Below are 72,089 nucleotides of genomic sequence, written 5' to 3' on the forward strand. Positions count from 1 at the left end.
ATAAATTGTAATTTATTCGCACAAATTTTCTTACACACAATGATACACAAAATACAGACGAATAACACACAGTCTGGGGATTGAAAACTAGACTTTCCTAGGTGCAGGGAGCTCAAAAGTGTTTTACCCTGACCGGGACTTAGCCCGGAATCTCCTGGTTCCCAAATCGGCGTGAAGTTCCACACGCCAGCGCTACCTTCTCTTCTGAGAACTTGGACTTTTCTTGACCGGGAGCTACCACCGATTTTGTGGAACCGAAATTGGCATCAAATCCCAGCTGCGACTGCTACGATCATTTTTGAGAACTTGGGCGCTAAAAACGGGATTTAGAATCTGGCCGGCTTTTCAGCTTGAAATCGAAGCCGGTTGCTCTGCTATTCGCACAAGAGCATCTTTGAAAAGCCCTTCCGTGCCTTTATTACTGGGAATCTCAAATCTCATTGGCTCAGACATTTCTTATAGTATTCTGAGTTTCATTCATGAAACTCAGCAACCAATCGTCACTTGGGAACTTTCTCAGTAGCCAAGCCGGTGGGAAAAGCCAGGTCAGTGGGAAATAGGAAATTGCCAAGGGACATGCACAATTTTGCCAACTCCGTCCCTGTCTATCTCAATGCCACCTGCTGTGTCAGGCTCCACTAAGTCTGGCAGAACAAATGTCAGCCCGGACGACTGCCATTGTGCCCTGGACTTGGGTACTTGAGCCCTTCCCTGCTACCCACATGGCTTTCACACCTCCTGCATCCTCTGACTACTTTGAACTCCGATGTCCAGGAGACTTACTGGCACCTACGGGTAGCCCTGACAGTCTGTGTGGGCATCGGTTCCAAAAGTCCAAGCACATTGCATACAGTACATTACAATGTATATATAAAATATACGTTAATACGTCCCTACGCCCTGGGTATGGGGAATAGAATAGAAAGGTGCACTTTTATTTCTATCAGCCTGTACTCCCCACACACTGTCTATTGGACTTAGACTGGACTTTGAGAGTCCCCTCACAACCTTATCTATGGTTGGAGCATCCACGAACCCAATGCAGGTTCTGGGCTACCTGGGCATTAACTGGGGTACCCCCCCCTTAACCTAGGAATCCCTTCATTACAGGGACACATTTCATCCCTGTGCCCCATTTACCTTTCTGGGCTATGCTGAAGCAGGGAATCCTAGCGGTGTCACGCAAGCGTTTTCAAGGGGCGATATTTCCGGGACAATGTGCCTACACGTATCAGAATCGGGCATGAGTCCCGGTTACATTTTTAGGGGAACAGACAACTTCAGACCCGACTACCTAGGCACATTCTGACAACAATTCCTCTGCAAACTCCCCTTCCCCCCCCCCCCCCCCCTTGAAACTCATCCCCTAGCAATCTCTGCTCACTGACGTGCCCGGAAAGGTAAAAACACACAAAATATTTTTATTACATCTTATGCATTTGAATCACACTGTTACTGGGCCCAAGAGCTAACTCTCTTGAGCCCTTATACATGGATCAGGGGTAACCAAAAATAGGCTTAACCTTTATTTGAGAGCCTGGTTACCCCCTACCGTTGTGTGTTCGTTCTGACAGGGGGAGGAATGGGCCTGGCTTACTGACGAATCGCCTCTCCTGCTATATTTTAATACAGAACAATATAATAGAAGGGCCAGTTTGAGATCCAAAAGCATGTTCGTTATAGAGAAATGGGTATAATTTCCACGGCCAAACTACTTTTAGATTCAGACTTTAAGATATTTTGCTGTTTCCCAGGGAAGCCAAATCTCGCTCCATTTACCCAAAGATCCATTCAGAAAATGTATTAGACGTTCAATGGGATTAACCTTTGTAATTTTTGTAAAATCTTGGTCCTAGGGGAGGTTCCTCCTGCCAGGGCCGGCTTGATGGCGGTTCCATTGGTGGTCGCACCGAGCCCCGCCAAGTTACAACCCGGCCCTGCCTCCTGCTGACACTAGTTTGTGATGGCTCATCTGGTAGCTGATAAATGCGTCTGTGGTCAATATTTGGGCCCATTTAGGCATGTCCTAGGGTCGTTTGTGAAATAATACCGGGAACGGATGTCTTGATGCTGCACAACTAGTTAGATCTTCAATTACATCAGAGACCAAGTTTGGGGAAATTGTTCATATTGAATGGGTTTGCAGGTATTGCGCATTAATAACTGCGCTCAGGAAAAGCTGTTCAAGCTTCAAGTTTGATATATGGATTTTACTGTGCAATTTTTTTTTAAATTTACAGTTCAGCAAAAATCAACCCAAACACATTATACTTCTGTAACACCTCTATCCCGCCGGGCAACCAGAGATGGGGTGTACAGTACATAAACTCTCACAGTCTCTGACCTTTCCTGACAGGGTTTAGACCTGCTCTACTATAGTGTTGGCTGTAGTGGAGTCGAGTTGCAATAATAAAGAAGGGCACCAGGAATTTTTAAACTGGAGTCTTTATTCATCTGTGCAGAAGATTAGCATCAGCCATAGAACAGGTTTTTCAGCATGCATACCAGCAACAGGACAGGTTCAGTGAATCATCACATCTTGCATTCCCCTCTTCCTCCAGACAGGAGTTCCATGTAGGCAATATAGAACTAGAACCTCACACCTTTCATTGCGTGTGGGGTCTGGATTCATCCCCTCCCACACAAGTCTCTTGGTAACCTAGTTCAAAGACCCTACACTAATGATACTCGTCCCGGCCTGGGAACACCAGAAGAGGCAAGCTGTCCTTTTGGGCCACAGTCTGCTTTGGGTGCATTCCCTGGTTTCCCTCTGGATGGATGGGATCTTCTGATACAGGGAACTCCTTAGGGGTCCCTCTCCCCCTGGAAGTATAGCTTAGATCCTGGACAGAACATAATTCAACTATAAAAGGGCGGATCCCCACCCCCCAAAATGTTTCCCCCCTTTTTCCACCACATCTCCCTATTTTGCCCTGTTTTGGCTATTGCGTTCCCTTTTTTATTTCCGCCCGTGTTTTTGTTTCCCCTTTGTCCCATTCACCTTCCTCCCCATGTGCCAGTTAGGCTTACATTTATTTATATAATATTTTTCCTCACGGCCCCTCCCTTTGTTCCCCTGCACCTTACATACTTTATTTTCCATTTTCTCTTTACATCTGAAGAGCTGTCTATAACGCCATACTTTTTACATGTATAGCCTGGTGCAAGCTATCATGAGGGACAGTGGTATAATTTAGCAAGGGTGCTACACTTAATTAAGGGCAGTTTTCATTAAATTATAAAGAAAAGTGTGGTGTGTGTTTTTTTTTTTTTTGTCTTAAAATAAGTCTATAATAAAATCCGGCCATACTGATAGAGGAGCCAGGATACATCAGATCTACAATGAGACGTTCTGCAGAATGGGAGAATTATTCTTTAGTGTATTGAAAACGGCCCATAATGCTGTGTGCGCGGCTGATTTTTGCCTTGCTGTAAATGGGAATTTGTGCAGTAAGATCCCACCCTCCTGATCTGATCTAACCATGGGCCTCTAACTTACATCTAATCTGCAGTGAGAAACGCTCAGGGGAATTTGTTTCTTAATGCAATCTGATGGCTTGACAGCTTCTCGCGACAGCCTAGTGGCTCGACTGCAGTAATAAATGAGGGAAGACCTGGTATTCTTCCATTTGAATATAACTTTTCTCCTTTGTGTGTTTTTCAGGGGAGAACGTAGCCCGGGACGCTCACGTCTGTCAGAGCTCGGTGTACGCAGGCGGGAATCCCAAACGTGCCGTGGATGGTAACAGAGCTGCCGCTTACGGGGATGGCTCCTGCACTCACACCGGGTATGACAGTCCTGCCTGGTGGATGGTGGACCTGAAGGAAAGCTACAAAATAAGCACAGTGAACGTGGTGAACAGACAGGACTGCTGCAACGAGCGTCTGGAAGGAGCGCTGATCCGCATCGGGAACTCTAAAAACTATAAGAAGAACTCTGTGTGAGTATAGTGATGTTTGACTATGTGTACATTTTCTTATTGGAGGGCAGAATTCTGGAGACGTGTAGTTTTGTGTGCATCGAAGACCTCCCAAATCCTCACATCTACTTCTAACATCCGTAGATTAAAAGGAAAATATATATTTTGGTTCCCTTATACCAGGGGTGCTCTTCCTCTCCCCCTTGGTGTGAAATGACGCAGCAATGTCACGTGACCCCGCAGCATCATGTTACATCTATTGCACTCCAACATATACGGTTTAGTAACTAGCTTACAACTACCACATCTACTGTTATTTTTTTAGAAGTCAACTCTTCCAGTACTGTAACTGGAGAGGGTCTCCCTAGCTGAACAGTGTTATATTCCACTCTGGTTATTATCCAGGGAGTTTGGAATTTCCCAGTGTTGGCTCCTGGTTTCTCCACAGGATTTAAATGTCCCTCTGTTAGAAACCTGCACTGGGAGGTTAAAATGTCCACTGCCGTTCACACATTGGCCATGGTAACAGCTGGTGCCAGGGAAATAATAAACAGGTAAACTCTGCAAAAGGAAAGTAGACCAGCTCAAAATGAACCATGAGGTTATGACTCTGTTTTTGTTAGCTTGGATCTGGATAATTGTGCACAACGGCCTCTCAATCTCCCCAGTCCAGTTTGGAATTGCAGTGGGGGAGTGGAATCTTTATTTGGAGTCCAGGAAAATAGACTTGATCAGTATGTAGAGCAGAGTCTAATTGAGTAGCCCTGGGCTGCATCAAATAAGGAGTTTATTCATGAAACTGCAGTATTGCCCCGGCCGGCGCTATCACCGTTTAATGATTTAAACCTCCCCCCCCCCCCCACTAGTGTGTGTGTGTGTGTGTGTGTGGTGTGCAGCTGCTTCACAAGACCTTGCTTCTCAGATCTGCTCTCCTGTCTCTGTAATCCACAGATGTGACGCGATCCACGACGTCTCCTCTCCCTCCGTAACCGTCGGCTGCAACCGGATGGAGGGACGTTATGTCAGCATTGACATCCCAGGGCGCAGCGAGCACCTGACGCTGTGTGAGGTGGAGGTGTACGGAATTCCCGTCCAGGACAAATCTGACTGCAAGTAGCGCCTCCCCGAGACCTTGTGTGTAAAGTGATGTCTGGTCTGACATTGGCCTGGAATATTCCAGAACTGCCGTGCTCCGGATGTTAGCATGGATGCCAGGAATTCCTTTTTTTTTGTTCCTGATGCAAACTATTTCTCGAGACGCTCCCATGACTGCATCCTCTGTATTCATTATCTTTCCGCTTTCACCTGAGAATCGCCACAAAATTTCCTCCTGACCTATCCATATGTGGTTGCATGACCATATTGATATCTCCCGCGAGATGCTCCCCTTAGCTGTGTAATTTAGGATCTTAAAGAAATGATCGAAGAAGGAAGCATCCTGCTCGCAAGGGGCATAGACCGAGGCCAAGGTGATATATTTGCCTCGAATTGTGCCAGTAATAATTATGTATCTGCCATCTGTGTCACGTTTGGTGGAGTGCAATACGAACGGGGTCTTATTTCTAACCAATATGGCCACCCCCGCTTTTTTACGGAGGCCGAGGATAGATAAACCTGGGAGAACTCTTTATCTACGAATTTGGGGGTCTTTTGTCTGCTATAATGCGTCTCCTGTAGTAGTAAGATATCTACATGCCTTAGTTTATAATCTGAGAATGCTATCTTCCTTTTTGGTGGGATTGTTGAAGCCCTTAACATTATGGGATATCAATGTTAAAGCCATAATTTAGTGTTTGTGTGTAGCAGCAGCTTAACATTTGACCACTCACCCGAGAGGTCTGCGTTAAGACCGATACTGACCGTGCCTGGGCTGTGCACTTGAGCGATAACCTCACTTTTGCATTCAGATGGGTACCTCCAGCTGTGTGGGGAGGGAGGGGGGATGGTGGTGGAGGCGGTGGGGGTAGGGGTAGGGAGGTAAGACAGAACATAGGGAAGTACAAGAGGGAGAAAACTTACATTACACCAAAGAAACAAATCAAACATAAAAACACAAAAAATGAAATGAAATAAGATCCCGACTCGGGGGCCCCCCGAGTGCGGCTTTTCTGCCCGAGGGAATATGCCGCTGACCCAGCAATCTTTTTCCGCTGGAATCTGCCCTCCCTGGGACTTGTATGCGATCCCCTGTTTTCGGGGACCGATATGAGAAACACATGCTCGCCGACATGGGTAAACCCACCGGCGCCTGTTTGTATGTATCCGCAACAGCAAACCTTCTGCACGCTGAACGTTTGTAACGATAACGAGGACCAACACAAAATCAACGTTAGAGAACTTTCCTCCGTTGCTTGAGCGCAACTCCTGGAGGTAACACGATAAAAATTATAACCCGTTTAAACTAGCTAATCTATGTGAACAATTAACACAAGTAATATGAACTAACTTTGACCTGGCTAAGAATCTAAGGATACCCGACTCTATGCTTAACGCTATTTTCCCTCGCATCTATTGCTCTGAGTGCAATGATGGTGAAGATCTATACGAGGTTATTCAATCCCAGTGCCTAGTAAGTAATTCACGAGAGGGAAGGCGTGCTTAGCTTTCCTTATCACTAAACTGTCTATCTATGTTGTGTCCGAAGCTGCTGTTGGGGTAGTGAGGTGAGTGTGTGATATTGGAGAAGTGTTTTTATTACTACCTCGCATACCTTGGAGATATCAGGGCTAATTTAATATTTCTACCCTTATCTTACCCCCCTCGCTCCTAAATCCCCCCCCTCCCCGTCTGAATTTCCCTTCCATTCCATTCCTGTTCCCTCATCCTCTTTTCTTAATTTTGACCCCCTATCTTTCTCCCCCCCCTCTCCAAAGCCCTCTCCTCCTCCCCTCTCATATGCCCTCTCCCACTCCCGTCTCTTATGCCCTCTCCCCCTCCCCTCTCTTATGCCCTCTCCCCCTCCCCTCTCTTATGCCCTCTCCCCCTCCCCTCTCTTATGCCCTCTCCACATCCGCTCTCTTATGCCCTCTCCCCCTCCCCTCTCTTATGCTCTCTCCCCCTCCCCTCTCTTATGCCCTCTCTCCCTCCCCTCTCTTATGCTTTCTCCCCCTGCCCTGTCTTCTATATCAAGGTGCTCTCTTTACACGGCCCTCCTCATGGTCCAGGGGTTATCAGGGGGCTCTCAGGGGGCGGCCGGGGCCCCCATTGGGCCGCGACGACCCTCCCATGATACATGAGGGGTGTCACAGCCAGTGATGGGTCCCCCTTCGCCCGCTGCCGCGTCTGCTCTGGGGCTGCGCACTGCGTTGTGCTTCTCCCCTCGCGCTCCCGGCGATACTTCCGGCGCCGTGACATCATCGGCAGGCGCCGCCGCCTCCCCCAGAGCCCGAGTCCAGGTCTCGCGAGACGACAGAGCACCTCGCCGACGTCATCAGGATAGCCCGCGAAGGGCAGAGGGACTCCCGCACTCCGCAAGGAGGGAGCAAGGCAAGATGGCCACCACTCTGAATTTGCATGCGGCTCGTGGGAGAAGGCATTGAGGTATATATCGTCCACCAGGGCACAGCTGGGGAGGTTTATATCGGTCAGGTAGTTCTCATCTTCTCATATTAGAAATCATAGTCCAGGTCGTTGGGGTATTGGTGAATGTCAGAATCCTCTCAGGGGGAGCTGGCAGCTGATTCTGCAGCCTGAACCTCCATACGAGTGGTACCAGCTCTCTTCCACGTGGGGGCTGGGGCGCCATCTTTAGCTGCTGTTAGCCTAGGGGGGTTTAGGGAGGGCTCCGAAGCCCCTACCCGTTGGAGGAAATCATCTCCGCCGTCTGCATTTTTGAGGATGCGAGCTACACCATTTTTTAGTACAAGCAGTGCACAGGGGAACAACCACCGGCAACGGATATTCTGGTCTCTCAGGGACTTAGTTACATGGGCTAGGGTGCGTTTTTTAGCCAGGATAGCTGGGGACAGGTTCTGGAAAACTTGAAATTTGATCCGCTGGGACTCCATGACTTTGTTTTCCCTGGAGATTCTGCAGGTCTCCTCCTTGACCCTGTAATGATGGAAGCGCATCACTATGTCCCTGGGGGGGTCTCCTTTTTGGGGTCTCCCTCGAAGCGCTCAGTGACATCTGTCTAAAATAAGCTCCCCTGCAGACTTATCTGGAAAGAGATGTTCCAGCCAGCCTTCTGAGAAAGCTTCCGGGTCAGTGACAGATTCAGGTACTCCCCGTAGTCTGATATTACACCTCCGATCTCTGTTCTCCCCATCCTCTATTTTGTCTTCTAGGGTTCTGACTTGATCCATTAGTGTGTTCACTTGTTTTTGGGTGTTTGTCAGAGCCCCTGCAGTCTCGCCTGACCTGGATTCCAGGGCTGGAGTCCTCTCACCCAGCTCATCCGCGTCCTTTCTCAAAGCCCACAGCTCAGATTTAAAGAGTTTTTTCATAATGGAACAAAATTCCTTCATGTCTTTGCGCCGCATGATGTCGTGATCCTCTGGTTCAGGCTCCTCGTCCGCTGTCTCCATCTCTGGGTCTGAGCAAGGTGGCGGGGCCTGGATCCCTGCTTTGCCTGACTTTGCTGGTTCTTTAGTTTTAAAGTAAGTGGTGACAGGCTGGGTGTTTTTCCGGAGAGCTTTGCTCGTTGCCGCCTCTGTATATTCAGGAACACACTCGTGGGGAAATAATCAGTGATCGTCCGCTGTTGCTGCTTTATTTTGAACTAAAGGCGCCGGTGGGAAGGGAGCTCTGCCACCAAGCTTCCATTCACCCTCCCGTCACCATGTGATCTCCTTGCATCAGAGACTGTGCATGTTAAATATAATACCTATTTTGGGGTGGGAACCAGCTTAACTGGCCAGGGCCGCCAACAGGGGGGTGTCTGCTGGTGTCCCGGGCCCGGTGAGTGAGGGGGCCCAGTCGCCACTGGGGCCCGTTAAAAAATAATTCTGAAAATAAAAAAAATGGCCGCCAGCCAAGCATTCCTCGCACACGACAACCTGTACAATATACAAAAATGACATACAGTATCCAAAAAAAGAAGTGGATTGGTAGAAAACAGGCACATTCACCGACGTTTCGGTCCTAGAAACAGGACCTTTCTCAAGGGAGTGCTCTAAACATAGTGAAGACAAACATACATATATACATTTGTCTTCACTATGTTTAGAGCACTCCCTTGAGAAAGGTCCTGTTTCTAGGACCGAAAAGTCGGTGAATGTGCCTGTTTTCTACCAATACACTTCTTTTTTTGGATACTACTGAGTGTGCTGTCTCTTCCTTGCTTTGTGGGCCTGGAACCCTGGATCTGCCTGGTAAGGAGCTTATTTATACCTACTGTCTATATGGGATAAGCACCTACTTTACTGCAATATGTGTGTGCCATCTGTTTTTTCTTTTGATATCATATGAGATGTGCACCCAATCTTTTACTACTGGTGGTATTTTTTACTGTTTAAAATACCCCTCTATTTTTGGATACCGTTTGGAATTATATTCTTCTGTTTTTGCAACATAGTGATTTTTATTAGGATGGAAAACTTTACAGACATTCCTGGGATTTTTTCTTCTATCTCAGACAGTGTGAGCTATAGTGAAGCTGATATTGCTAAAATCAGATTCACGGAAACCTTTGAGGCTGCACTGGGATCTGACAAAGCATCAGATGTTTATAATGAACTCATTAAATTGAAAAAAAGAGATGTTGATTACTACATGCATGGGGTGACTCTGTCGTACTATCACAGAGAAAAACTTATCCCTAGGGGCTTTCGCATTAAGAACCAACCTACCATTGGTCGCACTGACACCGAATTTTTAAAAAAATGGGTGGCAATTCTTAACAAGTGCTCCTTTGACCTCATGATTTTAGTGATCGAACAATCCAGTAAAGAAATACTACGTTTAAAGAATGAAATAGCAATCATTACAGACAAGCATGGAGACACACTAGCTTCAGATACGTCCACAAATTGGACGGATAAGATACAGACAACACTTGACTCCTATCGTGACACTCTCACTACATACAAGCGGGAGAAATTAAAGCAGGTGAAAAATGACTACCAGGATAAACGTGTCTATAGATGGCTTCTTGGGCTTAGTGAATCTGGTACTGGGCGTGGTGGCTATAGGAGAACTTACTCACGCTCAAACAAATCTCAAAAGACACCTACAGGTTATATTACCAGTGACACAGACGCATATGACGCCCCTGAAAATACATCAAGGGAGCCTTTTTTAGGAGCCAGCACTGGAATGGCACACAAACCACCGATACCAGACTCAGGCGTGGGAGAACGATCAGGCGATGTGGCAGGAAGCTCAAGGTTCCTGGATCGGGAGTCAGAGGGGGAGAGGACGCCCAAGGAGGTAATTTTTAATCTTTCTTCCTATCGACTCACTACTGCTGAGATAAGTGTCCTTCATAAAGGCCTCTTATATGTCCCAACCAACTGCCAAAACCCCATTCAATTGGGAAATTGACTTGTTTATACTTGATAGGCAATTACGCTTGAAAGACTTTTTTTCTAGGACTGAGACAGCACATTACAACATCCTTCCATCCAACAAGGTTGACTATAAATTTAAGAGCAAAAGTACATTTGACCCAGTGGTTTCTAATCACAGCATTACGACCTTCTTGGGTCTACTTGGCAGTGACACTAGACAACATATCAAGAATCACAAAAGGAGTTTTTTCAATCTCTCAACTGATGAAAGACAAGCCATCAAAACATTACAAGCTAATAATGATATAATAATTAAACCGGCCGATAAAGGCGGGGGTATTGTCATTTTGAATTATGTCGACTATAGGTCTGAGGTCATGAGACAACTTGGGGACCCTCATTATTACAAGAAACTTAAGGGCGATCCCACGATGATCTACAAACGTGAGATTGACTCCATTATCCAATTGGGAGTCAATAATTCCTGGATTTCTAAAGAAATTGGATCATTTTTGGTACAGTCATCCAGTAGTACCTGTTATTTATGTGCTCCCAAAAGTACATAAATCCATTCAAAAACCACCAGGTAGACCTATTATTGCGCCGATGGGATCCTTATGTCACCCTATGTCAGTATGTGGACTTCCTGTTACACCCTATGGTGGCCAAAATGAGATCGTATGTTAAGGATACCACTGACTTCATCAATCAACTGTGTAATATTACATTTGATACCACTCAAATGCTGCTTGTAACAACGGATGTTACCAGCCTCTACACAAATATTCCACACGCTGAAGGGTTGGATGCCATCCGGGATCACTATACTCTACTCGCTGGACATGACGGTCCCCCAACGGAATACTTATTACAATTAGTTGAGGTCATTCTACACAAACTTTTTTCGATTTGAACGTGACTTTTACTTGCAACTAACTGGTACGGCGATGGGATCAAACATGGCACCTTCATATGCTAACTTGTTCATGTACAGCTATGAATTATATATTAGGTGATGCTCCCCTTGCCACTAACATCAACCATTATGTACGCTACATCGATGACATATTCCTCATTTGGGGAGGTTCAGAGGAGGAACTTTCTCTATTTGTTGTATATTTGAACTCGATTCCATCTACCATAAGTTTCACTGTCACTCAGAGTATGGATAGTGTTGCTTTCCTTGACACTGTGGTCTATAAAAAGGATGGTAAACTTGAGACGTCAATCTTTCAGAAACCGACAGATAAATACTTGCTGCTATACGCCACCCGTCACCACAATGAGTCACTTAAGCGTGGTCTTCCCTACTCCCAAATGTTGAGGGTTAAACGAATCACCAGTGATCCCTCACTAGTAGAGGTCTCACTCTTAAAAATGGCCCAAAGATTCATTGATCGGGGATATCCGAGGACTGAAATTCATGCGGCTTTGAAGAGTACAAGCATTGGAGAGGGAATCTCTCCTTATACCGCAAATAACCAAGAAGGATGACCAATGTATTAATATCAGCAGCACTTACAAAGTATCCGTCCGTTCCTCCTTCTCTTACCGTGCACCCCAAAACTGGAACAACCTACCAGAGACTCTCACATCCACCACCAGTTTAAGTTCTTTCAAATCTAAGGCTGTCTCACATTTTAATATGGTCTGTAACTGTTTCATTCGCCCATAATATATATTTTCTTTAACTGTGCATGCAATGTCTTGTATATAATGTATACCCTGTTCATTTATGTAACTGTATTTGTAACCATGTATTATTTGTCCTAACTCTGTGCCCAGGACATACTTGAAAACGAGAGGTAACTCTCAATGTATTACTTCCTGGTAAAATATTTTATAAATAAATAAATAAATAATAAATTATTCTACTGCCTCAAACCATATTCGGTGTAGTATACGCAAAAATTGGCACATTCTAGCTAATGATGCCCAGATTGGCCAATTGTGTAAAATGCCGCCACGTATGTGTTATCGTCGCGGTAGAAATCTCCGGGATGCACTGGTGCAGGCTGATCCATCGAGTAAATACACACTTACCTTGTCTTGGCTCCGTAGGAAACCTGGCACTTATAAATGCCATGGTTGCATCAATTGCGATTTCATGCAGAGTGGCCAATCCTTTTCCCATCCACATAATGGGCAACCCATCCCTATCAGATCTTATATTAATTGCGAGACACGGTTTGTAGTCTACTTTATTAAATGCCCTTGTGGGCTTTACTATATAGGAAAAACAAGCCGGATGTTTAAGGAAAGGATGGCGATTCACAGGTCAACCATTCGAAAAGTTTTATTGGACATTGATACTGGTGAGGATCTAAAACATCTTCCAGTAGCCAGACACTTCAGGCAACACAAGCATAGCTTATCCACACTTAAATGTATGCCTATCCTGCAAGCCAATACGTCTTCTCGTGGTGGGGACAGAAACAAGTTGCTACTTCAGCTGGAGGCCAAAATGATATACGAACTAAGAACAATGTCACCACATGGTCTCAACGAAGATTTTCGCCTTGGATGCTTCATCTAATGTTTCAATGGACTTGGTCATTTTTGGTCACCTTTTTTTGCTATATCTTTTTGATCTCTTTTGGTCTCATTTGTTGTTTTTATGGCATTTTGTCATTTTTGTGGTTCTTCCACATTATCTCTTTGCTTGTTGCTAATGTTGTTTTCGCTCTAGTTCTCTGGTGTCTAAGTATTTGTCTGGTCCTATGTGCTCATCTATGTGTTATCACACTTTTTATCATCATTTTTTTGTCGTGTCTTCCCTCTTCCCCTTGTCTTATTTGTTCCTTCTGTGTCCTGTGTTTCACTTGGTCCCTTATTCCTTTCCCTTGTCTCACATCCACATTGGTGTTTCAAGTAGTTTGTCCCTTTCCTCCAGGCGCTGTGGTTGTTAGGTGTCTTTGGTGCGTTTATATTTTTTGTTTATATATATATATTTTTGTTTATTTTCTTGCTCACTGGTTGTGCTATTCGCGTTGCGCACGCGCGACATCGTTGCCTTCTGCTCCATTGTGCTCGGAACTACTGCGCATGACGCTGTAGCAGTCTCTGCATATATTTATTTATTTTCAGTCCCTTCCTATGCTATTCGCGCCGCACATGTGCGACCACGCTCCCCTTTTTTACTTATTACGAGCCGCACTGACTACACGGCTCCATAGCGACTCCTGGATATATTTATTTATTTTCAGTTTCTCACTGAGGCACTCGCGCTGCGCATGTGCGATGCTGTTACATTTAGCCTCATTGACTCCATGGTTACCTATGACGCTTTTTCCCTCCAGCAGTGGTCGCATATATGACATCATTCTCAGATCTGACTAGTGTGTGTCTGCAGCTGTTTAGTGTTGTGACTTGACCTATCAGGACTCTTGCTTGTTACTTGGTGGTGGGTATATATGTATGTTTGTCTTCACTATGTTTAGAGCACTCCCTTGAGAAAGGTCGTTTCTAGGACCAAAACGTCAGTGAATGTGCCTGTTTTTTTTTACCAATACACTTCTTTTTTTGGATACTACCGAGTGTGCTGTCTCTTCCTTGCTTTGTGGGCCTGGAACTCTGGATCAGCCTGGTAAGGAACTTATTTATACCTACTGTCTATATGGGATAAGCACCTACTTTACTGCAATATGTGTGTGCCATCTGAAAAATATAAATATATATATATAATGTTAAACTATACAAGGTGTTATAATTATAACACATAAGGAGGGGAGAGGGGCAGCCAATGTCCCGTTTCCCTCTCTGCTTCTGCTTAGTCTATATATACACTACCTTTCATTTTCCCACCCAAACTCCCTAGCCACGCCCTCCCTCTGGTCTGTCCAATCACAGCACTCTGCCCACCTCCCCAGCAGCTGCTCCTCAGCCAATCGCCTGAAACCTGTCTCACATCTGCCTGGTATCACAAAGATCACTTTCCCGCCAAAACGGAAACCAAATCAAAACCCTGAGGTGAACGAGGGGCCCCCAGAGTTCCGTGCGTCCCTAGAGTCCCATGTCCCTCCCCAGTCCCGTGTTTCCCCAAAGTCCTGTGCCAGCACCAGTCAAGTGCCCCGCCACAGTCCCGTGCCCCCCACAGGGTCCGATCTGAACGCCGATGGCTATTTGATCGTGGTGAAAAGGCCATGACAAAATGTCCCATTCCGCAGCTACAGTAAGTGAGACCAGACAGCTCTAGAATAATGGGGAACACACATTTTATTAGAACATACAACAGGGACATATACAACATTTAACTTTAAATAATACTACAAAGGGGATTATATAAATAATATGCTTTTAAAAAGTTATAACTTATCCTTTAACAATGCTTATTTTATACATAATAAAGTAAAGTCACTTTTCAATATAATTTCGCGTAACACATATTCTAAGCCCTCGCTCAGGCAAACCCCAGATATTAAGCACATGTTTGCACTTATATGTGAGCGTTATCCCTAAACAAGAGAGAGAGAGGTCTCTCCCCCGTGTGTCCTCTTGTGTCTGATCAGGTTGGATAACTGACTAAATCCCTTCCCACATTCCCCACATACATGCGGTCTCTCCCCTGTGTGTGTCCTCTTGTGTAGGTTCAGGCTGGATAACACACTAAATCCCTTCCCACATTCCCCACATACATGCGGTCTCTCCCCTGTGTGTGTCCTCGTGTGTGTCCTCAGGCTGGATAATTCACTAAATCCCTTCCCACATTCCCTACATACATACGGTCTCTCCCCTGTGTGTGTCCTCTTGTGTCTGATCAGGTGGGATAAGTCACTAAATCCCTTCCCACATTCCCCACATACATGCGGTCTCTCCCCTGTGTGTGTCCTCTTGTGTAGGTTCAGGCTGGATAACACACTAAATCCCTTCCCACATTCCCCACATACATACGGTCTCTCCCCTGTGTGTGTCCTCTTGTGTAGGTTCAGGCTGGATAACACACTAAATCCCTTCCCACATTCCCCACATACATACGGTCTCTCCCCTGTGTGTGTCCTCTTGTGTGTGATCAGGTGGGATAACCGACTAAATCCCTTCCCACATTCCCCACATACGTGCGGTCTCTCCCCTGTGTGTGACCTCTTGTGGTCTAATAACAAAGTTTGACTCTTCCCATTGTCTCCAAGCTCTTTTCCTTTGGCACCTTCTAATATATTTCCTTTTGAATGAGAAGCAGTTACATTGTTTATAAATGGCGTTGACTGGCTGAAAGTTGCATTTTCTGACACAGTTATTGGAATGCTGCTTTCCGATCGATTCTCTAATCTGCAAGATTCTTCTGTCCTCATCTTTTCCATATACACATTTGGGTGTTTGAACTTCAGATGTCTGAGGAGGTAATCCTGACTGCTAAAAGCAACCTTGCAGTGTTGGCATGGGTGGGGTATTTGTGCTGGTCTTTGTACTAGACGAGAGACAAAAAAAATCCCTGTTACACAAACTCTCTTACAAAAGGTCATGAAGGAGACGTAAAGAGGTATATCACAAACAGTTTAGGATGAAAGTAAACTGTAAAAGTACATTGCAAAGCCCAACATGTGCAGCATTAGGGCCGGGAGAGTAGATGTACATTGCAAAGCACATGTGCAGCATTAGGGCCGGGAGAGTAGATGTACATTGCAAAGCACATGTGTAGCATTAGGGCCGGGAGAGTAGATGTACATTGCAAAGCCCAACATGTGCAGCATTAGGGCCGGGAGAGTAGATGTACATTGCAAAGCACATGTGCAGCATTAGGGCCGGGAGAGAATATGTAGTGGATCATACATTTAAAGTGGATCATAATATTAAGAGATTTAAAAGGAAGTGTCACCAGATGCAAAACACCATTTAAAGTGACACAAATCCTTAGACAGATAGTAAGTCGATAGTTTCAGATGTGAAGGCATCATTAAAAATTCCTTGTACAATGAATAGAATACGTGTCTCAGTAGGTGCTCAGATATCAGTCACCGGGTGTTCCCGTTACCGTTCCATGTACCCGGTCTCTAATAGTTATAGGATGACCCAACTTTCTGCTAAATCTCCATTGTTAAAGCAGAAAACAAATACAGTAAATAATTATTGTATTTGATATCACAGATGTTAGTCAGACTTAATTAAGCTATACTAATATCATCCAGTGAGTTCCAGAACTGTGTTAGTTATTTAATACAATTGTTGATGTGTTTTGTTTAAGGAAACAGGGAGTCTGTACTTCTGCTACTGTTTGCTCATTTGCATATTATTTCACAGAATCCCTTGCTGCAGTGGAAGTGCTGTGTGCTGGGTGCTAATGGTGAAAGACGGGATTGCAGACCTGTCAAAGACATGTGAATGAGCATACAGTAATATTTCCATTTGTTATATGCTTTACTGTGGAGGGTTTTTGTCACTTTTTTACCCACCATAACTTTACTAAGTGTGGTGAAACATACGTACACTGGCGACACACTTTATTCGAGCTCGGCTAGTCCCACGAATTCGGGTATACCCGGGTGTATTGAGGTTTGTGACTGTTTTCTGCCCGAGTGCATTGGGTTATTTTCCAAGCAGGGATTGAAGCATTTTATTCCCACTGGCTGCAATACTGCACAGTATATATATATATATACTGCATTACAATTCATGAATTTATGCCATCTGGTAGACACGCGAAGCATTGCAGCCTATTAAATCCTAATCATTATCATTTAACAGATCAGCCGCCCGTCAGCCAGGCATGAACCCAGGCTGGGAAGGCAAACGCAACGGGGCTTGTCAGAGGTGAGGAGCGGCGCATTCCAGGTATCTGCCAGGTACATACTGGGTATTTGCTCGAATAAAGTGTGTCGGTGCAGTATGTAAAGTTATGGTGGGTACGTGTTTATTATAATGCAATGTTTTTATGGAGGAGAATCAGTAGTGTGTGTGTGTGTGTGTGTGTGTGTAAATATACACACATGTATACGATGGTGGTGGGGGCAACGCAAAATTGTGGAATGTGATTTGCTCCCTTTATGGTGACGTCCCAGCACCCAGAAAAAGGTCTTCATCACATGGTACATCCACCAACTCCCTTCATGTCCTTAGCGGTTAGCCACTGGGATAATGAAGGGCGGTTATAAATGTATTTTAATATTGTTGATGTATTTTTGTGTTACTAGGTTACCATTTATTGTACACAGGAGAAAAAGAAACCTAATATACCAGCACTCTATCAAACTGAATGTATAGTGACATAATTAAAATACATTTTATTAATAAACAATGAATAAAAAAATGGGCTTTCAAATCTGAGAATGTGTTAAACAGCACGTGACTGTAATCATTGGTAACTTAACCAAAGGTAGTTAAGTGATGTATACATATGGAGATCCTTTATGGATATTCAGGATCTGTGGCTATATATATAGCCTCCTTGATTTTGGAAATAGGTCCGTAGAGTAACCACCATAAACTAAATGTCCATCCACATATAAAAGTATATCTCAGAGCTGGTATGTGCTCTGAATCTGTGGTGACATATAAGTAGTGAGAGGTAATAACTATGCCAGACACAGCAATTGCTGTGTGTATCCACCTATAACTGCTGTATGCTTACATACCCACATTCAGAGCTGCATGTCCTAGAACTGGAGAAGGCACTTAGTGATTGCACTCCCTAGAGCCCTCAATGTTAGTATATAAGCATATAAGTAGTGAGAGGTAATGCGCCAGCAGTATCGCAGCTAGGAACATATCAGTCAATGCTGCATTCAAATGAAAGGGCTTCCCGCGTGTCAGGAGTAGGTAAGTGGCCGACGTGCGCGTTTCACGAATGAACGCTTCTTCAGGGCAGTGCAGCATTGACTGATATGTTCCTAGCTGCGATACTGCTGGCGCCCCGTGTGCTGTCTATATACTCTGTTCCTCTGTGTTATTAGCACACAGTAGGATCTTGTTTAATATAGGTCCGTTCTGAATCCACCTTACAAGTTAGGCTTGCCCTCGAGCACATCAGCGCTGATATATTCATGATCAGCGCTGATGTAGGGGGCAAAGCATGGCCAGATATCACTGTGCTACCTGCCCGTATGTGTAAATTTTACCTACTTGCTCGTGTGGGCTCTGAGTAAACCCGACCACCTGACATCTGCCTCCTTCGGGGCTCTGCTTCAAACAGCTGTTACATCCCGGCTGGGTAAGGAGCATGAACAGAGCTTTCGACAGGTTTATTGATCCTGCCGTGATACTTCACGGATGAGCCAATCAGCAGTGCTTCATATAGTACACTGCCTGCCTAAACCAACTGACTAGGTGGATATTTGGGTTATTTTGCACCTATGTTATATACCCACCGAGTGTCAATATATACTGCAGCTTGTATCCTGCGCAGAGGCTATACACTATCATATGCCTAGGACTCTATGGAGACTCTCTCTCATTATTAACACAGCTCCTAGTACCCTCTATGGGTGTGTGCATTAACCCCTTCAGACACCCTAGACTTTGAACATTGAGGGCTCTAGGGAGTGCAATCACTAAGTGCCTTCTCCAGTTCTAGGACATGCAGCTCTGAATGTGGGTATGTAAGCATACAGCAGTTATAGGTGGATACACACAGCAATTGCTGTGTCTGGCATAGTTATTACCTCTCACTACTTATATGTCACCACAGATTCAGAGCACATACCAGCTCTGAGATATACTTTTATATGTGGATGGACATTTAGTTTATGGTGGTTACTCTACGGACCTATTTCCAAAATCAAGGAGGCTATATATATATATATAGCCACAGATCCTGAATATCCATAAAGGATCTCCATATGTATACATCACTTAACTACCTTTGGTTAAGTTACCAATGATTAGTCACGTGCTGTTTAACACATTCTCAGATTTTAAAGCCCATTTTTTTATTCATTGTTTATTAATAAAATGTATTTTAATTATGTCACTATACATTCAGTTTGATAGAGTGCTGGTATATTAGGTTTCTTTTTCTCCTGTGTACCTTATCCCTTACCTAGTAAGCACCTCAAACACGGTTCACATTGTAGCAGTGCGGGAGTTCTCTCTGTGTGTAGTTACCATTTATTGCCAATGTGGATATCTGGGGCCCCCCATTGAGAGGGCCTAGTTATCCACAGTGATAATCAATGGTTTCATGTGTAAAATGTATTTTGAATGTTCTTTTTTGTTTTGTTTTAAATGTGTAATTTTTTTATGTTAATGTCTAAAACCACATGTGTGGTCAGCTAGTCATGGAAACCAATAACTAGTTAAACAGTGGACTACTAAGGGGTTAATATTTTATGTAATGTATTATAATATAATAACTATGTTATCATCTCTTTCAGGTTGGTTTAGCTTATCTGGCCTATGTATACAGTAAAAAGACCAGTATATTTATAGGAAAGACAGGACTAACATCAGCCTGGAGCAGGCGATAAAATATTTGCGTTATTTCTGCCATTCTTCCCATTCTGATAAATATCGAAACTTGATGTATGGCAGTGTGTTCCTAAACATGAGGTATAATTTCTGGCTTTTATTGGATCCGATGCTTTTAACGGGTCAGATAAAAGGTGCTTTAGTTTTGGCGGTGCAACACACTGATGTATTGCACAATTAAAAGAAGGCACTTTTTGGGGGGGCGTTAATACAGCATTTTTGGTTACCGCAGCTTGATGTATCCGGCCCTTTGACTCAAGTCAGGTTTAGTGATTTTAAGTTCTAGTTGACCCATAATGTTAAATGCAGATCTGTCAATATTTGCAATTTAATATCAGTAATGTAAGAGATGTAAAAAAACACATAACACACATATTCCTGATTACCTTGTGCTGGCGCGTTACTTTTCCACAGCGTACCCCACTTGATACCAAGCTCTTTCCCATATTCATCTCCATACCAGACAAGGAGCTCTGTGTGTGGGGGGAGGTCTGTGCAGGTTCTGTAATAGATTTTCCTGTGGTACTGGAACGCCACAAGGTTCTGTTCTTCCTCGTTTCTCGCACAATTTACAAACCTAAAATTGGGACAGTTAGTGAGGTCTGAAAGTAATGTCGATTTTATAAAGGAAGAGCAGAAAAAAGTTACAAGTTGTTAATAATGTGACGACATTTCTTTCTTCTCTAGTTTTTGAAACAGAAGTTAATGGAGACCAATGTATATACGACGGCTCACTTGTATGTACCCACACGGGAATCACAGGCCACTGACTACTTTCTCATTCCTTAAAAAAAGCAAAAAAACACTGCTGTAATAAAAAGTCCCAGACAAGATGACACGAGGGCCACAAAGGTGAGTTCTCTTCCAGTGGAACTAAATAGAAAGTGGGGTTGATGTAACAAGGTGTTGTACAGTCGCAGGAAAGCCGGGAGCGGGGGGGGCGCAGCCTTCTCCCCCCTGGCCCGCCCCCCCCTGGCCGGGGGAGGAGCCAACCGGGGTTTTTTAAGGCCAAGCTGGCGGGGGCAAGTCCTCTTCTTTGCCTCCCGCCAGCGAATTCCCACCCACCCATCCCCTTAATTAGGTTGGGGCAATCTAGTGGTAACCGTTAACGAAGCGTGGGCGGGGGATTTGTAACATGGGACATGTACTGTATGTGATGGTAATGCTTCTGTTCTGTTGCAGTACGGAAGTCTGTTACTCTGCTGATCTTGAAAGGAACAAGGTTCCAAGCAGGAGGGGTCGTTGTTCAGCTTTGCCTTTGTCGCGGCGGCTCGTGGGGGGGTAGGTGCTTGTTCTTGCCAGACTGGAGCTGGGCCGTTTGAGCCCGGGGGGAGCACGAGTGGGCGAGGTCAGATATTCATGACGTCGATAACCGGCTGACCCTCGCCCTCCTGGGGAAAGTACACTCTGGCGAGGAGTGGCATTTACCCCTCGTAGTTTATGTATTAATAAAATAGCCGCGGCCAATCTTTACCTCCAGTTTACCGTCTCCTGTCGTTATTGGGTTATGTAAGGGGACAAAGCGGGCGGGGGGGAGGGAGAAACCGCCTGACCGCCTCCCTGGTCATGTGTTCCATTAGCAACCTGAGCTTATAACATGCCCTGGACTGATATGGAAACTGGACTATAGAAAAAACCTTGAGCCAAAGTCTAATGAGGTAACAGTGTTGGTTTGGGCTTGAATAAGAAAAAATAAAACTAAAGAAGTTTAACCAGTTCCTGTAAGAGAAGTCTAACATTATGCTCAAATGCAGGGTCATGAACATATATGATCAAATACAAATTCAGAAATGCAGCTTAAAGCTTAAAAGGAATAAGTATGAAAAGGTCTCATGCAAGTGTACCCCTGAGGAAGGCAGGCATGACCTTGATATCTCTGATTAAGGGAAGGAGGGCATCATAGTATTAAAGCAGGAGAATAAAACGGTAAGAGCGCACATTAAGTCTTACTTCCATCCTTTTTCATAGTGTCTCCTCACCTCTGTCTGAACATTGTTTGAACAAGCCGTGTAAGGCTACATACAGGTAGCAATGGTGCTGAACAAGGCAGGGAGGAGAAGACAGGAGTGAGGGCAGAGGTGTAAAGAACAGCTGTGATCACATGCTCATTGCCATTTACTTTGGTGGCTGTTAAAGTGCAATTGGGGCTATTGCACTCTAGTGAATCTAGTGTTTGGTATGTAGCCATGTTTTAAAATGGCACAGTTCTTTCCCATGCTGGCAGTCTGCCTGGTAAATATACAGGATTGCCAGCATCAATTATGGAGGTTTGCCCTCACACCCTGGTGAGGTGTCATATGTACACCAGGGGAGTGGTAACATACTCTATGTCCACTGTTAGTGACACAGGGGGTGTGGCTATTCCCTAAGATATAAGACACAGCACTGCCCAAAGTTAGTGGTTCTTAGGATTTCTACAAGTTGTTCCAGAGATCATAGTTGCAGTAAAAGGTTGATCAAGGTCTGCAGCAGTAAGGCTGGCAAACACACAGCAAGTGTCTATCCTGTGTCCAGGGACCTGGCACAGGGGGTGATCTCCCTGATGGGAGAGGTGATCCAACTCCATTGGGAGGGCAGATCTTCTGAAAGAGTGTGCTGTGAGAAGATGAGCGGCTGAGCTGACCGCTGCGAGGGGCAGTCTGCTGAACCATCAATAAAGATGCCCTGTTTCAAAAGAACCCTCATGTGTGTGTGAAGTTACTCCGCAGAGGAAGGCACCACAGAGGAGGTCCTCATCAGAACCATCTCTATGCGGACGCAGGGATCCTGATGAGGTGGAGGCGCTGCACTGTATGTAGGTAGGACTCACGCACACTACCTCAGCTGCCTGTCTGGGCTGACATTCCCCAACACCATCATGCGGGAGACTCAGGAGTCCTGTAGCCAACAGGTGCACCACCAGACACTACCATGTAATGGGGACCGGTTAGACCACAGGGGCCAATGTGAGATTGGGTGGGTCAGGAGGGCCAGAAATACCGTTACAGGTAAATAGAAGAAGCAAAGTGGATATGGAAAAATAATCACCTGCAAATCAGTACCTGGGAGGCAAATAAAGTGTGCGGGAGGAAGGTGGATACAGAACACAAACAGCAATGTGAACACAGTAAGACAAACAATGTGAGACAGGTAACTCTTCCCTTTTTGGGGTATTGGGGAAATAAGTTGACAAGCTGTTTAATTAATAAATGAAATGAATATTTCTGTTCTTCAGTAGGTTCGGGACGTTTGGCTAGGATTTAGTAGGACAATAAGTGATGATAATGGGCACTTAGCATAATAGTCTGGGGAATATAGATTTGGCATTAGCTGCCCAGTAAAGTAGTGTACTGTAGGTGACAGCAACTAAAGTTATCCATAATGTCAAACAGCTGCCTCTGGTTAAATAGAACTTAGAAATATGTGGCCCTGCTTTCCAAAGACGGGGAAAGACGTGTGTGGGGTGAGAGGAAAAGGATTGCTTAGGATAGCTAGCAAGGAGAAAACCCCGTTTAGCAAACATAAAAACGTAACATTTCAATAAAAAACAAAAATGATTATAATACCCTCATTAGTCAAAGCAACTAATGCGTGTATCCGATGTTCCTGGAGAAATACAGAACATGATTTTTTTCACAAGACACAAATAAGTAAAGCAGTTATTTTAACCCTTTGAGTGATGGCGGGGTCACGTGACCACTCCCTCACTGATGACAGAACGGACAGCGAGACACGCTCCCTACTATCCCACGTAGCGATAGATCCCCGTCCTGCTCTGCACAGGAGCACAGAATGACATCTCCCCTGGGAAAACCAGCAGGATTATTAGGACGTAGCTATTACATCATGTGAAACAAAAAATGATCGAGTGGACTACCGCTTGCTATGAAAAGAAGTGGGGAACTCACCAGATATGAGGTTAAAAAAACTTTTTCATGAAAACTACATACAATTACAAAACTCCTCCTCCTGTCTATGATAACAGCCCTTAAACACGACTACCCAACGTACGTTTCCCGTGAACTTCGGGAACACTTTAGCAATTACAGTAGATACACACCCTGTTACAATTACCATACTCCCTAGAGCAGGCCTGTACAACTCGTAAAGTGAGAAGGGCCGAACTGCTCCAAGGAAAAAAAAAATTGGGCCGCACGGGTAAAATCATCATCACCATCATCTCTCATCCAGCACCTCAGCATCATCCTCATATCTCCCCCAGCACACCTCATCATCATCCTCATATCTCTCCCAGAACCCCTCATTATCAACCTTTGCGATACTCCCCATCTATCTCCCATACCCCCATCTCTCCCCCTCACCCACACACATAATACTCCCCCTCCACATCAAACACACAATACCCCCCTGCACAGCACACACATCCCAGCCCCCTGCACCTCACATCACTCTCCCCCCTGCACCTCACATCACTCTCCCCCCTGCATCTCACATCGCTCTCCCCCTTGCACCTCACATCGCTCTCCCCCCTTGCACCTCACATCGCTCTCCCCCATGCACCTCAAATAACCCCCCATGCACCTCAAATCACCCCCCATGCACCTCAAATCACCCCCATGCACCTCAAATCACCCCCATGCACCTCAAATCACCCCCATGAACCTCAAATCACCCCCCATGAACCTCAAATCACCCCCCATGCACCTCAAATCACCCCCATACACCTCAAACCACCCCCATACACCTCCAATGACCCCCCCTTGCACCTCCAATGACCCCCCCTGCACCTCCAATGACCCCTCCATGCACCTCCAATGACCCCCCCTGCACCTCCAATGACCCCCCTGCACCTCACATATCACCCACAGGGCCGCCAACAGAAATGATGGGGCCTGGGACAAATGAAAGGAGCTGGTTTCCCCCCCAAACCCATAGCGCACCTACCACAAAAAAATATCTTTTAGCGCGCAACTTTTACTTAACTATTTTCTTATTGTGATACAGAAAATAACATTACACGACGGTGACTGTGTGACAGTGACTGTGTGACAGTGACTGTGTGACAGTGACAGTGACTGGGTGCTTGACAGTGACTGGGTGCTTGACAGTGACTTACCTTGACCGGGTGGGTGCAGCTTGCCGTCGGACGATTTCCCCTCCTGCCCCCGATATACCTGCGGCAGCTGCCCGGGACAGGCGGTGGGCTTGGGGGCGCGGGCGGTGAGCTCGTGGGGGGAGGGCCACGGGAGGTGAGTTCGGGGGGAAACGGGAAGCTGGCCACGGAGGGAAGCAGGCCGTAGGAGGAGCTGGCTGGTACTTCCCCCTCCGTCCAACGTTGGGAGCACGGGGGGAAGCGGCCGCAGAGGAGCTGGTAATTAATTAACTAACTGGCGCCCGGCCGGAGTCATCGCGGGCCGCACAGAGAGCCCTGGCGGGCCGTATGTCGTGCAGGCCTGCCCTAGAGCTTAAATAGGCTCACAGTGACAGCAGTATTTACTAATACCAAATTACATCCACTACATTATGGTCACAGATCGTCACATTTTTGTGGGTTGATGGTATATAGAGTATACTAAGCTACACGCCCCACTTAACAATACCTTAGGTTGGCTAAAATAATGGTAGCAATTTTTGAGGTTGCTATCTGTACTGTTTAAACCTCTTAATAGTGCACCTACAGTGCTTAAAAGGTAATACTGCTGTATTAACCTTCAGCTAGCCAATTTATGGTATTATCGCTGTTGAGGTCAATTACACTTGTGACGTTGCAGAGAAAGGTACAGTATGCCACAACCTTATTGTACTTACATCAGAATCTGGCAATTAGGTTCTCCACGGGGGATTTTTAAGCACATTGTAAATAATTATACAGTTACGACGAATTTTTGTAATAAAATTTTTTGTTTTTGTATTTTCAGTGGTACATAAGAGAACCAATATATACAATAGTGTTCTCTATGTGAGAATAATATTCTCGGAGATCATTTATATCTCTTAAATAACAAATGTACTTAGAGTGCAACTATAGGGATTCTTTAGTGAGAACTCTTTTCTTACTATTTGTGTACAAATGTCTATAGGTTTGTCCCTTTGCACCAGAGTTTAAACTTATATTTATCAGTTTTGGCACGTGGGATAGAGAAGTCAATCTACATGTTTAGTTGAGTTCTCTCCGGGACTAGGCCAGAGCTTTTCCCCCTTGGGCCCCGACTCACTGTAGCTTGTGGCTGCAATAGAGAGAGCCCATAGTCAGGGACCTTTCCCCTGTAGCTACCTATAGTAAGGTACAGAACCGGTGAGACGCCACGCGGTGACTGCGGCCGGAGGTCTGGGACCAGACCAGCTACATGGTAAAGACGAAGCACAGCAAGAGGAAATCCTTCTTCTGGTATCCAGAAAGGAAAAAAGGCCAGGCCACTCCAAAATTGACAAAAAGGGGGATAATTTATTGCAAGTTTACATACAGAGGATAAAGTGGGACTAGATGAACGCACCTACACGTTTTGATAAAGTATTCGGTACGAAACGCATAGGTGCGTTCATCTAGTCCCACTTTATCCTCTGTATGTAAACTTGCAATAAATTATCCCCCTTTTTGTCAATTTTGGAGTGGCCTGGCCTTTTTTCCTTTCTGGATACCGGAAGAAGGATTTCCTCTTGTTGTGCTTCATCTTCATCTCTACCCTGCTGTATTTACCCTGGATGGATTGCACGTCCTTGATGTTCAGAGTGCCCTGGGGTTACACAGGTAAATAGCCGCAGTGCTTCATCATTTACTGTATGCCACAGACATTGTGCTTTATATTTAGTATAGCTGGTTGGGTATTCATTATAGTGTTCATTTTTGTGGATGTCAAGCAGACTCCACTAGTCACTATTCCCTTCCAGCTTTATTTATAATCATTGGGGGCACTCCATCATCTATTGGACTATTATTATGGAACTATAATGTTCTCATTCTTTTTATATGGAACTGGTTACAATTATTGAGCACCACAGTTACACTGTTTTCTCCACATGGTAAAGACGGTAAGGTTATATTATCCGCGCCATAATTCACCCAATGCGAAGGTGGACGCCATAGCGGTCGACAATGTTTGATCAGACGGATCCTCTTTGTTATTCTGCAATACCCGGGTGCTGGAGCCCCGTGCAGGTACCTAACCACGTGCACTTACACTCCATGGGATAGCACCATCTCCAACACTTTGGGTGGGCCTTGACATTGGGAAAGGGACATCAAGGGATTGGTGCCTGGCACCCAATGTACTCTGGGGACTCTCACTATTGTTATCAGGTTGGGTTCTATTTTACTGTGTGGGACAGGGTACCAATATTATTTGTGTTCAGTAAAAGGTTGTTAGCATATATATTTGTGTGCGTGTCTCATTATAATTGTTCCTGTAAGGGTACATCCCTCCAAGTCAGGATCCGTTGCAGGTGGAGACGCTGTCATTGTAAGAATCAGGTACTCCCAGTGGCGGAGGTTCCGGCCCTCTGTGAGCCACAGGTAACGCACCACGCACACCGTATTCGCCATATCTTCAATAGGGTGGGGGAAAGTGCGCTACACGTGTAAGGATTCCCCAGAGATATGAGTTTATTAAAACAGTAAAAGACAGGGGTGCCCAATGCTACATCAAATTGACAAAACATATATGTATGGTAATAAGTATAAAGTTCAAATACTTCAATAAAAATAGTAATTACTTGGTTATTTAGTTAAACCCTGGTTTAGTTAAAAGGGTTTAACTAAATAACCAAGTAATTACTATTTTTATTGAAGTATTTAAACTTTATACTTATTACCATATGTTTTGTCAATTTGATGTAGCATTGGGCACCCCTGTCTTTTGTTGTATACATTTGCCACGCTCAGTAGCACTCATTTTGGCATAAATATATATTCATGATGGGATGGGTGTAGGAGTTTGAGCTAGCTGGGAATGTGTGTGTGTTTATTAAAACAATGTTTTAATGTTGTATACTGTATGTATTAATGTCTATACAGTCAGTCCGGGCATCTATATAGGCGCCGGGATGTCTGCATAGACATCTGACTTCAAAGAAGAGAAAGGATGTCCAGCGGTGAGAAAACCGTTTGGTGAGCGGGGGAGGGCGAAGTACCAAGTCCGGAGAATAAAGAGCACCCCGCTGGGGCACCTTTTGGTCTGGCAGACATGGTTGAGCCTGCCCAGCGGGTGGCAATGGGCTGTCTGGGGGAAGATGCTGCTGGTAAGCGTGTTTCTCATTGGCCGATTCATATTTCCCGCTCGCCGGGCATTTCGAGCTGGCTTGGCACGCCCCCTCCTTTGACGTCAGCAGCCAGACGAGCCCCCATTCTAATTAGCTGGTGGGAGGAATCCCTACGCTCTGATTGGTCGCCACTCCGTCTTCCATGCTAGAGATAGCTCAGCGGAGTGTATGTAAGGAGTCGGCCCGATCAGAGAACCAGACCATCTAGCGGCTTGAATCGGTGATGCAAAGGCGGCTTTTCAAAGATGCTCTGTTGCGAATAGCAGAGCAACCGGCTTCATTTTTGGAGTTAGGAAAGTCTGCCTATTCCATATTTTGGCGCCTTGACGGGAAATGTCTGAATTTAAAATAACTGTGATGAAATCAGTTATAAAAACATAATAGATTGCTATGTGAGTGTAATAGTTCCCTTTTCAGATACTGTAGATGTCGCCTTAGTAAATTATTAAAATAAAAGTTTTGGCACTGCCTTGTCATCTCATAATACCCTGTCCCCCACCCCTATAGGCGTTATTTTTTCTCCCACCGCTACATGTTAGGTCAGCGTACGTTTTTCCCTATCACGCCAAGCACAGAGAGGATAAAACAGAAAAAATATAGCGGCCACACGGGAGATACCGTTCAGCTCAAAGGGTTTACAAATCGTTTGTCCCTCATTATTACGTCACACTTTCATACTGGATATCGCCGTCCCGTATTATAAAAACTGAAATATGGCAACCCTAAGTACAGAGTAAAAGTAGAGTATCAGGTCAGATGCAGGGACAGTACTGAAATGTGAAGTACAAACAGGGGCAAGTGCCAATGTCAGTAACACAAAGATGCTGAATAAACAGGAGGGGGATCGGGTGCAGGAAAAGTACTTAAGCCCACATTGCAATCACAGAGACAGCTGACAGGGAAGGCAGCTTTCACATGGAGCTGGGCAGCATCCTTACACAGATATAATGCTTCTGACCTGCAGCTACTTTAAAGAGTCATTGAAGCAGCAGTAATAATTACTAGTTAAAATATAGTGATAACAGCTTCATTCCCAAGTAAAGCCCCCCAAGCACTGAGGAAAGCGTGTGGAGTATTAAACAATAGCAAAGATGCAGTGCAGCTGTTTTCAATGTAAGCAAGTGGATAATTAGAGGTGCCCTGGATTAAAATGAAAGGAGAGTTACTGCACCACACACAACAAAGACAGGCGTCATTCCGCATTTCAAATATGTATATATGGACACGTTAACTCCCTTTCAAGTCAAAGGGAGTTAACAGCAGACCAGGTGTGATAACCCATGGCAGCACTTGATGAATGTGCCCTATATATTCTGTAAGGTAGGCAGCAAGTAATAATCCCATGTCATTCTTTTCTCATGCATTGTTTAGTAACGTGCCGTGCTTGATAGCGCTGCTTTATAAGAAAAAGTGACCACATTAAAAAATATCTGCAAAGGGTGTCAGGGATGATTTAAATAATATATATAAAAAGACTTTACCTCATCCAGTTAGAACTCTTTTCTTCCCTTGCATCAATATACTCATAATCATTTTTACCTTTAGTGATCTGTTTTCGTTAAAAAAAAAAGTTATTAGTACATTCACAAGTGAATAATTTTTGATGGAAAGGCTTGATGACACTTTAGTAACTGTTACCCGACACTAAATACTGTGTGAGGTCAGAAACTGAATGATTTATGATGAACATGGCAGAAACTAGTATGTAGATTAATTCCATATTTCAAATATTACACGATATAAGATTGAACTACCAACCAGCCAAGAGTAGCCACTATTAGCTCCTTCCTCCTCATCCGTTATGATCCCCTCATAAGGTCCAAAATGTACACCCTTCTGAAGGATTGCAGCCTCATTCCACACACCAAGCCCAGCACGTGGAATGCTAGAACGCCTGATGCTCATCCCAGGAGGCAGAGTAAGGTATGATCTCTTCACATTTCCCATTTCAACGGCAGAGTCCTGGATGAAGATTGGAGATCCATGGACTGCACATTCATCGATGAAAAACGCCTGACATTCCTCACAAACTAGACAGAGTATGAGAAGCAGATGGAAAGATAAGACTCATGCAGCAACATCAATACTTAAAAGTTCTTCCAATGTTACGTAGCCATGCAGTTCTGTACGTCACTTTAAAGCAGCAATCCCACCCAAATGGTGAATTGTTTATATCACATAATTGGAATGTGTTATTTTCAGCTCCGGGGACCCCCTTATTACCAGGATACATGCAATGTTCAGTGCTGGTGCTCCCTCATGTAAAAACCAACATGGCTGCCGGTGTCCACCAATAGGAAGCTGCAACCAATGACATTGCACATTCCTACTGGTCATATTAAATTCCAAGTGGGAGCTTTAACCACCAGCACAGAAAACTGTACATATGTTTGCCAGACAAAATAGTATTCTGTACACATAAAACAATACAACATTTTGTTATAAAATAGGACTTTCTCTGCACAATTGTTCTTTAATTCACTTGTACACCCATTGCACCTGTTCAAAAACGCACATTAAGAAACAGATGCCCTCCTTGCCTCTCACTGCCCCACCTTACCTGTCCCTCACACCACCAATGTCCTCGCCTATCCCCTTAACACACCACTCCCCACATCACTGCACTTTGGCCCTTTGAGCACCAGAGAGGTTAGCAAAGCAATTTTACAATGTTACTGACCCCTCTGGCACTCAAGGGGTAAAGTCCCCTGCACATTATTCTCCTCCCAACTACATGTTACATTCCTTCTCTCTAGACCCCCCACATTATACCCCTTACACGCGATGGGTTTCACCACCACTTTGGAATTGCTGTTCTGCATCTAAAGTCCCACAAAACTGATACACAGCACACACTGCTGCTGCAGCACCTCCTTCTCATCTGGCCACTCTGCTGTCTTCAGTGTCACTGGGGGTAGAGCTGCAGGAGCAGCACGTCCCGTGTATAAACTGAAATGCAACGCCAAACACGGCACAAGGAAGTAGCAATTTCATAGTGATTGTGAGTTCTGTCTCCAGCAAGATGGCTGACAGTGAGCCGCCACCAGCAGGCGGGAAATTGCACTTGCCAGTGGGCCGTATATGTATGTGTGTGTGGGTGTATATGTATACACACAGTATATATTTTCCATAGTTTCCCCTGGTCCCATGCCAAGCCACCCCTCTTTTGGGCTCATCTCATGACAGGGATAACCCACTGTATCCGTATTCAGTGCACTCCCATGTGTACAGTTTGAAATAATAACCAATGACTGGCACAAAGTGTTATCTAATGACAAATGTCTTATTTGCAAAGCCTTTATATGTTACATTTAGACACAGGTACACTAAGTGCATTTAAAAATTGATATACAGGCATACCCCGCATTAACATACGCAATGGGACCGGAGCATGTATGTAAAGCGAAAATGTACTTAAAGTGAAGCACTACCTTTTCCCCCACTTATCGATGCATGTACTGTACTGCAATCGTTATATACGTGCATAACTGATGTAAATTACGCATTTGTAACAGGCTCTATAGTCTCCCCGCTTGTGCACAGCTTCGGTAAAGGTAGGGAGCTGGTATTGCTGTTCAGGACAGTGCTGACAGGCACATGCGTGAGCTGCCGTTTGCCTATTGGGCGATATGTACTTACTCGTGAGTGTACTTACTCGTGAGTGTCCTTAAACCGGGGTATGCCTGTTATGTATTAGTGATTGAAAATCTCTACATGCTCAAAACACTACAACATACATGCATTTTGATATAACATTTCAGCATTAGCCCAGGTTTAATGTGATGAGCTCTGAATGTTGGTAACATTTGAAACAGATTGACACAATAAGGAGTGAAACATACATAAATAGTCATCGTCTTCTAGTTCGTTCATTTCTGTATACATTTTTCTCTCTTTCTTTCGCAAACCGTATGTCCTGTTACATTGTGTGTCCGTGTCCTCATTCCCGGAACCTTCTTGCTGAGAAACTAGAAAGAATAAAGGAGTCAGTAATTATTTATGTTTCCCTGTGGTATTGTTAGTAGAGATGTGCCAAATTTTCCTCCAAATTCAATCCGCCTCAAATTTACAAATTCATTTTAGCGGGATAAATCCATGGATCAGTCTCAAAAGTACAAATTCAACTCAAAATCTGCATCATAGAAGAATCTATATGCTGATTCGGATATCTGCAAATCCAAATTCTCAAGTACCATGCTGTATATCAATGGAAACTACCCTCCAAACATGTGGGGAGACACATATGTTCAAAAAGGAGCACACCTGGGATATATGCAAAGTATATTTAAAGGACTCACACCCTTAGAAGATTGCTACAAGGCCTATACTGACAAGCCAGGTCCTAAGGGAATCTGTGAGGAGGAATACTGTCAGGCCCAACAGGATCAGAACCCACAACCTCTGTTATTACAGGGTGGCATCTTCTAGCAGTGAGCTAAACCAGCAGCTGAGAAACTATACGGTCGCAGTGTACTTTTGATCTCAACTGCCACTTAGTATGACATCACCAGTAGCGACTTCAGTGATACTAAGTGGCAGTAGAGCGCAAAAGTATAAAAATGATGCTGCGACAGTGGCGCTTCTCAACTGCTGCGTTAGATCACTAATACAACTGTGAAACAAAATAAAAAATAAAATAAAAAAATTGAGGCGCTTAGTGTAGTTAACTCTAGACAAAAAACCATTAACCAGAGACAGAAACTGTCTACCGGAGTGCCTTTGCAATAATGATAGGGTCAATCAGAAAAGGTGAAGAGAACCAAACAATGAACTAAAAAATAAATAAAAACTAATGAAACATATACAGAGAACCACTGATAGAAATAGGAACAAATAAATGGTATTTAAAGGCACAGCACAGTGTCTAGTCACTGACAATGCTGAATTGCAGAGAAAGTCAATAACCATATGGTATCTGCTGCCGGTTACACCGATTGAGCTCCTGCTTGACCTCCCCCACTTCCACCCCCCCGGTACACAGTGACGCACTTCCAGACGTGTCACTTCCTGGATACACGATAGAAGCGAGGCCAGCCCACATGAGCACAAGGTGTGAGGGACGCCTGCTGATGGAATCCCCAGAGGTTGCTTTCCCCACCAGACATGCTAACATGGGCTCCATCTGACTTCCAGTGATTGGGTTGGACAGAGAGGAACAATTCCAGGAGTTATTACAAGTGGGAGTGATATCTTCTCCCTTACCAGGCGAAACTCTTTTCTTTTAAATTATGAGTGTTTTTTGTGAACTCACTGTGTCATGATTTATTTAACAAAAATAAAGCCAAAATGGAGAAGCCATGTGTGGAAAACTAAATACACCCTTACTGCTTCCATAGGAATTAAGATGCTAAGTAGCAGACAGGTGCTGCTAATCAAATGCCTTGATTAATTGATCAGCAAGTGTGACCACCTCTATAAAAGCCAAAGTTTTTGCAGTTTGCTGGTCTAGAGCATTCAGGTGTGTGTTAACACAATGCCAAGGAGGAAAGACATCAGCAATAATCTTAGAGAAGCAATTGTTGCTGCTCATCAATCTGGGAAGGGTTATTAGGCCATTTCCAAACAATTTAAAGTCCATCATTCTACAGTGAGAAAGATTATTCAAAAGTGGAAAACATTCAAGACAATTGCCAATTTCCCAGGAGTGGACATCCCAGCAAATTCATCCCAAGGTCAGACCGTGCAATGCTCAGAGAAATTGGAAAAACCCCAAGAGTTACATCTCAGACTCTACAGGCCTCAGTTAGCATGTTAAATGTTAAAGTTCATGACAGTACATGAGACGGAACCTCTCTGTGAAGGAAGGAATTAAGCAGGAACCGCTGGACAAAAATAGAAGGCTGGACTGAACAAAGCCCCACAGGGGTGAAACGCGTTAGAGTGTAGCATGGGGTTCATGCCGTTTTTTGTTATGACTTAATAAATTCATTTTTTGTACCAGCACAGTCCAGCCTTCTATTTTTGTCCAGCGCTGCCTGCTTAATTCCTCCCTTCACAGAGAGGTTCCGTCTCAGATCATATGTCTAGCAGAGCACGCCTACCCGGACGGAGCCACGACACAACAAACAGTGACTTATCTACACATTCTTCTATGGAGCTGAACCAGGTCAACTGACCATATATGCAGGTCATTTAAGGGGTCCAGTTTCGGTTGAGAGAAACCCACTGGTCATCCCTGTTTGATTTATAATACTCACTGCTAGGTCAATTCCCACAATAGGGGCATACAGTGCAGTATCAAAGGCTACATATAACCACGTTAAATTCTCACTCCATATGTGACCGGATGTCGTAGCAAAAGTGATTTACTATTTATAACATGAGACTGTTTACTCTGTAGCACTTGTCTACTTTGGGGGGGACCTTTACCCCTATCTAATCTTTCATGACAGTACAATTAGAAAAAGACTGAACAAGTATGGTTTGTTTGGAAGGGTTGCCAGGAGAAAGCCTCTTCTCTCTAAAAAGAACATGACAGCACAGCATAGGTTTGCAAAGTAACATCTGAACAAACCACAAGACTTCTGGAACAATGTCCTTTGGACAGACGAGACCAAAGTGGAGATATTTGCCATAATGCACAGCGCCACGTTTGGCGAAAACCAAACACAGCATATCAGCACAAACACCTCATACAGTACCAACTGTCAAGCATGGTGGTGGAGGGGTGATGATTTGGGCTTGTTTTGCAGCCACAGGACCTGGGAACCTTGCAGTCATTGAGTCGACCATGAACTCCTCTGTATACCAAAGTATTCTAGAGTCAAATGTGAGGCCATCTGTCCGAGAGCTAAAGCTTGGCCGAAATTGGGTCATGCAACAGGACAATGATCCCAAGCACACCAGCAAATCTACAACAGAATGGCTGAAAAAGAAAAGAATCAAGGTGTTGCAATGGCCCAGTCAAAATCCAGACCTCAACCCGATTGAAATGCTGTGGCTGGACCTTAAGAGAGCTGTGCATAAACAAATGCCCACAAACCTCAATGAACTGAAGCAGCGTTGTAAAGAAGAGTGGGCCAAAATTCCTACACAACGATGTGAGACTGATAAAGTCATACAGAAAAGCAATGGAATCATAAGGTATACTTAGTTTTTCACACATGGCTTCTCCATTTTGGCTTTATTTTTGTTAAATAAATCATGACACGGTGTAATATGTCATGTGTTGTTGTTCATCTGAGGTTGTATTTACCCAATTTTAAGACCTGTTAAGGAACAGATTGTTATTATGTCCTGATATGTAAAACCATAGAATTCAAAGAGGGTGTACTTTCTTTTTCACACAACTGTATATCTGTGAACGCTGATGTATATGAGCACATACATGGCTCTGTGTAATGGGGTTAAGAACTGTATACAGCTTACTATTGTGCTAAATAAAAATATTTCCCGTTATTCTCAATAACAATCTATCCAACTCAGGCCCTTCGTGAATAGTATATGGCTCGGCTCCTCAAACCCACCTTAGCAAACTTGACACCCTCTACAATTCAATTTGTCGTTTTGTTCTCCAATGCAACTACAACACACATCACTGCGAAATGCTCAAAGAACTAGATTGGTCAACACTAGAGTCTAGGCGCAAAGTTCACCTTTCCTGTCTTGCCTTTAAATTCTTCATGGGCAAGCTACCCAGCTACCTGAACAAGCTCCTCACCCCTACCACATGCAGCACCTATCACCTGAGATCAGACTCCAAAAGACTGTTCATGGTCCCAAGGCTCAACAAAGTATCCGGACGTTCCTCCTTCTCTTACCGTGCACCCCAAAACGGGAACAACCTACCAGAAACTCTCACATCTCACAAACGCTCATAATATATATTTTCTTTAACTGTGCATGCAATGTCTTGTATATAATGTATACCCTGTTCAATTATGTAACTGTACTTGTAACCATGTATTATTTGTTTTACTGTGTGCCCAGGACATACTTGAATACGAGAGGTAACTCTCAATGTATTACTGCCTGGTAAAATATTTTATAAATAAATAAATAAATATGCAGTGAGAATGACTTTACTTTGCAGAAGAAGAAAATGTCCCATTCATTTGAATAGAGCTGAACTTTTCGAATGGTAAATGCACCGATTTGAGATGTGTATAAACGTCACACCGTGCTTTGGGGCCAGAGGATGCTGTGACCCACAAGATCCCTTTATAAAGAGACAGAAACTGAATATTTAAAACAAACTGCAGCAAGTTTTGGTAGCTGTGACTCTTACTTCTTTCTTGAACTTACTGTTTGCATGAAGAACAGATTGTGCTGTACCAGCACTGATAGTGTTTGAGGTGTCTTCTGGGAAACCCTTCAATTGCTCCATATTTTCCTCACCATCAGCTGCCAGAATCTGCTCATTCTTCTCAACCTCTTCACTACTTGAGAACTCAAGACATCTCTTGCTACTCTGTAAAAGTGTATATGTACAGTACAGTACTTTAGGATAATACGAAGATGTTTCTTACTATTCTGTAAAAGTGTAGATGTACTTGCTTTAGAATTATACAGACGTTTCTTGCTATTCTGTAAAAGTGTATATGTACTTACTTTGTATCATCCTAAAGACGTTTGTTCATTGAATTTAATTTTCACAAACCCGACATGTGATCTCATTCAATATGCTGTGACGCCGCTTCTCTGTGTCAGTGAGATGTGTGAGCTGCCTTCTGTAATGATCTTTGTGGGTTTATAGAGCAGAAAAGCATTTGAATGAGACACAAACGTTTTAATAAGCAATCAGGGTCGGCGACGGGGAGAGCTGCAATGTCCCAGCTCTTCTCAGCTGCGGGTCCCTCTCTCGCCAAACCCGCCACCCCTCCCTGGTGCACCCGGCCAGCACCGAAAGCTGTTCCGACCCAGAAGTCAGTCCCAACTTCTGCACTCAGCTGCGGGGTCCAAATTCCCTTCCACCGCGGGGCCATTAGACAGTAGAGGTCCCTCCGGGGGTGAGAAAGAGGTGGAGGGAGAGGATGGTGGGAGAGAGAAAGGAGGGCGAGGGAGGGGAGTGGGAGAGAGAAAGGAGGGCGAGGGAGAGGTGTGAGGAATGGTGAGCAGAAAGAGTGAGGGGGGGTTAGAAAGGAGGGATAGAGAGATGGGCTGACCTGGCTTTTCCAGCCAGCTTGACTCTGATTGGTTGCTTGGGAAAGTTCCCACGCGTTGATTGGCTGCTCAGTTTTGTGAATGAAACTGAAAATACTATAAGAACCTGTGAGCCAATCAGATTCGGAGTCCCCGGTACTAAGAGCGCGGGCGGGCTTTTCAAAGTTGCTTCTGTGTGAATAGCAGAGCGACCGGCTTCGATTTCGAGCCTGAAAAGTCTGCCCGCCAGAGCCCAAGTCCAGCTTTTTGGGACCAAGTCAGAACGCCGCAGGAGGAGGACCATTCTGCAAGGAATTGCCTGGGCCGGTAGCAATGTACAATCCGCCCCTGACAGCAAGTAAAAGAGGGATTCAGAGTACCAAATTGGACCTTTATGTATTTACCAGAACTTTACTGTACATTATGTTTCCAGTAATATATTCAGCAAAAATTACGATAATGAACCCAAGAATATTATATTCTGATAAAGTGGCACAGAGGTAACTATAAGGTTTGTTAAAACATCCCTTTACTGATATATTAATTACATGCACAATATGTAACGGATATCAATTAACAACCCTTTTGGTATGTCTGTGTATACGAATTAGTCACACACCTCCCTTCATTTCCATTGTCGTGTGATATTGTTAGAGTATATAAGTCAGTTTGTATCAGCTGTGCGACATGTTAAGTGTCACAAGTAAAGTGTCTGTAGTTATATTACAGATGAATTGGAGGTGAATTAGAAAAGAAGACCATCAGCTCTGCACCTGTGAGAACTTACCTTCTTATATGCTCTGGCAATATATACCCAACTTTAAGACTATAACTTCATCATCTGCTGTGTAACTGTCCATGCTACACTTCCCTCTCAGGCCTGATTTATACATTTGCACTCTCAATTCATATCCTCTAATGCCTGGAAACTCTCTCCTCCTAACTTTCTCTCCCACCCACCTGCACTGCATCCCAATATACCCTCCCTATTGCTGTTTGTCGTGTCCTCATTCCTTTGTAAACTTTTCTTATCTCACCAACCTCCTCTCTCCTCCTCCTAGCCACATCTCTCCATCGTTGCATTTCCCCACACTGCACCACTATTTACAGACCTCTATCCCAGCTACTTCTGCACCCCTCAATAAAAAATCACTCCCAGAAATCCTTTTCTCACCTCCTTTCTCTCTCTCTACGCCTACTTGCTGTTGGGGATTCTCCTAATCCTGGGCCTGCCCATATACACACATGCTCTCGCCCACGCCTCCCTCCACTCTGCTAAGGGTGTTAACCTATGTAATTTAATACATGTTCCTTGTCTCCCTTCTCTATTCCCTTCTCCTGTGCCCCCTGGAATGTCTGCTCTCTGACTAACAAGGCTCTGGTTATACATGACCTCTTCTGCTCTTTGCTCTATCAGAAACCTGGCTCTCACAATATGACTCTGCTGTAGAGGCTGCTGTCCCCTATGGTGGTCTCTCTCTTTCTCTCACTCCACGCAGCAATGGCTGAGGGTTGGAGGGTAGGTTTCCTCCCGCTGCCAATATCAGCTCCACTTCATGCCTCCATCTGTCTCTTTCTCTACCTTTGAGGTTCACTCTGTCCAGATTTTCTATCCTCTCTCTCTGCAGTGGCAGTCATCTGCAGACCGCCTACCTCTACAGCCCCTATCTCTACCTTTCTCTCTGACTTTGACTCCTGGCTTTCCTTCTTTCCTCTGACTCTTCTATCCTCTTACTGGGGGATCCAACCGTCATATGTCAGGACCCGCTGTTGCGGCCGTCCTCCTATGGCACAGGCACATCCGTGAGATTGTCGACATTCTATTTTCCCTTCGCCTCAACCAAGATGGTGAAAACAGTAGTCACAGTCGCCCTGAATAAAGATGGCCAAAGACAGGTAGTGGCCTTGCTTCACCCTGAACTAAGATGGAGCCCAGTAATTGACTACTCCTTCCCTAGGCCTATATTTAGCAGCCGTTTGCAACCAGCCAGTGCCAGATCAAGGTGTCTGTTCCCCTTGTGTCAAGCGTTTGTTCACGTGTATCCTGATTGTATTCGACTTCGGACATCATATTGATGATCCCTCAGTCTCCTGGGCATCTCGCCTTCTCTGTAACCTCCACTAATGGAATAATTCCAGCACCCACAAGAATGGACACTACTTAGACCCTGTCTTTACTAAAAACTGTTCCCTATCTGATTTCTCTAACTCCACCCCCACCCCCTTCCGCTTTCTCACCATCACCTTCTATCATAAAACAACACTCATTCACCTCACCCGCCTCCAGTTGATCTGTGTTGGTGAACCTCAGGGCTCTGTTCGGGGGCCTCTCCTTTTATCTCTCTACACACTATCATTTGGTGACCTCATCAACTTTTTTGGCCTCAGGTATCACCTCTATGAAGATGATGCGCAGATATATGTATCCACCCCGACCCTCACTCCTGCAATCCAGTCCCAAGTCTCGGATTGCCTCCTGGCTCCTTCTTACATATCAGCTGTGATCCTCTCTAATACCCCTATGCTCTATCCATAAAAAAAATCTCTCTCTCTCTCTCTCACTGACCCTTACCTGGGGAACTCCCTAACTCAGTATACACAAAGTACTGTCTTTCCTTCTTTAAGGCAAACCTTAAATTCACCTCTTAAATGAAGCATGCTAATAGCCTGGACTCATGGCTACTGTCCCAAACCCAGTCGCTCCTACCAACCCTTATGGCCAAGCTCTGCCATCTATCGCACTTATTCCCTCATCTGTCTCTGTAAGTCTCCCAATATACCACTTAGATTGTAAGCTCCCAAGGGTTGGGATTTCCTTTCCTATTGTCCGACTTTGTTGCACTTAACGTATTGTAATTCCCTGTACTGCTTTTGTCTCTTTTGTAAAGCGCAGAGTATACACTGTGGGTGCTATATGAATAAAGATATACATACAATATATTCTTACCGTACACACATTCTGAGCCTGTATTCTTTTCTTTGTGAACCCACGTGGTTGTCTAACATTTTTTACAATAGCTGTGGAGAGAAGAAACACGCTTTACACAGATTATGTTTATTCCTGCATCTTGCTTTGAAAACTTCCTATTTTTATAAACTTTTCAACTGGAATATGTTAAAATATCAAAAAAACATTAAGTGAAATAAGAGACATGGTAATAAAATTCGGTAAAATAAAATCAAGTTAAAGACATTTTCTTTTATGGTTCATATAAACAATGCTTTACCTAAAGGGAAATATTTGTGATCCTGGGGAAATAACATAATCTCTTTCAATGTACCCCATAGACTCATCGAGAGCCAGGACAGGTTATTACAGCCAGTCCGGCATTAACTTCTATTCAAGGCAATGGTAGGTAGCGCTGGAACAGGTGCAATAACCCATGTGCCCCTCTGTATCTAGCTGTCATTGTGCTATAACAACATTGGTGTTTACTGTACAGAGACTGCTATCTATTTCAATCTATATTCCAGTATGAAGATTGCCTCAGAGGTAGCTGCATGAAGTTACTAAGGTATCAGTTTACACGTACATTCCTTTGGGATAATAAAACAAGTATATACGGTATGCGTGAAAGGCTTTTAGCCTTTCCACCAAACAATGAATGAAATCAAACCGCTCATCCTATTATCTTTTTTCGTGTGTGCAAATAAAGAGGATTCTTTTGTGTCTTCTTTGATCAATCCTGTATATTTGTTGCCACCAAAATTTAGTTAAGTTCTATGCAAAATGTTCAAAATTGTAATAAAACAAAATATGGGAAAAATAGGGATTTGTGTATTCCGCTGTGCTCATTTGCTTGCTTTTACCCAGAATCCCTACTGGCTGTAGTGGAAGCACTGTTTGCTCAGTGATGTCTAAAAATTCAAGGGGAGTGAAAGGGCAGCTACAGTATAGGGAGGAAGGAGACAAATGAAATTGATGACAGAAAATGGGTAAGATAGGGAAGGTAAGTGAATAGAGATGGGGAGAATAAATGACCAGGACGCTTGGGGAAAGATTACAATTACCCTATTTCCTCGATTCTAAGACGCACCTTTTTCCGATTTTCACATGTCTGAAATCGGGGTGCGTCTTAGAATCGATGTATAAAAAAAAAAAAAAAAACAAGTTTCTACATCACTAACCCCCTCTTTTTACTTACCATGTTTCAAGAGAGGTCCCATATCAGCAGAGGACAAAGCGGGCGGCGGCAGCAGGAAAGGTCCCACGTCTGCAGATGGTTGAAGATGGATAGTGGACGGGAGTGCGACCGTTGTGGTCCCAAGTGAATGAAGATAAGACAGAGGGCTGGCGTTCGGTGGCGGCGGCAGGAGATCATAATAGCAGGAGAGCTGAGCAGGAGCAGAGCAGCATAGGGGAACGGCTTGGGATGTGCACACTGTAACCGGAAGTCAGACATCTGTCAACTTCCGGTGTTACAGTTTGCACCTCCCAAGCCGTTTCCCTATGCAGTTCTGCTCCTGCTCAGCTCTTCTGCTATTATGTTATCCTGCCACCGTACGCCTGCCCGCTGTCTTCTTATCTTCATTCACCTGCAGACTTGGGACCTATCCCGCCGCACTCCCGTCCACTATCCATCTTCAACCATCTGCAGATGTGGGACCTTTCCTGCTGCCGCCGCCCGCTTCATCCTCCACCGACATGGGACCTCTCCTGAAACATGGTAAGTGAAAAAGTAATTTTTCTCGATCGTAAGGGCCAAATCGATGGTGCGTCTTATAATTAATGGCGTCTTACAATCGAGGAAATACGGTACTTGGGAAAGCTAAAGGCGATAAATAGGTAAAAACTAGGGTGTCAGGTAAGCAGCTTAGAACAACAGAAAAGTGGGTCTGACAGAGAAGTGGTTTGGGGAAGAGATGTAAGTGCAGAAGTAGGAAAAGATTAAAAGAGGAGATAGATCTTCTCAAAGTGGCTTTGATGCTATGGGAGAGGATGTAGTACAGAGGAGCTGGGAGAGCAACACATTGTATTAGGAGTTTCCCAGTCTGAAAGCTTCTGAACTCTTTAGTGATACTTCACCTAGATTCCTGGGCACAGTTATGGGAGACAAAACCAATGTAACATTGAAAGCCTTAAGAGTAAAGACTTACAGACTTCCACATAGGGGGCAGGAAAAAACCCTGTCAATCTATTTGTCCGAGTAATGGGAAGAGCAGAATAAGATGTTGTTCTCTAAAAGGAAGATTTGGGGGGAAATGTGAGGGAGAACAAATGATTGGGTACACGGACCAGTCTTTCAGCAGACGGGGAGCAAATACAGAAATAGAAGTAAAACATTCTAGGTATAAAGCAAAACACCCTAAAGGGTTTAGCAAGAATGCGAAAAATACTTATAATGCAGGATTAGAGAAAGAAGGAACAGGGAATATTTTTTATTGACCACCAATCTCCATTAATTTTAACAACCCAATCATGCTGGGGGTGGACAATCTAAGTTATGAGGAGAGGCTAGCTACATTACATTTATTTACATTAGAAAAGAGGCATCTAAGAGGGGATATGATAACTATATACAAATATATTCAGGGACAATACCAGGAGCTTTCAAAATAACTATTCATCCCACGGGCAGTACAAAGGACTCGGCCCATCCCTTAAGGTTGGAGGAAAGGAGATTTCACCAGCAACAAAGGAAAGGGTTCTTTACAGTAAGGGCAGTTAAAATGTGGAATTCATTACCCATGGAGACTGTGATGGCAGAAACAATAGATTTGTTCAAAAAAAGGTTAGACATCTTTCTAGAAAGGAAAGGTATACAGGGATATACCAAATAAGTATACATGGGAAGGATGTTGATCCAGGGATTAATCCGATTGCCAATTCTTGGAGTCAGGAAGGAATTTATTTTTCCCCTTAAGGGTTTTTTTTTTGCCTTCCTTTGGATCAATAAGTAAGTATAGATATAGGATAAAGTATCAGTTGTCTAAATTTAGCATAGGTTGAACTTGATGGACGTACGTCTTTTTTCAACCTCATCTATTATGTAACTATGCTGAGAAAATATAGTTGTACTGGTAAAAAGATTTGTTTCTCTGCCTTTTTTCCCCAAAAATGTTCTGGTCACAAAAGGAAACAACAAAGTTGCTAGATGATTTTATACGCGTCTCCCACTTACTGTGCATGAACAGGTTGCATACAGAGGCAGCGGTATGGGGTGCCGGTATCTCCGCCATGTGGGATCTAAACAAAGCAGAGGGATACCGGCACCCCATTCTGGGGCCTGTATCTCAGAAAGTAAGGGGTCCCCGAGGCTGAAAAATCAACTTTTCTTCAGCTCAAGAGACCCCTGCTCCTAAAATTTAAGCAGCTTCATTACTTTAGGGGGGCTAACAACTAATGCAATGAAGGGGTTAAGGCAGATTACCGGGGGGCAGAGGGTGAGTGAAGGGGGTAATAGTCCCAGGATTGTTGGTTAGGCCTCTCGGGCGGGCATTGGGAGGGGTTAATCCCTTCATTACCATAGCGGTTACTACCGCTATGGTAATAAAAGGGTTAACCCCTCCCACTACACACCGAGGCCTGACCACCCACCCTGTAGCAACTACCCCTTCACTCAATCCCTCTACCCACAATAAACATTAAAATACCTACTAAACCAATACACAACACACACCTTGTACCCCCAACAACTCCCCTAACACGTACAGTACAGTATTATCCAGATATGGATAATAGGGCATTTGCCCATTTAAAATAAAACATACATTAAATCAGCAGCATAAAGTAAATTAAACTGGCACTTACCCCTGCCAGGATGAAGGATGTTCTCATCCTCATGTATGTATGTATGTATGTCTGTCTTTATTTATATAGCGCCATTAATGTACATAGCGCTTCACAGTAGTAATACACATGACAATCATATAAATAACAAATAATACAAATAACATCATGGGAAGAAGTGCTTCAGACATAAAAGTAACATTGTAGAAGAGGAATCCCTACTCCAAAGAGTTTACAATCTAATTGGTGGGGAGAACGTGCAGAGACAGTAGGAGGGCATACTGGTAAGTGCGTCTGCAGGGGGCTAAGCTTTATGTATAGTGTATAGTCTTAGCCACGGTGCTACTCATATGCTTCTTTAAGCAAGTGTGTCTTAAGGTGGGTCTTAAAGGTGGATAGAGATGGTTAGTCAGGTATTGATGGGGAACGGCATTCCAGAGGTGCGGGGAAGTCAGTGAGAAAGGTTTAAGGAAGGAGACGGCTTTAGATACAAAGGGGGTAGAGAGAAGACATCCTTGAGCAGAACAAAAGAGTCGGGGTGGTGCATAGTGAGAAATTAGGGCTGAGATGTAAGGAGGGGCAGAAGAGTGTAAAGCTTTAAAAGTGAGAAGAATTGAGTGTGAGATGCGCGATTTCATAGGTAAACAGGAGAGGGATTTCAGCAGGGGAGACACTGAGACAGATTTAGGAAAGAGTAAAGTGATTCTGGCAGCAGCGTTTAGGATAGATTGTAGGGGAGACTGGTGAGAGGGAGGAAGGCCGGAGAGCAGGAGGTTACAGTAATCGAGACGGGAGAGAATGAGGGCCTGAGTCAAAGTTTTTACAGTCGAGTAACAGAGGAAAGGGCGTATCTGTTATATTGTGGAGGAAAAAGTGTGACCCCCTAGGCAGCGTGCTTGAGCTACTGGGTGAATGATGGTACTTCCAACAGTAATATGATGGGAGAGGTACAGTAGGAGATCCAGGATAGAGCTTTGTTACGAATACTAAGTATGGAGAATGTGAAGGAGAAGAGGATGGTCCACGGTGTCAAATGCTGTTGGAGTCGGATTCGGTGGGTGAAGACATCAAAAAGTAAGAAAAAGATTTGTTTGTTTTTTAATGTTGTATGTTTTTTTTTAGGTTCACCATTGCATGGTATAATGGCATCTCATGCCCACATGGATGTGCCATCATGCCATTCAATGTTTTTTTAGGCCATTTTTTTTTCTGTAATTGCAGGTTTTATTTAATGCATGTTTTTATTTTTTGCAAGTTGCCCATTGCATGGCATAGTGGCATCTCATGCTCACAGAGCATGGGTGTGCCATCATGCCATTCCATTTTTTTTGGTGGCATTTTTCAAATTAAAACTGAATGTGTTTTATTAGTGGCTTGTTTTGAAGATTGGCAGAATGCATGTTGTTGCCTGGCACAGTGGCAGCACATGCCCACAGTGCATGGGAGTGCCACCATGCCAGTTATTTTTTTTTATTGTGCTGATGATGCCCATGGAGGACAAGGACGGTTATGAGGATGAGAACATCCTTCATCCTGGCAAGGGTAAGTGCCAGTTTAATTTACTTTATGCTGCCGATTTACTGTATGTTTTATTTTAAATTGGCAAATGCACTATTATCCATAGCTGGATAATAGTAATTTTGCCCATTACTGTACTGTATGTGTTAGGGGGGTTGTTGGGGGTACAGGGGGTGGGTTGTGTATTGGTACAATAGGTAGTAGGTATTTTAATGTTTATTGTGGGTAGAGGGATTGAGTGAAGGCGGTAGTTGCCGCAGGGTGAGTGGTCAGGCCTCGGTGTGTAGTGGGAGGGGTTAACCCTTTAATTACCATAGCGGTTACTACTGCCCACCTTAAGACACACTTGCTTAAAGAAGCATATGAGTAGCACCGTGGCTAACAGTATACAGAATACATAAAGCTTGGCCCCCTGCAGACACACTTACCCGAATGCCCTCCTACTGTCTTTGTACGTTCTCCCCAACAATTAGATTGTTAGCTCTTCGGAGCAGGGATTCCTCTTCTACAATGGTACTTTTATGTCTGAAGCACTTATTCCCATGAGCTGTTATTTATGATTGTCACGTGTATTACTACTGAGAAGTGCCAAGTATGTTAATGGCGTAATATAAATAAAGTAAAATGGATGATTCAGGGCACATCGGCTTTTTCAAAAATTTAATCAGCACAAAAAACCAAAGTGCTTTAGATCATCCCTTTTACTCCATATACTGGATTCTTTTAGGCAGATATCCCTGAACCAGGAGCACAGGTCATTGCAAGTATTTTGATCCAATTTACCTTGGTGTGCAGCTTTTTCTATTAGTATCTATCTATATATTTCTCAAACCGTTGTATGTATATCTCCCTGTCTGTACTGTGTTCCCTGTCCCTAGCGGCAATCGCATTGGCCCTTGGGTCCGTCACTCCGCCTCAGGCCAATGAGATTGGTCCCTTTGCCCGCCCGCCCCCGCACACCTCTCATTGGCCTGAGGCGGAGTGACGGGCCAAAGGTCCAACACACACATACACCCCTCTGTCTCCCCCTCCCCCCCCATCACGTGCGCCGCCCTGCACCGGCTCCCGGACGGAGGGGAAGCGCGGCGCGGCCCTCCTGCCCCAGCCGCCAACGCTCCCTTACCTCCCCGGCCGCTGGGGGGCCAAGCAGCGTCCTCAGATCTGCGCCAGTCCCACTCTCCACCACCTCTCACTCCCGTTGTGTGTGTGGAGAGGGACATTTTACTCCTGCCAACAATTTGTGCCTCACTTTCACCCCCCCCCTACCCTTCACCCCCCCCACCCTTCACCCCCCCTACCCTTCACCCCCCCCCACGCCTGCCCTTCACCCCTACCCCTGCCCTTCCCACCTCTCATTGGCTGGTGTGCTCTAACAGTATCTCACACACACCCCTGTGCCCCCTCACCGCAAACTCCCCGCCCCCCCTCACCACAAACTTCCCGCCCCCCTCACAGCAAACTCCCCGCCCCCCCTCACCGCAAACCCCAGCCTCCCCTCACCGCAACCCCCCCGACTCACCGCAAACCCCAGCCTCCCCTCACCGCAAACCCCCCACCCCGCCTCACCGCAAACCCCAGCGTCCCCTCACCGCAAACCTCAGCCTCCCCGGTGCCAAGCCTCCTCCACCTCACCTCTCGACACGCCGCCAGCAAAACTCCCGCCGCCTCTCACACGCCGCCGCCTGCCCACTCGGCTCTTCTCATCGGGGCCCCGTATTACCGCCGGGAGCGCCAGCAAGCAGTTAACCCCCCCGCAGCCGAGCCGGGAGCACCGGGTGGCGCAAGGAGGTAACCTCCCCCCCCCCCACACAACCCCCCCGGCGGCCGGGAGCACCGGCTGGCGCAAGGAAGTACACACACACACACACACTGACTGGCTGACGCGCGTACACACACCCTGACTAACGCGCACACACACACACTGACTTACGCACACACAAGCACTGACTGACTGCCACGCGCACACACACAACCACTTACTGACGCACACACACAGAGTGACTGACGCGCACGCACGCACCCCATGACTGACGCACGCACGCACCCCATGACTGACGCACGCACGCACACCCTGACGCACGCACGCACGCACACCCTGACTGACGCATGCACGCACACCATGACTGACGCACGCGCACACACTCTGACTGACGCACGCACACCCCCCCTGACTGACGCACGCACACACACACCCCCCCTGACTGACGCACGCACACACACACACACACACACACAGACTAACTGACGAGCACACACACACTGACTGACACACACACACACACTGACGCGCACACACACAGTGACTGACTGACGCACGCACACACACTGACTGCCGCACGCACGCACACACTGACGCGCACACGCACGCACACACTGACTGTGTGTGTGCGTCAGTCAGTCTGTGTGTGTGTTTCTGCTTCAGACTCACTGACGCGCGCGCACACACACACACTGACTGACGCACACACTGACTGACTGACGCACACGCATGAAGCTGTAAAGGGGGACAAACAGAGCTGTAAAGGAGGGAGGGGGGGGGACTGGATTGATGTGAATGGGGGACAAACAGAGAGAGGGGGGAGGAGAGAGGAGCGGGAACATTACATCCCGGGCAACGCCGGGTCTCTCAGCTAGTACTGCTATATAAATAAAGACATACAAGCATGCATGAGGATGAGAACATCCTTCATCCTGGCAGGGGTAAGTGCCAGTTTAATTTACTTTATGCTGCTGATTTACTGTATGTTTTATTTTAAATGGGCAAATGCACTATTATCCATATCTGGATAATAGTAATTTTTCCCATTACTGTACTGTATGTGTTAGGGGTGTTGGGGTTACAGGGGGTGGGGTTGTGTATTGGTACAGTAGGTAGTATGTATTTTAATGTTTATTGTGGTTAGAGGGATTGAGTGAAGGGGGTAGTTGCCCCAGTTTGGGTGGTCAGGCCTCGGTGTGTAGTGGGAGGGGTTAACCCTTTAATTACCATACCGGTTACTATTGCTAAGGTAATGAAGGGGATAACCCCTCCCAATGCCCACCCGAGAGGCCTAACCAACCATCCTGGGGCAATTACCCCCTTCACTCACCCCCTCTGCCCCCCCTCCCCCCGTTAATCAGCCTTAACCCCTTCATTGCCTTAGTTGTTAGCCCCGCTAAAGTAATGAAGCTGCTTAAATTTTAATTTTAATTTGGTATTGTGCGTGAGCAGGGGGTCTCCTGATCTGAACAAAGTTGATTTCAGCCTCGGGGACCCCTTACTTCCCGAGTTACAGGACCTGGTATAGGGTGCGAGTATCCCCTACGAATAAGGGTTAGTGCTGCACACCAAAATAACATGAAAATGAAAAGATAGTTACCGGTGCTCCCGTCTTTGAACGATAGGCTGTATCCAATCCAATACAGGTAATGGCTAAAGGAAGACAGGGCACACGGATTTGTAGTATAACCAATTAATTTATTAAGCTGAACACAACGTTTCGACCTAGGTGATCCTTATCAAGTGAAGTCTAAGTGGTGTAATGCAAAAGTCCTTACTAGTCCATTATATAGCACCCACAAAGCTCAGTTTATTCACCCTAGATGACATTCATATACTGAAGTGCCTCCTCATCATCCAGCGACACCGTCTTTCATAACGTGAAGATGCCCCTCTTCTCCGCGCTGCGTACCATTCAGCCGTGCGCTGCGTACCATTCAGCCGTGCGCTGCCAGCTATCTCCTACTGTGATCCACTTTCCAGTGAATCCGGCGTCTTTGTATGCCATGGCCGTGTTTGCCTATGTTATGCACTGTATGACGTGATCTCGATCCCCCGACGTCATAACACTTCCCTCGTTGTGGACGCATCCTCCTAACGTCGCGGGTTCCTGGAACGCATCCTCCTAACGCTGCGTGTCACGTATCCTTGTCTCCTGGTTCACCAACGTCATTGCGTTCCTTCGCTTCAATTGGAGGCATCTGGCCCGTCGTATCCCACGTCCTCATACAATGATCCGATTTCTCGCAATAGCGTCTTGTATCGCTTGGATACCAGTATCCCTGCCATGTTAAAATCCACGTGGGATCTAAACAAAGCAGAGGGATACTGGCACCTCATAACTGTAACTCTGAAAGTAGGAGGTCCCAGAGGCTGAAATCAACTTTGATCAGCTCACGAGACCCCCTGCTCACGCACACTATGAATAAAAATAAAATGTAAGCAGCTTCATTACCTTAGTAGCCATCAGCTAAGGTAATGATTTTTTATTGAGGAGGGGGGGTGGGGGGGGGGCAGTGTTTGATACTAGTGTGCGGGAGCAGGTGGTCTCCTGAGCTGTACAAAGTTGAACCCGTACTTACTGAGATACAGAACCCGTTATACGGTGCCGGTATCTCCTTCAATGTGAAAATCCCTCAGTCACGTGACCCACAGGATTTTTACATGGCGGGGATACTGGCACCCCGTCTACATCTCGGGAAGTAGGGGGTCCCCGGACCTGAAATCAATGCGGTTCAGCTCCGGAGACCCCCTGCTACATTACTGTAATGTTTAAAATTAAATAAAACCCCCGCTTTGATTAATTCAGCCTCTTACTGCGCGTCTCTTACAGACAGGCAGACCCCTGTAGGATTAACACAGCAGGGAAAAAAGGGATCCAACGCTCTACGGATTTTATATTAAAGCTAAGTTATTAGCGCCACACAATGTTTCAACATAAATAGGTATTTTTTTAGTGACTTGTCCTTAAAAAAGACCTACTTAGGTCGAAACGTTGTGCGGCACTAATAAATTATCTTTAATATAAAATCCGTAGAGCGTTGGATCCCTTTTTCCCCGAGTATAGACTTGGAATAATCCTGACAGGTACTCCTTGAACCAGCAGCACCGGTAAACTGTATGTATTTATATTTTTACATTTTGGTGTGCTGCATACCCTTCTGTTTAGTGTGAATCCGGTGGGCAATTAGTCTGCCGCGGCCAATTTTGAGAGAATCTCGGGCAAATCTCGAAATCCATTTCGAGAAATGATCGCATAACGGCCGCTGCATCTGTACACACAACTCTCATATTACAATAAACATTCCTACAAATATCTTATTATATCATTTTAAAGCCTTTATCTTTATACTGTTATTAGGTCTTGAGTTTTTTGCAGAAAATCCTCAAAAACAAGCCGGTTTGCTGATGTGAGATGTATTGTTTTATTGCTGCCCCTATTACAGCTCAACCCTGTTATAGCACGATCCGCTATAACGCGGTGTGAGCATAGAGCCCAAATTAAAAAAAAAAATTTTTTAATTGTTTTTTTTTGCACTCAATATATAAATATAAATATATATAAAAACCATTTAATTGGTTTAAAACCATTTAATATATATATATATATTATTAAATGGTTTTAAACCAATTAAATGGCGCTATAACGGGGTTGAGCTGTATATCCCATCACCGATTTATTAAAAGGAACCGTCCTCCCAAAGAGATAGAGATACGCGCAGTAAATTAAAAGTACTCATATAATATTCAGATACATTAAATCAATGCTACATGTAAGGTAAAATGGTAACTATTTTTACACTCCCCTCTTATGACATTGCAGAAATACATACATTAGCTTGTCTGACTTGGCAATACCCACTCACAGGAGAGTACAGTGTGAAACATCCAAGCACTAACTCCAATGGGTTTCTAAGAATAAGATTGAGATGACTTTCTACTTTTCTATCAACCACAATGTTTCAGGGAAGGTGTAACCTGGGGAAATAACCCGGCCTACTCGTTTACACCGCTCATCTTCTGTGTGTGCAAAGCCTACAGTATAATAAAGAGCGGTCTCTTAAGTGATGTTCCCTACAAATATCTCAGCAAGTATTATCATTATGTAACAGAGATACAATGTAGGATGGCTAGAACATCCTAATCACGGAGTGATGACCGGACTGTGACCTTCTAACAAATACCACTGATAATATTATGAACATTTCCCCAAATTGTTAAACGACCATCTTTACTTTGACATTTTGGCGTCCATTCTTCGTCAGAGTCACTGGTGTTGCACACTGGGGGCTTTGGCGGTCTCCGTCCACGTGACATAAAAAACGGTTTGGAAGCATTCATACCTGAAAGAAGTTACAGTAATGAATGGGAAGTTATTTTTAAATGCTATCCTTTAATATTAAGAGGCTGATGATTACGGAGACCAGAGTCAGGGACAGAGAGGTCCGTGTAAGAATACAGATGGATGGAATAAAACACGTTAGAGCGGGTGCCCCTCCACATTGCTGTTTTGTTACAGTATGTAGAGCTGGCAGGATAGAGAAACTGGTATTATCAGCCCGAGTTTCTCCTTTTTGTTACCAATAATTCCAACATCATTGTAAATGTTTTGTCCTTCTAGGTTTTGCCCTAAACATGACCTCAATCCCTCACTAATATCTGCCCGGTGACACAAATTGTCACTTAGATACTGTGTCGGGGAACACCCTGAGATTACTATCAATGCTTATTTATCCTTTATAAAATATCATTATTTTCATTTAGTTTTAAAGTCCCATTTAGTCCACATGTACTCTGTGTCTGGAAGCTGCTTTTCCCTTTATTGCTCAGGCTGTTCTTCTATGTTCCTGTGGCTCTCATGTCCTCCCTTACTATACCATTTCATTTTTTACCAGCTTATGCTACTCATTTGAATATTTCATTAAATAAAAATACACTTGTGGTTATGTTTGCATTACAGGTCTTGCTCTGTAGCCAGGGATTCTGGGTAATGACATGCAAATGAGCACTCATGGTATTTTAACATGGACCCCTATAATCTTATGCCTGCTGCATTGCACAGCCTGGGGTTTGTGCTGAGAAAGCTACGTAATACGGCACGCATAAGCTTATAGGGGGTCCATCTTCATATGGATAAGGCAGGGATTATGGTCCCTGCGCAGCCGTGCGCACTCCTGCAGCCCAAGTGATTTGTGAACTTGGCTGTAGATCGTAGATGCGTGGCGGGGGCGTCACGAAGCTGGTCCGCCCTCATTGGCTGAACCAGGTCGCGTGCACAGATGTCACGCGGCAGCTGCCTGAAAATATAAAATGTGTTGTATTTTCAAAACGTGGCCGCGTAAACGCGCCTGTAGGCGCGCAGGCACAGGGTAGGTCCCATAAAGAAAAAGCAGTGCTTGCCGGGGGCGCGCACACGCGTCGCCTGCACCATAATCTGGGCCTAAGAAGTAAAGAGTGACACACTGAGTGCTCATTTGCATATCATTACCCAGAATCCCTGGCTGCAGTGGAAGCACTGTTTGCCAAGAGATAATGGGGAACGTCAGGGTTGCAGACCTGACTGAGACATGAGAATGTGCCCACACGTGGTATTTTTATTTGCTGTATACTGTACGTGGAGGGTTTGTCACTTTTTTTTTAAATACCAAACTTTTTGAATGCCGGTTAAATACACTGAAATGAGGGCTCCCTTTTGGTTTTCAGGAGTTGGGCAAAGAATGTGAAACGCTACAATATTCCTTCATAGTCCTGCTATCGGCTTCTCTGAATGTCTCGCCCTCTATCCTCCAAATGTATCTTTTTTATATCCCATCACAGATTTATTACAAGAGCAGTCCTCCCAAAGAGATAGAGATACGCGGAGGAAATTACAAGTACTCATATAAATATTCAGATACATTAAATCAATGCTTCCTGTAAGTTAAAATGGTAACCATTTTTTCATTCCCCCCAAAATAGTTTCAGACCGTGTCTATGGTGCCATTAAATAAAACCCTGACAGAATAAAGAACGTGGCATTAGATGAGAGTAGAGCCCTGTAGGCTCCTAGAGACCGGGGCAATATATTTTTATTCTATGTCCCACAATTCCATGTTTCTTTACTTTTTCATTGCTTGTGCGCCTATTTTCTCTGTATGTGTATATCATTGTAACATATACATGTATGTTCATTAATATTTATTTATAAAATGTGTTACCAGGAAGAAATACATTGAGAGTTACCTCTCGTTTTCACGTATGTCCTGGGCACAGAGTTAATATGGTGTGTGAGCGTGTGTGTGAGAGCGCGTGCATCTGTATGAGAATGAGTATATGAGTCTGCGTGAGAGCGCGCGTCTGTCAGTGAGAGAGTGTATGTCTGTCTGTGTCACAGTGAGCTTTTAACCATTTGAAAGTGGGAGGGGGTGAGCTTCAAACTCGGTAGGAGGAGCCACCCTCCAATCAGCTAATCCCAGCTGAACAAGAATTGTAAAACATACAGGACATATTTTGGGGGTTCAATATGAGCTTGTAGGTGTCCTGTATGTTTTACAGTTCTTGTTCAGCTGGTCTTAGCTGATTGGAGGGTGGCTCCTCCTACCTAGTTTGAAGCTCACCCCCTCCCACTTTCAAATGGTTAAAAGCTCACTCCATAGCATCTCCCACTCTCAGGGGAACTTGCTTGCTTGCAGTGTGATTGTGACAAATCTAATACAGAGTGCTTTTCCTGGTAATGTACAGGTTAATAAGAGCTTCAATCAGACTTAGAACTATGCAACTAATTTTGACAGATTTATTATAAATCATTCTTCCTGGTAATGCACAGGTTATTAAGAATTTATATTAGTGTTAGGGACCCTTGAGATGTGGTCTACTGTGTAGTGGCTCAAGGGCTTACAACACTTTGGCCAAAATGTTAAACTAAAAGACCATTTTATTCAAAAGATATTTATACATGTATATTTAGGCACTGTACCGTGTATAGGTTTCACTGGATGTGCACTGAGCTCTGTCTGTGTTTCATGTTCTGTCTCTGGTTTTAAATATATATTGCCATGCTCAGTAGCACTCCTCTGTGACACTTATATGCATATATACATATATATAGTGGCTATTTTGGGGGTTCAATATGAGTTTGTAGGTGTCCCGTATGCAGAACATTTATGTACCTGCTAAGTATGGATATATTTTTGTATTTAAGTAGCAATAACAATGCACTTTACAGAATAGACACTTTATACAACAGACAGGGATACGGGGAATTACTAGTACAGGAGACACTAAAGCACACAATAGGAAAGTGAAACCCTGTCCTGAAGAGCTTACACTCTATGTGTAATGTTGGGAGGCGCACAGACACAGTAGGAGTAGATGCAATGGGTGGCCGTGCCTGGAGTGTGGGTAACTGACTGTGTCGGTGGGAGAAGTACTTAGGGGTGCAGGATATTACCCAGCTCACGCAGCTTTGCATAGTTTTGCTTTACGTTTCTGTAGCGGACTCTCTCACAATCTCCAATTTCGGCCCATTCCTCTTTAGAGAAATAGCGCGAGATATCTCTGTAGGTGTCAGTGACCTTCAAGGTATAGAACAAACATGCATTATAACCAAATTATACATGTGAATATAGCAACAACTTGAGAGGTAAGGAATAATGGTCCATATTTACTAAGCAGTCTTCTGCATAAGGCTGCGGCCACGCTGCCGCTGAGCGTGCTCATGCTTGAGAGCGGTGACATCACCAACTCCCCAAGCATGAGTGCAGGGTGTCCTGCATAATTTTGCAAGCGCGAGCGGGAGTGCGTGGATCAGGGCTATTTCTGTGTGTAATGTGCGTGTTTGTGGCGGTGTGCATTTACTGCTGCTGAGCGCGCTTCAAACTCAATTCTTTGTCTCCCCTAGCGCTGAGCTTGAGAGCGTACGTGCCCGTGCACGAGCGCACCGCGTGAGCGAGCTGAATCACATTCACGTGGACGCAGCCTTCCACGGCCTCACATCCCATATGGTGCTGCAATGTGTCTCCCAGCGCTGGAAGGTGCCTTATGATTTAGGTCCTTCCTTATTTGCGATATTGCAGATCCTGCAAGTTTGGGCTTTCACGGCAATTTCGATTTTAATTAACTGACTTTGCAATGTCCACAACTCTGAATACATTTTGAGATTTGCAACACACCTTTTTCCTTATTAGTATTACCTGCCGAGTCCGTAACTACCGTAGATTTTGCAATATTTCTTCAATTTCACAGATGTACAGTAGTATACTTGCAGCAAAATGTTTGGTTATCAAAAACGAGGAATAACAATGCTTGAGTTTATATACACAGGCGACACAGTTTATCTGAGTGCGGCTAGCACCGCAAGCCGGGGGATGCCCCGGCGTGCTAGCCGCACTCCCTCAGCGTGCCGTGCATCACCGATGCGCGGTCACGCGTCATCGGGTGCCTGCGCCCCCTGCACGCGCGTCCAGGGCTCCCCGAGGGAGCCCTGGTGTCCCGCGATGTGGGGGACGGCGGCAGGGGGTTCCGGGGGACCCGGCAGCGGGAGGGAGAAAGCCCCGATCGGAGGGCGCTCCTCCGCAGCTTCGGCGCGCGCCCGGCACCCTCCGGCGCGCGCCAGGTTACTGCTGCGGCCGAGAACGGGCAAATGCTCGAATAAACTCGGCCGCAGCAGTATATATATAATTTCGGCAGATTGTTCTCTAGAATATAGGTCTTCTCCTGGCTTTTACATATTACTGCTAATAATAAAGATTAATTATTACTTTTTCTTGATTTTTACATATCTTGTCCGCAACTCAGCTGCAGTGCACGTGAAGCCTTACTTATAATAGGAGACAGCTTAGTAATATGGCCCATAATGTCCCTAAGGACTGTCCCTTTAAATGCTGCTTTTTAACCTTATGATTGGAGTCGGAGGATCCTCCCTCGCTGTCGCTCATCCTTGTAATAATAGATAATATATTCACAGGAAGCTTGTTCTCCTAAACCTGTACTGGTACAAAGAGGGTTAATGCAGAAGATTAAATTGATTGAATGTGCTGGGGAACGCAGATATATGTGTAGCCAGGTCCCCTTCGGTTCCCAGGGTTTGTGTTGTACGCCCCTTACATCCGCTGACTCACAGGAGGTGGGGGGGAATGAGACTGGTGATAGGATCGCCGGGGGCTCCGGTGGGTCCGTCTCAAGGGCGACGCCATCTTGGAGGTACGCGCGCAGCCGCGGTATATTCGCGCATGCGGTGGTCTACTGTGGAGTCAGGAGAGTAGCGGTGGCCATGGCAGGGTTGCGCAAGCCGAGGGGGACCAGATTTTCAAATGTAAAAACCGGGACACACGAAAAACATTTCCAAAACAAATTAAATCAAACGGCGCTCACCCTTTTTGATTTTTTTCTCTGCACCCATCCTCCCTCCATCATCCTCTATCCTCCCCATCCCTCCCACTAACCCATCCATCTCGCCTCCCCATCCTCTCTCCTGCTCCCTCATCCTGTCCTCCTCTCTCGCCCCCCTCCCCCATCCATCTCTCCCCCCCATCCTCTGTCCTCCTCCCCCATCCTCTCTTCCTACCCTCCTCTCTCCCCACTACCTCTCCATCCTTTCCCTCACACTACCCCTCTCTCTCCCTCTAACACACACACACACACACACACACACACAATCCTATACATTTACACGCCCGGGGCGGGTGGATTTAACCCCCGGCCGAGTAAATATTGGCCCAAGCAGCACACGGGTTTTTTTTTTATTTTAATTTCCCTGCTCGCCCTGGCTAAAAAAAATAAATAAACTCCCCCTACCTGACAGTTGATTGGCGCGCGCTCCCAGGCTTTGTGGGCGCGCAGCCAGGCTCTATATGAGCCCGCCCCCAACGAGCGGCCATTCTTTCTGGCCGGAAATATGTTAGAGAGTAAGTACTCTCTAATCCTCCATTCTGCGGCCCCTCTGCTCCTTCCCAGCCTCCTAGGTGTTCACCCTTAATCCCCGCTTCCCACCGATCCCCGCGCCACTTCACCTTTCACCACCAATACCCGCGCGGGACGGAGGTGTTCCCCCTTAATCCCCGCTTCCCACGCCACTTCCTGCTTCCCCCCGATCGGGGCTGGAGATGGTAGCGGGGGTGTTCCCCCCTTACCTCCTTGGTCTCCGCTTCCCCACGGTCCCGTGGCTGCCCGCGCAGGGCGGGAGATGGTCGCGGGGGGGGGGGGGGGATTGGAGCGAGCGACGCAGTGGTGGTGCTCTGTCTTTCCTCTCCCCCCTGTCGTGTGTGTGTGTGCCTGCATGGGAGAGCGTGTGTGTGTGCATGGGAGAGTGAGTGTGTGTGTGCATGGGAGAGTGTGTATGTATGTGTGTGCATGGGAGTGAGTGTGTGTGTGCATGGGAGAGTGAGTGTGTGTGTGTGCATGGGAGAGTGAGTGTGTGTGTGTGTGTGTGCACGGGAGTGAGTGTGTGTGTGTGCACGGGAGTGAGTGTGTGTGCATGGGAGTGAGTGTGTGTGTGCATGGGAGAGTGAGTGTGTGTGTGTGTGTGCATGGGAGAGTGAGTGTGTGTGTGTGTGTGTGCACGGGAGTGAGTGTGTGTGTGTGCACGGGAGTGAGTGTGTGTGCATGGGAGTGAGTGTGTGCATGGGAGAGTGAGTGAGTGTGTGCATGGGAGTGAGTGTGTGTGTGTGCATGGGAGTGAGTGTGTGTGCATGGGAGTGAGTGTGTGTGCATGGGAGTGAGTGTGTGTGTGCATGGGAGAGAGAGTGTGTGTGCATGTGTGTATGGGAGAGTGTGTATGTATGTGCATGGGAGTGAGTGTGTGCATGTGTGTATGTATGTGTGTGTGTGCGTGTGAGTGAGTGTGTGTGCATGGGAGTGTGTGTGTGCATGGGAGAGTGTGTGTGTGCATGGTAGAGTGTGTGTAGGCGTGCATGGGAGTGTGTGTGTGCATGGGAGAGAGTGTGTGTGTGTGTGTGTGTATGCATGGGAGAGTGTGTGTGCATGCATGCATGGGAGTGAGTGTGTGTGCATGGGTGCATGGGAGAGTGTGTGTGTGTGCATGGGAGAGTGTGTGTGTGTATGCATGGGAGTGTGTGTGTGTGTGTGTGTATGCATGCAGAGGAGAGTGTGTGTGTGCATGGGAGAGTTTGTGTGTGTGTGTGTGCATGGGAGAGTGTGTGTGTGTGCATGGGAGAGTGTGTGTGTGTGTGCATGGGAGAGTGTGTGTGTGTGTGTGCGCATGGGAGAGTGTGTGTGTGTGTGTGTGCGTGCATGGGAGAGTGTGTGTGTGCGTGCATGGGAGTGTGTGTGTGTGCGTGCATGGGAGTGTGTGTGTGTGTGTGTGCGTGCATGGGAGAGTGTGTGTGTGTGTGTGTGTGTGCATGGGAGAGTGTGTGTGTGTGCGTGCATGGGAGAGTGTGTGTGTGTGCATGGGAGAGTGTGTGTGTGTGTGTGCATGGGAGAGTGTGTGTGTGTGTGTGCATGGGAGAGTGTGTGTGTGTATGCATGCATGGGAGAGTGTGTGTGCGTAGGATACCAGAAGTGTCACATCACCCCGTCACCCAATCAACCCCCCTGTCTCTCGCCCTCTGTCTCTCACTCCCCCTCTCTCTCTCCCTCACCCCCTTCTCTCTCTCCCTCTCACCCCCCCTCTCTCTCTCTCTCATCCCCCCTCTCTCCCTGTCACCCCCCTCTCTCTCTCCCTCCCTCACCCCCCCTCCCTATCAACCCCCCTGTCTCTCGCCCTCTGTCTCTCCCTCCCCTCTCTCTCTCCCTCTCACCCCCCTCTCTCTCTCCCCCTCCCCCCCCTCATCCGCCCTCCCTCTCTCTCCCTCACCTCCCCTCTCTCCCTCACCCCCATTCTCTCTCTCCCTCACCCCCCCTCTCTCTCTCCCTCACCCCCCCTCACCCCCCTCTCTCTCTCCATCACCCCCCCTCTCCCTCACCCCCCCCTATCTCTCCCTGTCAACCCCCTCGCCCCCCCTATCTCTCCCTCGCCCCCCCCTCTCTCTCTCCCTCACCCCCCGTCTCTCTCCCTCCTCACCCCCCTTCTCTCTCCCTCACCCTCACCCCCCTCTCTCTCTCCCTCACCCCCCGTCTCTCTCTCCCTCACCCTCTCTCTCCCTCACCCCCCTCTCTCTCTCCCTCACCCCCCCTCTCTCTCCCTCACCCCCCCTCCCTCTCTCCCTCACCCCCCTCCTCTCTGTCTCCCCCCCTCCAGCCCACTCTCCTCCCTTAACCCTGCTTGGCCGCGGGGGCAGGGGGGTGGGAGCGCAGCGCGGCTGACTGTTCCCTGGGGCGGCTGTTGGGGGAGACACGGGAAGCCTCCAGCCTTCCCCCGCGCGCGCCTCCAGCCTTCTCCCGCGCGCGCGCCTCCAGCCTTCTCCCGCGCGCGCGCCACCAGCCTTCCCCCCCGCGCGCGCCTCCAGCCTTCCCCCGCGCGCGCGCCTCCAGCCTTCCCCCGCGCGCGCGCCTCCAGCCTTCCCCCGCGCGCGCGCCTCCAGCCTTCTCCCGCGCGCGCGCCTTCAGCCTTCCCCCGCGCGCGCGCCTCCAGCCTTCCCCCGCGCGCGCGCCTCCAGCCTTCCCACAAACGACAGCAATGCGGTAGCTGACGCCACCTCCCCTCCCCCCCACCCACAACCCCCTCACCCGCAGCTTACCTTCCCCCTCGGCGCGCCTTCCCCCCTCAACACGACTCCCCCTCACCATCCGCTGCTCCGCCATCACCTACCGCCACACGCAGCAGAGGGGGGGGGGGGGGGGGGGGGAGTAGAGGCGGCTGCGCGGGAGCAGCCTGTTCGGATCGGCGGCCGTTCCAGTCTCCCTCCCCCCTCCACTGTATGACTGTCACTGTGTGACTATATACATACACACACACAGACCCACACACACATTTTTATAATTATATACACACACATACACACACACACACACATTTATAAGTATATAAACACACACATATATGTGCACCTGTGTTATGTGCTAATGTGTCCCCCCCTGATACTGTGCCCATGTATGGTGTCCCTCCGTCTCACCTCCCTGTCCTGGCTGCATCTGTCACTAGACTTCGCTCACCTCAGCCTTTTATACTTCCCGCGCTCGGCCGGCAGCCAATCACCGCGCAGCGCGGGATTCCTGCTCCAATAGGAAGGGATCAGGTGCTTTTCCGTGAACAAATGGGGAGGAAAGGCGGGAAGCCAGTGGTTCTCCTCAGAAGGAACCCGGATGTGACTGGGGGGCAGCGGGGCTCTGAGGGCAGGGAGGAGCGGCCCCACTACCCCACACATGAAGTGACGTCATTCTGCTTCTGACCCCGCCCCTCTCCTGTGCTGGCCCTGACCCCGCACCCTCTCCTGTGCCGGCCCTGACCCGGCCCCCTCTCCTGTGCCGGCCCTGACCCCGCCCCCTCCTCTCTGTCCCACAGATCTGCAGAGAGGTGCAGGGAGAGAGGAGGATCCCTCACTGCACCCCCCCCACTGTGCAGGGAGAGAGGAGGGATCCCCACTGCACCCCCTCCCCCCCCACTGTGCAGGGAGAGAGGAGGGATCCCCGCTGCATCCCCCCCCCCCCACACTGTGCAGGGAGAGAGGAGGGATCCCCCACTAAACCCCCCCCACTGTGCAGGGAGAGAGGAAGGATCCCCACTGCACCCCCCCCCCCCCCCACTGTGCAGGGAGAGAGGAGAGATCCCCAATGCATCCCCCCCCCCCACACTGTGCAGGGAGAGAGGAGGGATCCCCCACTAAACCCCCCCCACTGTGCAGGGAGAGAGGAAGGATCCCCACTGCACCCCCCCCCCCCACTGTGCAGGGAGAGAGGAGAGCTCCCCAATGCACCCCCCCCCCTGTGCAGGGAGAGAGGGATCCCCACTGCCCCCCCACTGCAGGGAGAGAGGAGGGATCCCCCACTGCCCCCCCCCCCCACTGTGCAGGGAGAGAGGAGGGATCCCCCACTGCACACACCCCCACACTGTGCAGGGAGAGAGGAGGGATCCCCCACTGCAACCCCCCTCCCCCCACTGTGCAGGGAGAGAGGAGGGATCCCCCACTCCACCCCCCCCCCCCACTGAGCAGGGAGAGAGGAGGGATCCCCCACTGCACCCCCTCCCCCCCCCCCACTGTGCAGGTAGAGAGGAGAGATCCCCCACTGTGCAGGGAGAGAGGAGGGATCCCCACTGCACCCCCCCCCCCACTGTGCAGGGAGAGAGGTGGGATCCCCCACTGCACCCCCCCCCCACTGTGCAGGGAGAGAGGAGGGATCCCCCACTGCACCCCCCCCCCCCCACTGTGCAGGGAGAGAGGAGGGATCCCCACTGCACCCCCCCCCTCCACTGTGCAGGGAGAGGAGGGATCCCCACTGCACCCCCCCCTCCCACACTGCAGGGAGAGAGGAGGGATCCCCACTACCCCCCCTTTCCCACTGCAGGGAGAGAGGAGGGATCCCCGCATCACCTCCCCCCCCCACTGTGCAGGGAGAGAGGAGAGATCCCCCACTGCCCCCCCCCACTGTGCAGGGAGAGAGGAGGGATCCCCCACTGCACCCCCCCCTCTTGTCAATACAATCAATACTTGATCCCCCCTCTCCCTCTTGCACAGGAGATACCAGCACCCCATATCGGGGCCTGTATCTCTGGAATTAGGGGGTCCCGAAGCTGAAACCAATGTGTTTCAGCTCAAGAGACCCCCTGCTCATGTGCACTATGATTAAAATCAATATTTTTAATGCACGATCGCCTGTAAGAGCCGTGCATGGATACGCAGCGTCTCCGTGCAGCTCTTACAAGATGCATTTTTTCCTATCAGCTATCGCGCTGTACAATTTATAGCACAATAGCACTGATACAAAAAACAGCTCGCACCATAGTGCATATTTTTAATCGCGCTTAAAGTAATGGCCCTCACTTCTTAGTGAGTCCCGCTTTTGGCTTCATTTATTAAGCGTGATTAATAATGTCATACTTGCACGCAAACACAGTGATTTTATCCCTGCTCTGTGAATCGCCCCCTAAGTAACTAAAAAGGAAGAAGGTTCTTGTGTAAAATGCAAACGGGAAAGTGGATTTAAAGCGCCTTTTCGGAGTGGGGCAAAATCTAAAAAATTCATGGAATAAGGTCGATCAGTTTATCTCAAGTTTAGATTTGAAACATCTTATCTCGCGCTATTATTTAGGAATTTTGAAAAACAAAAAGATAAAGAAGCAATCATTCCTGAAATTAGCGATAGTAATAGTGACCTTGGCAAAAAAGCTTATATTAAGGAATTGGTTACAACCACATGCTCCTAATAAAACAGAACTAAATGGGAATTAATGGCGATAATGTTATATGAGAGAAAAGATGCAATAAAAGATCTAGAGAAGTAGTTAAAAAGTTCTATAATAAATGTGTAGCCCTGTTTCCCCCACCCATAAGTGAGATCGGGGGTGACTGTAAATAGCTACTGTGCTGCTCTTTACCTGTTGGCTCAGTCCATAGACACTGAAGCCGTGCGGAGGCGCGCTGAGGCTGAGGGAAAGCGGTGCTTTCCCTGGCCTTAGAGCGCACGCCGTCTGGGGGCAGGACAGTGACGTCACAGAGCTGGTTTGGCCTCATTGGGCGAACCTCTCATGTGACCGGCCCTACGCTCCCGTGAGCACCGAAACGAAAGATTTGTTAAGACACGCTTCCGCTCACTGGTAAGCATGCGCGCGCCTCAGCACGGGTCAGCGCCGCTCCCTGCACCATGTTCGAGGCCTAAGCCTCCGCCGCTGGGAGCCTGGGGTGAATTACTCTTACCAGTTACTACTATATGGTGCAGCGCCTCCGTTTCTCTTTTCTTTACCCCCAACAGTGTGAGGGCAGTTGCAGGGGCGAGTGCATCGCCGGGGACTCCCGGCGATATCAGCAACAGGGCGCCGGCATCTTGTGCGCGTTCGCACGTGCGTGGGAGTTCGCGCGCAGTGTAGCCCACAGAGTAGCGGCAGCCATGTTAGGGTTGGCGTGGGAGTTTGCGCATGCGCAGAGTTTGGCAAAGCTAGTGGCAGCCATTACAGGTGAGCAGGAGCAGCTAGAGCTAGTGGCGGCCGTTACAGGGCTGCGCATGCGCAGCGGAGCAGGCGCACGCGGCCCTAATGTTAAAGAGCTTGGTCATGGACTACAACACCCAGAGTACTTAGAGGCAGACATACCACCAGACGCCAGGGAGCCAATAGGGCTTGCAGCTTCTCCTGCTTGAGAAGATATATTGTTGCGCACAAACCATGCGAGTCAGTTGGTGCAGGGATAAGGTAGGGGGAGGTTGTGTGTGCAGGGGTCAGGGACCCAGTGCACTAGGCCCGTAATCCCCTAGGCCCCCAGCCAGGCCCTGAGACATTGCAGGAGTTTGTGGCTGCTGTAGGGACAGGCCCAAGGATAGGGAACCTGTCCCATTAGTGCTGCCAATATAGTCAGGGGTATTCCAGTATAGTCAGGGACACAGCTGTGTGCAACGTGGCCTGGCAATTTTGGTCTGGGAACAGACCTCTTCAGGAAAGAGACTGTCTTCATGGTGGGAGCGTCCGGCGGGACATCACCCCACGCGGAGGCGGATTCATCGCGAGAGCAGCGGATCCTTTGTGAAGACTCATCATACCGGGTGTGGACACACCCGGCAGGTATAATCCTACAAGTGCACCCACTATAACATCTTCATCTTAGTGGACTGTGCGGTCATACACGTGGGGTATTGTGGGATTGGGACCCTCATGGACACGGTGGGGTGTTACAGCCCTGCGAGGTGTGTGGGTAGCTGTGTCTGTAGTGGGTGGAGTGATAAGAGTCATAGAGTTGATAGAGCGTTAAGAGACAGGTTCCAGTAAAGCCCTTTTCTATTTCACTCTGTGTATGTGTTCATTGTAAGAGTGTCCTGTGAGGGGCTGCTCCCACTCTGCTGGGATCTCTCACAGGTGGAGGCGCTGCACCACATAGTAGTAGTGGGAAGAGTAATTCACCCCAGGCTCCCAGCGGCGGAGGCTGAGGCTCCTGTGAGCCAACATGTACAGTAAAGGGCAGCACAGTAGCTATTTACAGCCACCCCGAATAGAACAAATCACTAGATGGCGCTCAAACACTCCCCAAATATAAAGTGCTCAGTGAATGTAACAACAATGATATCTAATACCTCAGTATTCCACCACTCATTGTGAAGTGAAAAATAATGATGTAGCCATTCTTCTCTCTTTGCACTTACAGCTGTTGCCGGGAACGCGTGCAGGCCGTTGCTAAGGCCGCCGTCGCGTTGTTAAGGTCCTGGCGGCTAGAAGTGCAGGGTACAGTGAATATTGCTCGGTAGAGTTGCGCATGCGCAGGAGACACGCACAAGGAGCTAACCTCACAGAAAGGGACATATCTCCCATGAGAATCAGGAGCGTCCCATGTGACGTCAAGGAACCAATAGGGTTGAAGCATCTCCCCGCAAGGGATAGATATAAGCGTGGGATTGCATACGCAGTTCAGTTGGTGTCGGGAGCAGCTAAAGAAAGGAGGAAGCGTGCAGGAGTCAGTGACTCTCTGCACTAGGCTAGCAGCCCCTCAGGCCCCACATAGCCCTACGTCCCTACAGCGGAGTATTGTAGGGACCGGCCCAAGTTAGGGACATTACCCTTATTATGCAGCAAGTTTCTGAATAGACCCAGCCGACGCTGCGCGTACTGCCAGAGAGTTGGGCCTATACTGTCGTTACCGTTGCAGAGGCCTTTCGGGTGGGATCGCCCCGGATGGTGGTTGCGGTGTTCTTCCGTCCGCCGATCCTTTGTGAAGTTCGGTTGCAGGCCCGAGCACTGGAGTGCTCGGCAGGTAACCCCGTTCAGCAATTGCACCAACTTTACTGTTTAATACTGTTACGGGACTAGTGACTGCGCAGTCATATATGTTTTCTCCCTCAAAGGGTGTGGACAGATTGTGTGGGGATTATGGACACGGGGTTGGATCACCCGGTGTAAGGGGAACGCGGATTGCTAACCGCAGTATTTAGTGTCCTCTCAAGGGAGGGACACCTGTTAATTGTTGTTAACCAGTAACATGCAGTAAAGCCAGTTCTGTTTTGCCACTGTTCGTTTAATGTGATTATTTCCTGAGAGGGCCTTCTCCCACTCCGTTGGGATCCCTCCCAGGTGGAGGCGTTGCACCACGAGATAGTAATATATGTATGTCTCCCCAGGCTCCGCAGCGGAGACTTAGGTTCCTGAGAGCCACACAGGTTGCACAGCATGGCAGTAACGTTAGTATTCACAGGGAATACCCGTTACAATAATATAAAGTGCAATGTAAAACACAATAAAGGCGAACCAGTGGACTCTCAACCCTGTCACTTAGACTGTTTCAAAAGTCTAGGGGTGTACAGCTATTCCAAAATCCAGGGGAGCGGAGATGAATGCCAAAAAGAAAATAAATATATATAGTTTTAGCTCTTGTACCCCCATCCCTAAGTGAGATTGGGGAGGGGTGGGGTGGGCGGGGGATATGCTCTATTCAGCTACTCTGGTGCTGTTTCTTGACCTGTACGTAACAGGAGGGCTGAGCGCTCCGCGGTGGTGTGGGCAGAAAACAGGACAGGAAGGACAGGTTACCTTGGTCTCTCTCTTGGTGCAGCGCCTCCAGCCAGCAGATATCCCCTGTAGATATTCAGAGGATGGACACCCACTGACACTCCTTCATTCACAGAGACAGGAACACACACTGCATTGTATTTTTCGGTTTATTGACAGTCAGCTCCAGGACAGAGAATAGCAGGTTTCACATATTCCTCATCATCATCTGCTTATTTCTCTCCCTATCTCTCTAACTCAGAGCTCTACCCTAAGCAGCATCATTCCCTTCCCTCCCAGCCCCTCATGGGTGGGAGGGAGAGACCTTTCTTTCTCAATCTGCTAACTCAGTGGTTCCCAAACTTTTTTGGTTCAAGGCTCCCCAAAGCAATCAGAATTTTTTTAAGGCTCCCCAAGGCGATCAGGATTTTTCCGCGGCGCCCAAAGTAAAAACAAAGGTGTATATACATACCTAACAGTTGCAGTGCGCAGTTGGTGTCTCTCTCAGACACTCACACACTCTCACTCTCTGACCTCACTCTCTCTCTCTCAGACCTCACTCTCTCTCTCTCTCTCTCAGACGTCACTCTCTCTCTCAGACGTAACAGTTTCACACAGGGGTGTGGGGGTTAATGTACGTCTCTCAGCTTGTGGCAGGTGCTGATATAGTGTGCAGCTAGTTCTGCTGTGGTTTCATCTTCTCCCAGGAGGATCGCTATTTTTTGGTTCTCTTCTGTATTATTAAAGTTCTGGATAACAGCAGTGAGTTTCTCTAGGTGGGCACTCCTCACTTCAGAGTATTGTGTGCAACGCAACAGGAAGTGAGTTTCATCTTCTACCTCACCTAGCTCACATCTTTGGCACAGTCTCATCTCCCGGGGCTTCCAGTTCTGTCTGTGCCTGCCTGTTTCTATTTCTAGGCTGTGGGCACTTATTCTGTACTGGCTCAGGGTCTGTCTCTGTTTTGGGTCTTTTACCTTCAGTAGGTAGGGTGCCAGAGTGTATTCTCTCTGTAGGCTGTGGTAGGTCTCCAGCTTCTTTGAGCGTTGGATATCATTTTCCCATCTTGTCACATACTGCTTCTTCATTTCGTTGGCGATTGAGTTGATTTCTTTTTTTGGCAGGTTGTTAATCTGTGTGGGGTTTTGTCCTTGGAGTGAGAGGACAAGTTGTTTGATGGCACAGGGTTTAGTGAGGAGGTCCTGGCTTTGCATTGCTCTGTAGCAGTAAGACTGTGGTTGGCTCTTGTTTAGGTGAGCCCAGAATGTCAGTGCTCTTTTCTGTACCGTGAGCTGTAGAGGAAAGCGGCCCAGCTCAGCCCGGCATGCATTGTTTGATGTACTCCTGTGTACTTGGAGAAGGTGTTTGCAGAATTCCAGATGCAGTATTTCTGTTGGGCTGGTATCCCATTTTGTGGAGTCTGGGTATGTTACAGGGCCCCACACCTCGCTGCCGTACAGAAGGATGGGTGTGATGATGCTGTTGAATATTTTCTCCCAGATTCTTATTGGTGGTTTGAGGTGGTACATCTGTTTCCTTATTGCATAAAATGCTCTGCGGGCCTTCTCCTTCAGTGTATTTATGGCCAGGTTGAATTTCCCCGATGAGCTGATTGTCAGACCAAGATATGTGTAGCTCGTTGTCTGTTCCAGTGCATTGTCGTCCAGTGTGAATTGAGATATGGTTGGATGTTTTTTTGATTTTTTTTGGAATACCATTATTCTGTTTTTTTCTAGGTTCACAGAGAGTGCCCAGGTCTGGCTGAATTTTTCTAGTATTGCCAGTTTCTGTTGGAGGCCTTGTTCTGTTGGAGACAGCAGGAGCAGGTCGTCTGCGTATAGTAGAGACTTAGGGCCTCATGCAGTAAGCCCCGATAAGGCGTTTATCGGCATTTTTTCCCTTCCAGATTCAGTAAGCCCCGATAAGTGGGAATTATCGGCAACTTTTCTTCCGGAAAAAAATTTTTCGCCACCCGGCTGCCGATAAGCCACTTATCGGGACTTTTTTAACCCGCCTGAATTCAGTAAGCCCCGATCAGCTTTTCGGTGCTGATCGGCAGGCCAGATTGGAGATTTTATGGCCAATCCAGCCCGCCAACTAAAGTTGGCAACTTGCTGAAGGAGAAGCATCGGCAAGGGCGACACTTAGAAAAAATCAGCCCTTTTTCCTGCCTGTGATTGATGCCGGGGGTCTCCGGAGCTGATACCCGCACCGGAGCCCCCCGGCATGCATCCGAGGCAGGAAAAAGGCATTTAAAAGCCACTTCATTACCTTAGCGGCTAACCGCTAAGGCAATGAAGGGGTTAACCCACCGTGCCAGCGTTATTGTGGGTAGCGGGGATGGGTGAGGGGGGTATTTGGCCCTGGGTGTGAGTTTAGGACTTGCGGGGGGGGTTGCGGGGGCACTTAACCCCTTCACGACCGTAGCAGTTAATACCGCTACGGTCCTGAAGGGGTTAAGGCCTCCCGCTACCCACCCGCAAGCCCTAAACTACCACCGTTGGGGCTAATACCCCTTTCACCCACCCCCACTAGCCACAATATTAAAAAAATACACACCCCAGCCCCACAATAACTACATAAATAAATAATTAAAGAAATATATATATATATATATATATATAAATATATATATATATATATATATATATATATATATATATATATATATATATATATATATAAACCCAACAACACCTATACCCCCCTAACATACTGTATAGTAATGTGCACAATGACTATTATCCACAAAAGGATAATAGTGCAGTTGTCCATTTACAATACATACACACCAATAAAGACATTAAATACATGTAGCACTCACCCATGTACGGCTGCCACGATGAAGGCCATCCTCATCTTCATCCTGCCCATGCCCCATCCGCTTCTGCAAAACAGACACAATAATTAAAACATTCTATGTAATGTCCCCTAACCCCTTAATCACCATAACGGTTATTAACCGCTACAGTCATTTAGGGGTTAACCCACCATCACCCACATACCCTCTCCCACTAACCCCCCCAACCCTGATTCCCAACCACCCTCACCCACTATCCACAGGGGAGTACTACCAAATACCCTTGGGGCCTATACCCCCTCCCCCAGCACATACAGTACAATAATGAGCCAAATAAATATTATCCACATAGGTATAATACATTATTTGGCCATTATTAAACACATTCAATACGGTAATAAAGTGATTTAAATTGTACTAACCTCATCAATAAGAAGTCTCCATTGCCAGCATAATCCTTGGTGTCCGTTGCCAAAATAATTAATAGCCAAAACATTTGAATACCAGTAACATAACACTGAACCCCTTAATCACCTTATCGGGTACTAACCTGAAAGGTAATTAAGGGGTGAAGCCATCCTGCAATGCCAACAACACTTATGCATAACATCCTCAATGATTTAAAAACCAATTGCCTAATCAAATCACATTTAATCATTCAATCTGAAGGCTCACATGCCTCTTAAAACATTGCATTTACAGTGTATACATGTACAGTAGCATAACATGTAAACTACATGTACACGCTGCAAATCAATGTTAACAATACAATAATCCCACTCAAATCGCCATACATCACAAGAAGTATATTATTTAATCCAATTAACTCACCATCAATGAATTAACACACATCAATTACATCCCTAAACAATTAAAATACCATCCATACCAATTACACAATGAACTAAAGCTATCGTAACAGAGAACCACTTCAAAACATAGAAAAAAGTACACCAACAATTACAATATACTAAAGCAAGGCTTTCCATAACCTACTGTACGGCCTAGAAGCCCAAAACTTACATCTCTCTAATAATAAAATACATTTACCACACATCTATGCATAGCCACAATGATTAACAATACAGAATATCAAGCTTTAACAACAGTATCATTTATTACCCTGTATATATATATGTAGACATACATACATACATACAGTGGCAACAAATGATATGCATTTAAAAAAATGAACACATGAAAAAGCAACAAAAAACACAGTTACATTCAATACATTTCTTTCTTAAACTTACCATTACTTGCCCCCACCGACTCCCGTTGATCAGCTTACTCACGAACCAATCCACGACACCATCCACGACACAATCCACGACACAATCCAGGAACAGGAAACCATGAAATAAAAAAAACATTAAAAATTAAACATTAAAATAATACAACATGACAATCAAGGGTTGTTCTAGTTTTAATCCATGTGAATCTGTATTAAAATACCTTGTTCCGGGGTCTTCTTGGCGTCCGGTGCCACGCCCAGGTCTTCAATCTTCAGGAGGAGGTCCTTCCTCCTCGGCGTCTGTCTTCAAAATGAGACGCCATAGGCTTTTAAAGGCCTATGACGTCACATTTGTCGTAATATGGTTCCCACGGCCCTGATTGGGCCGTGAAAACCATGTGTTTTGGCCGATGTAAAAAATATTGATGACGTCACTTAAAGGCAATGACAGCACAGCCAATCAGAATGGCTTTGCTGCAATTGCCTTTAAGAAAACGTCATGAAAAGACACATGGCCGGACTCACATGGTACGGCAGCCAATCAGAGCGTGGGAACTCCATCCCTACTCTGATTGGCTGCCGTACCATGTGAGTCCGGCCATGTGTCTTTTCGTGACGTTTTCTTAAAGGCAATTGCAGCAAAGCCATTCTGATTGGCTGTGCTGTCATTGCCTTTAAGTGACGTCATCAATATTTTTTACATCGGCCAAAACACATGGTTTTCACGGCCCAATCAGGGCCGTGGGAACCATATGACGACAAATGTGACGTCATAGGCCTTTAAAAGCCTATGGCGTCTCATTTTGAAGACAGACGCCGAGGAGGAAGGACCTCCTCCTGAAGATTGAAGACCTGGGCGTGGCACCGGACGCCAAGAAGACCCCGGAACAAGGTATTTTAATACAGATTCACATGGATTAAAACTAGAACAACCCTTGATTGTCATGTTGTATTATTTTAATGTTTAATTTTTAATGTTTTTTTATTTCATGGTTTCCTGTTCCTGGATTGTGTCGTGGATGGTGTCGTGGATGGTGTCGTGGATTGGTTCGTGAGTAAGCTGATCAACGGGAGTCGGTGGGGGCAAGTAATGGTAAGTTTAAGAAAGAAATGTATTGAATGTAACTGTGTTTTTTGTTGCTTTTTCATGTGTTCATTTTTTAAAATGCATATCATTTGTTGCCACTGTATGTATGTATGTATGTCTACATATATATATACAGGGTAATAAATGATACTGTTATTAAAGCTTGATATTCTGTATTGTTAATCATTGTGGCTATGCATAGATGTGTGGTAAATGTATTTTATTATTAGAGAGATGTAAGTTTTGGGCTTCTAGGCCGTACAGTAGGTTATGGAAAGCCTTGCTTTAGTATATTGTAATTGTTGGTGTACTTTTTTCTATGTTTTGAAGTGGTTCTCTATTACGATAGCTTTAGTTCATTGTGTAATTGGTATGGATGGTATTTTAATTGTTTAGGGATGTAATTGATGTGTGTTAATTCATTGATGGTGAGTTAATTGGATTAAATAATATACTTCTTGTGATGTATGGCGATTTGAGTGGGATTATTGTATTGTTAACATTGATTTGCAGCGTGTACATGTAGTTTACATGTTATGCTACATGTATACTGTACACTGTAAATGCAATGTTTTAAGAGGCATGTGAGCCTTCAGATTGAATGATTAAATGTGATTTGGTTAGGCAATTGGTTTTTAAATCATTGAGGATGTTATGCATAAGTGTTGTTGGCATTGCAGGATGGCTTCACCCCTTAATTACCTTTCAGGTTAGTACCCGATAAGGTGATTAAGGGGTTCAGTGTTATGTTACTGGTATTCAAATGTTTTGGCTATTTATTATTTTGGCAACGGACACCAAGGATTATGCTGGCGATGGAGACTTCTTATTGATGAGGTTAGTACAATTTAAATCACTTTATTACCGTATTGAATGTGTTTAATAATGGCCAAATAATGTATTATACCTATGTGGATAATATTTATTTGGCTCATTATTGTACTGTATGTGCTGGGGGAGGGGGTATAGGCCCCAAGGGTATTTGGTAGTACTCCCCTGTGGATAGTGGGTAAGGGTGGTTGGGCCTCAGGGTTGGGGGGGTTAGTGGGAGAGGGTATGTGGGTGATGGTGGGTTAACCCCTTAATGACTGTAGCGGTTAATAACCGTTATGGTGATTAAGGGGTTAGGGGACATTACATAGAATGTTTTAATTATTGTGTCTGTTTTGCAGAAGCGGATGGGGCATGGGCAGGATGAAGATGAGGATGGCCTTCATCGTGGCAGCCGTACATGGGTGAGTGCTACATGTATTTAATGTCTTTATTGGTGTGTATGTATTGTAAATGGACAACTGCACTATTATCCTTTTGTGGATAATAGTACTGTTGCCCATTACTGTATTGTATGTTGTGCATTGCTGCTATGTTTATTGGGGGCATTTGTCCCCAATAAACATGCTACTATGCGTTAACCCCTTCA

The 72,089-nt window shown here is 46.2% G+C and overlaps 1 protein-coding gene across 1 annotated transcript; it reads right to left on the bottom strand.

Moving 5' to 3' along the window:
- Positions 1 to 14,575: 14,575 nt before the first annotated feature.
- On the bottom strand, positions 14,576 to 56,040 carry LOC142475185 (histone-lysine N-methyltransferase PRDM9-like). Its single transcript, XM_075581163.1, has 10 exons — positions 55,923 to 56,040; positions 54,479 to 54,602; positions 51,285 to 51,392; positions 39,990 to 40,060; positions 36,206 to 36,371; positions 31,804 to 31,929; positions 29,720 to 29,991; positions 29,443 to 29,510; positions 20,152 to 20,342; positions 14,576 to 15,773 (listed from the first exon to the last, which is right to left on the bottom strand). Exons 1-10 carry the CDS (start codon positions 55,962 to 55,964, stop codon positions 14,824 to 14,826), a joined length of 2,118 nt encoding a protein of 705 aa, XP_075437278.1. The 5' UTR covers positions 55,965 to 56,040; the 3' UTR covers positions 14,576 to 14,823.
- Between the last annotated feature and the right edge of the window lie 16,049 nt (positions 56,041 to 72,089).

Source organism: Ascaphus truei, chromosome 2 (genome assembly GCF_040206685.1).
Source record: "Ascaphus truei isolate aAscTru1 chromosome 2, aAscTru1.hap1, whole genome shotgun sequence".
Classification (NCBI taxonomy): domain Eukaryota; kingdom Metazoa; phylum Chordata; class Amphibia; order Anura; family Ascaphidae; genus Ascaphus; species Ascaphus truei.

Bases quoted from the DNA above. Each gene is read 5' to 3' on its own strand.
- LOC142475185 (XM_075581163.1), bottom strand. From the start codon at position 55,964: ATGAGCGACAGCGAGGGAGGATCCTCCGACTCCAATCATAAG. The intron at 54,603-55,922 runs GTTAAAAAGCAG...TATACCTTGAAG, and splicing joins CCTCCGACTCCAATCATAAG to GTCACTGACACCTACAGAGA. The intron at 29,511-29,719 runs GTTGGTAGTTCA...TAACGAAAACAG, and splicing joins ATAGTGGCTACTCTTGGCTG to ATCACTAAAGGTAAAAATGA.